This window comes from Chlorocebus sabaeus, chromosome 1, assembly GCF_047675955.1.
Source record: "Chlorocebus sabaeus isolate Y175 chromosome 1, mChlSab1.0.hap1, whole genome shotgun sequence".
NCBI classification, from domain to species: domain Eukaryota; kingdom Metazoa; phylum Chordata; class Mammalia; order Primates; family Cercopithecidae; genus Chlorocebus; species Chlorocebus sabaeus.
Genome location: NC_132904.1, coordinates 66,737,295 through 66,809,383, shown reverse-complemented (window position 1 = coordinate 66,809,383; position 72,089 = coordinate 66,737,295). Strand labels below are relative to the sequence as shown.

The 72,089-nt window shown below is 34.7% G+C and overlaps 3 protein-coding genes and 3 pseudogenes across 3 annotated transcripts in view; 2 read left to right on the top strand and 4 right to left on the bottom strand.

Moving 5' to 3' along the window:
* The first annotated feature begins 8,531 nt into the window (after positions 1 to 8,531).
* LOC140712365 (olfactory receptor 52Z1P-like) lies at positions 8,532 to 9,488 on the top strand (annotated as a pseudogene).
* Positions 9,489 to 19,059: 9,571 nt separating this feature from the next.
* OR51V1 (olfactory receptor family 51 subfamily V member 1) lies at positions 19,060 to 20,031 on the bottom strand. Its single transcript, XM_038004948.2, has one exon. The coding sequence runs from the start codon at positions 19,999 to 20,001 to the stop codon at positions 19,060 to 19,062; it is 942 nt and encodes a 313-aa protein (XP_037860876.2). The 5' UTR covers positions 20,002 to 20,031.
* Positions 20,032 to 37,064: 17,033 nt separating this feature from the next.
* Positions 37,065 to 37,958, bottom strand: LOC103247910 (olfactory receptor 51A4-like; annotated as a pseudogene).
* Positions 37,959 to 41,225: 3,267 nt separating this feature from the next.
* LOC140712361 (olfactory receptor 52Z1P-like) lies at positions 41,226 to 43,291 on the top strand (annotated as a pseudogene).
* Positions 43,292 to 54,978: 11,687 nt separating this feature from the next.
* On the bottom strand, positions 54,979 to 55,824 carry LOC103247909 (olfactory receptor 51V1). The gene has a single exon (XM_038004949.2). The coding sequence runs from the start codon at positions 55,810 to 55,812 to the stop codon at positions 54,979 to 54,981; it is 834 nt and encodes a 277-aa protein (XP_037860877.2). The 5' UTR covers positions 55,813 to 55,824.
* A 9,800-nt stretch (positions 55,825 to 65,624) lies between these two features.
* OR52A5 (olfactory receptor family 52 subfamily A member 5) overlaps positions 65,625 to 72,089 on the bottom strand; it is a 9,886-nt gene continuing 3,421 nt past the window's right edge. The window contains exon 2 of the mRNA XM_008019899.3: positions 65,625 to 69,581. Within this exon, the coding sequence (XP_008018090.3) occupies positions 68,571 to 69,521 (951 nt within the window). The 5' untranslated portion in view covers positions 69,522 to 69,581 and the 3' untranslated portion in view covers positions 65,625 to 68,570. The remainder of the gene's footprint in view (positions 69,582 to 72,089) is intronic.

Genomic DNA, 72,089 nt, shown 5'->3' with positions numbered 1-72,089 from the left:
CAATTGTAACAAATAAGTGGTTAATAGAACTTCATAAAAATAATCCACAGCAGGGCCACTTCTAAGGTATAAAAGGCCTTAGAAAAATATGTTCTATTTGTGTGGGGCCCTGTCAGTATAAACAATTTGAATTTTAGAATGCAATACAAAATCCATAGGTCCATAAGAGGTGTAGTATTTTCAATAAATATTCAGAATAATAGGTAGATAAAAGTTATTGCTATATTGTGTGTTGTCCAAATCAATACCTGCAAATATTCTTCATAAAGTTTAGGCTTCATGTCTTTCTTTTTATGTCCAAGAAATATCTCTTTTGTGTTATTATTACATGTACTACTTCTAGTTAATTTCTTCCACCACAAGAAATAGGAAAAAGGAAAGGTAGCAATACGACTGGAGCTTCTAATGTCATGGCTCTTAAGTAATATCTTTGTATTGATACACTATAGGTCTCATCGCCCCCTCAGTTTCCTAAAACCACTATGTATTGTCAGTTACTTCATCAGGTATGTCCCTGAATCCTCCACTGTTTTGCTGGAGTAGTTTGGACTCCCGAGCACTAACAATAAGTGAGTGTCTGAGAAAACCAGGAGCAGAGTTATTGGCACAAAAAAGAGACGTTTCTTTAACAGCACCTGAGTGACACTGATGAAAACCTCAGCAGAGATGTTGTTACAGCAGTGTCTCAAGGAAGAAGTGTGGTTGGTAAGATGTGAAATAGTACGAAGAGCCATCTCATACACTGAGGAGCCCGTTTCTCAGCCTACTTTCATCTAACTTTAGGTTTCCAAATGAATGCTCCTGTAACTGCCTGAAATGTTTAACCTTTAAAGAATATGTGTTGACAGGTGAAGAAATATTATGTTATAGGCAAAAATTCTTCCTTGGCAATTTTCCCTCAATGAAATAATTCAAAAATCAGCTTTTTAGTTTTGCAAGCACATGCAATGGTTTGTTAGATAAGCACCTATTTCAATGTAAACAAGTTATAGGGACATGTGTGTAAGTAAATTATCAATTTGTTCATTTTCAGGTAGTCTTGTAGTCAATGCATTTTTCTACAGTGTAAAATGTGCATGATTCATAAAATATTGTTAAGAAGGTCTATCAATTATTTCTTTCAGAACAGTGAAATTTTATTATAATATGCTAATGGTATTAGATGGAATTGGCCAGATTCACCATCTCCAAAATTCATATATAGGTCTTAGAAATGAACAGAGTGTAGTGTTGGGGCCTTGGTTCATTCTTCTTTACTTTATATTTGTTTTCTATAATTTTTGACCCTTTTTTCTAACACCTTTAAGCTATATTCTCTTCTAATGGCCATTATTCAGAAGTACTAATAAATTAGGCTATAACCAGGTACTAGTTGTTGGATATCATCACTCAGCAGAGAAATTATAATGTCTATAATGTTTGTGTAATTCAAATAAAAGAGGCCAGGTGAGGTGGCTCATGCCTGTAATCCCATCACTTTGGGAGGCTGAGGCAGGTGGATCACCTGACGTTGGAAGTTCGAGACCAGCCTGACCAACATGGAGAAACCCTATCTCTACTAAAAATACAAAATGAGCTGGGTGTGGTGGTGCATGGCTGTAATCCCAGCTACTCAGGAGGCTGAAGCAGGAGAATCACTTGAACCTGGGAGGCGGAGGTTGCAGTGAGCTGAGATCGCGCCATTGCACTCCAGCCTGGGCAACAAGAGCAAACTCCGTTTCAAAAAAGAATAATAATAATAATAAGTAAATAAAGAGAAAAATTAAAGAATATATATACTGCATATGTAAATGTCTGTGTACTTCTCACCTATTTACACCACTGCCTTCAAATAGAGGCCCTTCCTTATCTTTCAATTCTGAATGTGTGCATATCTTTCAATGAGGTGTGTGCATAAGTGCTGAAGTATTGGATCTTGGCTACGTAGTGCAAGTATTAATGAAAGAATAATTCATAAATTTTCTTCTGTTTGCAGAGTATTTCACTCACAGACAATAATAAATTATACTGAATACTTTCTAACTTCAAATGAATGATTTTCTTATTATATACAAGAGTAATTTCCTTCTTTACTTGATCACTCTATATTTTTATTGATAATAAAGTATTATCTTGAGAAGAACATGGGATTTGGCAAGAGGGAAACTGCATTTAATTCTGGCTTGGTTACTTGCTATTTGTGCAGAGGAACAAAGTGAAAACGTCCTGAGTTTTAATGTTCTCACATATCCAATGAAAAAATAATATTTGGGATTTATGGGTTTAAAAAATTGATACATCAGAATATATAGTTTACTTTTGAGAAGTTTATGGCAGTAGAAATTGATGTTAAAGGCTTTCTCTAATTATATAACTGTCTTTCTGTACTAGACTGTGCATAAATAGAAATAATTTCTTCATATAACTGTAGTTGACTTAGATTTAACACACAACCAAGAGGCCTTAGACATGTTCGATAATATTTGCTGTTTTTGCCCTCCATGGAGTTTTTGCTATATTTCAAGTGGCAGTGGATTCCTAAGGAGCGTGTTTCCATCAACAGTAAAAAATAAACCCTCCTGCTCTGCCAATCACATTCTCACAAAAATTCATACACTTAATAAGCGAAAACCACAGTGATATCTCATCTGTTTTTGATTTGCTTGTGTATATCAGAGCAGTCTTAGTGAGGGTTAGTGTCACTGATAGGGCTGTTAATTTCCCAGGATTGTTTTATAAAGATGCTGTTTCCACAAGCTTATTTCAATCATTGGGTTTTTCTTGGCCTTAAAGGATCCAAGGCTCAGAGGATTCCCCAGTCCTTCCGAATCTTAGGTCTACTGGAATAGAGAAAGCAATACTGCCAGCTTCTGGGCTAGTGCTGGGACCTAAACCAAGAAGACAGTCCATCTTGCAGAGCCTCAATATATCTTCAGTTGCAGAGTAGAGGAGATAACAAGTATCCGGTATTCCATATGGGACAGTAGGTGTTCCATGAGTCTCAGGTTTCAGATTAAGCACACTACAGGTTCTTCTGAGTAAAGAAACTGTGAGTTATTTCTTCCTATGTTTGCCTATGTTGCAGCACTCGTGCAGAACAACGGCTGAAAAGGATGCAAGACACAGAGTAAAGGTGTGTCCCAGGCTTGTGAAAGGATATTTATTACCAAAGAGCATGTCTGACCACCTAGCCAGACCATATTCTTTTGAGCTAATTAAGCGTTCATTGAAGGGTGCCATATGACTTTTAAGGCAGCCAAACTCCATGCAGAAGAATTAGCCCAGAATGTGAAAAAATGTTTTTTTTTTTTTTTTTTAAATGGGAATCAACATAGGAAAGGGGCCTGGGGCTTGTTGCCTTAATATAGCCATTCATAGATGACATTTCCTACAAGGTAAGAAAGATTACTTAGGTTGTTCTTCACAAATGCCTGTGTGGTTTGTATTTGCTTTCAGCTCGCTGGTTAAAGATTTCCTTGGAACAATTAAGGCAGGAAAGATTTACCTCACTTCATCCAAAACAGAAATGGAGCTAAAACACAAAGCTAGGTGTAGTGAGTGTGAAAGCCAGTTTCTTAAGACAGCAAGAGATATAATTGCAGGAGGCTCTGAATGCAACTTTTATTATTGAGTTGTATTTTCTTTTGGCTTTGCTTTGGTTTTTTGTTGGTTTGTTCGAAAATGTGTCTATTTATTTGGAACAGGATAGAAAGATGTAAAGATGTAAAGAAAATGGAAAAAAAATGAAGTATGATATAAATCAAGGGACAAGAGAGATGCAAATGGTTTAATATAAGGAGAAAATGAAACTCAAAGGGAAGAATTTAGTGAAATTTCACTATTGGTACTTTACAAATCCGTAAGCCCTGTTGGACCACATGTGTTGGACAAGGTTCTGATAATCTCTGAGAAGAGGATTATAAGTTTCTAAAATTAGTTGCTCACTGATTATGCATGACCTCTATTTCTACAGGGTTTCTGAGTATAATCCCATAGCTGCAGTGGGATGTTGCTTTGAGTAAGATAAAAAGAGATTATTAGTGAGAAAGTAGAAAATGTGTGAATTGTAATAGAAGATACTGAATTTCTCAATGATTCTTAGATGAGAATTGAATCCCTGAAGCTGGAAAGGAAGCCAAGAGTGTAGACTGTGAAGAGTAGGCCATCTGCTTATTTTAGGAACGGTTGGTTGAATTGATGTCTAAGCTAGTTTTTAAGATCAACTCATTTATGTGTCTCTATAGGTGTTACTTTAATAGATTAATACACATTCATTTAAAAGGTAATATCCTTGGTACTTCTGAGAAGAAAGTTCATATAGAGTGGGCATGAAAGAAGATATGAGTGGGGAAACTCAGACCTGGAGATGGAGAGTAAAAAAAAATGGAAGGATGAAGAGCAGAACCTTTTACCTGATTAAGATCAGACGAGGAGGGTAAAAATCCCCTCTACTCAAATCTACTCTTTCACTTAGTTTCTTGACACGGTATCTATCCTGGGGAATCCCTTGCCCATCAACTCAGCATTCTCTTAGCTCTGGAATACTTGCCCTACCTGTTACTAGATTCACTCTCTTTCTTCTTGGCAAATTTTTTTAATCTTGGAAAACTGAACTTTTTTCATAAAAATCAATTGACCTTCTCATCATCATATGTAGCCTTTTCTCCTTCCAAGTACTTTCAGCTTTATTGAAACCACCTTTCTATCTTCTCACTCCAAGAGCCCTCACTGTTGTTGGACAACTGCACATTCATCTTGTGGTTCCGCAAGTTTTGTTTTTGTTTTTGTTTTTTTTCTCAATTGTATCTCTTCCAGTCATCTCATTTGTTTTCACATGAGCTTTGGTTTAACTCTAATAAGCATTGCCTTTCATTTACTTATAAAGGTCAGTATCAAATGTGATTCTTTTCAAAATCTCCCCTATAAAACAGTATTCTTTGTTTGCCATTTTGGTTCAAGGGAAAAAGCAGAATGCTCACATAATAGCCTCATTGAATTGTCATGATGAAAACTTAGTTCCAAAAATTGCCAGGTCACTTCATTGTTTCAAATTCTTCCTCATACCAAACTTATCTGACCTAAAGGAACTTAGTTATCTCTTTTGAATTCAAAAGAAGACTTCTCAGTACATTTTGATCATTCCAGTTACTATGTTTCTGTAATTTTGTGCCAACTGCTACTTTCAGTTGTTGTATAGTGCATTCATCACCTTGTAATTTGTAATCAGATTTCTCCCTCCCTAATTCTCTGAAGCTTTACTAAACACTCATTAAGGTCTAATGGTTTTATTTCACATCTTATTTTCAACACAACTGGGACGTGTAATCCAATAATAATAACAGGAAGAATAGTAATAATAGCAAGAATAATAACACTGGAATAAAGACTCAGAACTGTTAAAGTTTAGTAGGAAGACAAGAGTATAAAGGTATCAAGGAAATCAAAGTAGAAGAAAGTTTGAAGAAGGAATTGCTCATGATTGGTAAGTGAAGTAGTGCATTAGGGCAAATGTTTTGATTCTGAATCATTGCTTGGTTAAATACTGTCTGTGTGACCTTGGGCAAATTGTTTAACCTACTCGTGACAAAATTGTGTTACATGTAAAATGGAGAACATATCTGTAAGCATTTTGTTAGTTTACTATGATAAGTAAATGATATATTGTGAAAATTAAATTCTGTAATATGGTTAACCCAGGGCACAGCTCATGGTAAATGCTCAAAAATTCAATTTAATAATAATAATATGGAAAATAAATGTGCTTCAGTTTAAAAAGTCCAGGTGGTTGAGTACTGCCATTGATATCGACTATACCATATGCTGGAGATACAGCTAATGAAGAGATTCAATGCCCATAACTGTTTTCTTTATTGATTCTTTTTTTTTTTCTCTTTGGTTTTTAATCTAACAGAATGATACAGTACAAGTAAAAAAATACAGACCAGCTTTTTGGTGTTTTTTTTTCTTTGAGTTCCAGATCCATGATTAAAATTTAGATTTTTGTATGTGTTAATATAATGTAGAGATGAGGTAGTTCTACTCCAACCTGCATAAATAGAGAGTTCAGAGTGGTGAAAGGTCACATTGGGCTGGTGGCAGAACTGAGGCTACAACTCAGATACAGCCTAAATCCTAGTCCAGTTCTCTTTCCAGTGCACTATGCAAGTTTAAGACAACCTGCAAGATTTACCCTTAGTTGTTCCACAGACATAGATTAATGTGCCATATTAATCATTACAAAGCAATTACATTTCCTATTCTATAAGTTATATTAGTTAGTGATGTCACTATTTTTTTCCAGACAGCATGTCTCAAAATATTTTATTGTCTTTTATTAATCTTCAGTTAAACAGAATTCATTATTTTATTCATTCATTTACTTATACACACTTCTTCTCAGTCCCATTTTCACCGTTAAGGACATATTCTTGGTTCTCTTCTGGTCTATTGCAATAACTTCCTGGAGCATGTCCAGCTAACTGTCTTTCTCCTCTTCAATCAATATTCTTGCCTTTTAAACGATATTTACTCAACAAAAATCTATTATGCTATATGCTATGAATATACTCATAGCCATCATGGAACTTAAAATTTATTAGATAAGAGTAATGCAAAATATGTAATTAGGAATTATATTACTGTATAATTAGGAAATGGATAATTAAAAATAAGCATATTGTCCATTACAAAGAGTTCTCTGAAAAGATAAAACTTAAATCTTGAGGCCAGGCATGGTGGCTCATGTCTGTAATCCCAGCAGTTTGGGTGGCCGAGGTGGGCAGATCCCTTGAGGTCAGGAGTTCAAGACTAGCCCGGCCAACATGGTGAAACCCCATCTCTACTAAAAATACAAAAATTAGCTGGATGTGGTGGCATGCACCTGTAATCCCAGCTACTCAGGAGACTGAGGCAGGAAAATCAGTCAAAATCAGTTGAACCCGGGAAGCGGAGGTTGCAGTGAGCTGAGATAGTACCACTGCACTCCAGCCTGGGCGCTGGGCGACAGACCGAGACATGGTCTCAAAAAAAAAAAAACTTCATTATATTAAATTCTCCTTGAAACTTTGATAAATATCAGAAACTCAATAAAAATTTTTGAATAATTAATCAATTCTTAGTATGAAGAACTAAATCTAAAGTCTTTGGCCTTTAAATCTCTGAATTGATTCACCAATTACTTGTTCAATCATATTTCTCATGTCTCTAAGTCTTCAATATTATAGATGGCTTGATATGTACCGTTATTTACCCACTTAATTTGAAATTTTACTTGTCTTGCTTATTTGTTTCAATGTCAGTCATTGAAAGCCTACAGTTTTTCTGATAAATAAATCTAATGACGACCTCTCCGTGAATCTTTTCCCATTCCCCTAATTAAAGGGAATGTCTACTGTGGGGATTGCTGTACACATGTCATTGGATATCTCTCATCACTTCTATCCTGATCTGTTTTGAGACGCAGTTATTTGTGTCCATATTTTGGGGTCCTCACAAGTGTGTGAGATGAAGTATATTTATGGTTTATATTTGATTCCTTATGTAGCACAGTACTATGCAAAATGAACTTAAAGAAATGTCCATGAACTTAATTCTTTCATTCATTTGCAATTCATTTCTTATGCTACTTTATTATCTTAATGCTGCCATTTTCCTTTCTTTTAGTGATATTATTCAAGTTTGAGTAGATGAGAAAATGAAGACGAAGGGAAGAAAAGGAATTTGCAAAAGCTTGAAGAAACAAATGGGAGAAAAATTCAGGGTAGACTAGAGGGAATGGAGGGAGGAACATATGGTGTGAAAGATGAACACCATCTCTTCAGTTAGAATGATGCTATATCAGTGCCTGCTTTGCACATTACTTAAGAGAAACACATGAATATGTGTAATCATTTAAAGCAGGAACATGATTTCAATATATACACTATTATGTTAATAAAGCATCATGCAAAACAAGAACTACCTACAGTTTATTTCTCTTCAAGTATATTACTGGAGGAAGAAAAAAAGCAACTCTTTTATGAAAGACTTCATATTAAATTATAGGGATAATAATTGTCATTGATTCAGTGGTGTTGAACTCCTAAAGAAACCACAACAGTATTCTGAGCAATGTATTTCTGGAGCTCCAAGAATGAGAATGTGCTTAATCACCAGAAATGGTGAGTCAGACAGAGATAAATGTTATGCTGTGCATGCAAGAACCTACAAGAGACTTCATGTTTACTGCCAAGTCAATAACTATAAAGTATTGAACCTACTGCTTATACCATATTATAAATCTGTTAAAGTTTATAGTTATTATTGTTGTTACCATTAATAGCCCTACAAAACCATGATAACTTTTATGTCAGTGAAGTCTCTCTGACTTATCTATCATCCTTGAGTCAGGAGTAACCACCAATCCTTTCTTAAGGTAATTACTTTGCTGCAATGCCAAGGTTACATTTATTCTGATAAAATAACTCTAGTCCTTCATTTCTCTCTCTCTCTCACTCTCTCTCTCTCTCTCTCTCATATTCCAGGATGTCTAGTATTAGAGGACAATCTAAAAGATGACAGCATTTTCAAATCACATTAACCTAAGAGACATCTGGTACACTATGACTGGGATCCTAGGACTGGAAGATGCACACACATGAATCTCCATCCCAATTTGTTGTATGTACATAGTGGCTATTGTGGGCAATGCCCTCTTGTTATTCCTGATTTTTACTGAGCACAATCTTCATTAACTCATGTACCTTTTTCTCTCCATGTTGGCCCTAGTGGATGTCTTTCTCTCCACAGTCACTACACCAAAGATGCTAACAATCTTCTGGTTCAAAGCTGGGGGTATTTCTTTCAGTGGCTGTGTATCTCAGATGTTTTTCCTACACTTCATCTTTGTGGCAGAGTCGGCCATATTGTTGGCCATGGCATTTGACGGTTATGTGGTCATTTGTTACCCACTAAGATATACTGCCATTCTGACCACCTCAGTCATTGGAAAAATGGGTATTGCCTCTGTGATTAGGAGTTTCTTCATCTGCTTCCCCTTGGTTTTTCTGGTTTGTCAGCTTACTTATTGTAGGAGGAACATTATTCGGTACTCATACTGTGAACATATGGGCATTGCCAGGCTGGCTTGTGACAACATCAAAGTCAACATATACTATTGAATGATTGTGGCCTTGTTATCCACATGCCTGGATGTGGTGCTTATCATCATCTCCAATATTTTTATACTTTGTTCTGTGTTTAGAATTCCTTCCCAAGGCACCCGTCTCCAGGCTCTGGATACTTGTGGCTCCCATGTGATTGTCATCCTCTTATTCTATGCATCAGGTTTCTTTTCCTTCTTTGCTCACAGATTTGTGGGCCACAGTATACCACTCCATATACATATCCTTCTTGCTAATCTTTATGTGGTGGTAACACCCACTCTCAATCCCATCATTTATGGAATTAAGACCAAACAAATTCAGGAGAGAGTTATTCAGGTCTTTTTCTTGAGCAAGATATTTTATTGATATAGAATAACAGCTTGGTTCTTTATTTTTAAAGTAACTCCACAACTGAAGAGACCCTAAAGGTATAGTCAACATTTTATTCCATGCCAGCATTAGGAATGGCAATAACTGAACATTTTTGAGTAAATGAGACAATATTAACATCTCACTATTTATGCTTCTCTTGTTCAGTACAGCATTAGATGAAAGTCATCTATTTTTTTTTTTTTGGTAATATGCAGTTTTGTTACAATAGGGTTAAATAATAATAGTTCCACAGATAATTTTAATTTTGTATGGACACAGAAAAAGATATGCATTAAAGATATAGTCCACTCCCACACACTAGACAAATGAAAAACAAAATCCCAAATTAACCTGACAGATTTTTAGCCTACTTCACTATAATATTACATCTGTAGTTCATAGAAAATAGTACTGACATATTTAAATTCATGACTTAGCAACTGAGTATTTGGACTCTGAGTTCAAGTTTGGTTTTCAGATGTCCCATTTATTCAAGAATATTTACTCTTTCTGAGCTTCTCCATATTTATCTTTATAAGGAGCATAAAGTATCATATACCTTACAAATTGTCAAAAGGGCTGAATGAAATAATCTATATTAAACTCCTGAAACAGAGCCTAGGACAAAATGAAAATAAAATAACGTTGCTTATTGTCATTTTTAGCACTTATATAATCAGTCTGCATACTCCAAACACTGGACCTGCAGGACAAAGAAAGGAAGTTGCTTTTCTTTCTTTTTTTCCTACATATATTATGGCCCATAATGACTTTTGGTAATCTTGGGGTATGAAATCACCTTAATTACTCATCGTGGAGATAGGAGAAAGATTTTACCAGAGATATACATTTCAAAATTGTTAGTATACATGTTAATTAAAACCATTGAAATGAACCAAAAATCTATACCTGTTCCTTAAATAAATGTAAAAGTAGCAGTTATCCTTTTGGTCATTGTATGATATTGCTACGAATAGGGTGCTATCACCATACAGGCAATAATTACTAATGTTACTGGCAACAGTAAGTGATATTTATTGGGAAATGAAAACAAGAAATGAATGTCTGATAAGATAATAAAATAATTGTTAATAATTAAATAATAAAGATTTTACATGTTCACTAGTGCAAACATGCATGGAAACTCACAAATATGTGTATATATTTACTCACAGCATTGGTGACAATGAAAAGCTGAAGTAGTATAAATGCCCAGAAGGAAGGTATTAAAATATTTGTTAAAAGTACTACAGTGCAATTATTACAGAACAAGTTACCAGTAAGTGCTTACATGGAAAGAAACTTAAAAAATATTTTGAAGAGAAATTATAGGTTGCAGAATAATACATATGATGTGATCACAGATTTAGGGATGTACACTGACATTTATATTTGGAACTCTACATACAACATATGTGTATAGAATTATGAAAAAAGCCAGGTGCAGTGATTTGTGCCTGTAGTCCCAGCTATGGAGGACGCTGAGACAGGATGATCACTTGGGCTTAGGAGTTCAAGGCTACAGTGAGCTGTGATCATGTCACTGCACATCAGCCTGGGCAACAAAGCAAGGCCTCATCTCCAGAAAAAAAAATTTAAGAAAGAATATTTGGAATTCTACTAGTATTGTGTAAATCTTAAAATAAATTATTTAATTTATAATCAATTTGAGTATTTAAAAAAATTATATGTATCAATTCTTTTCGAGATGAGATATATAACATTAATTTTACTTTATATTACTTCACCTGTTATATAGATACTCTGATTGTTTTCTTTATATAATACATACTCTTATACTCAAATTATTATGTTACATAAATTTTCATTTAATGATTACCTAGGGAAATTCTATAGGCTGTATATATGATGGCTTTCATTGCCTTCTGAAATTATTTTAACTCTTTATTCCGATTTTTCTATTGCGAGATAGAGGACATTTAAGGTCATTTTTGTAGGAGGATTGCCAGATAATGCTGTTATGCTTGCTTGAGAATATTTATAATCAGTTTACTATTAAGCATGAGCAATGCAAACACGTTTATAGAATTATTAATTCAAAATGTGTTTTTTCCAAAATTATAGACATAGGTTGTTTTAAAAACTTTACACAGGTATCCAAATGGCAGAATTTGTTAAATTATTCTTGTTATAGCCTGGATACAAAGTCACATCAGCCTGCCAGTCTTGAAATAGAGAATTTTTTGAAAGACAGAACTTCTGTGACTCCCACTGTTTATATATTTTGCTATAACTTAATTTACTATTTGTTTTCTTCATAGACTTGGTCAAAATATGTAATTATTTTATATATTTTACTTTTTAATATCTTCTTTCACCTTTTCTTTCATCCTCAAAATGTAAACTGTATATAGTCGTCCTTTGGTATCTGTAAGGGATTGGTTCTAGAACCTCCTGTAGTTACCAAAATTTGATGATGGCATGTACTTGTCCCAGCCTGATAGCACAGTATTTGTATGTACCTTCTGCACATCTTTTCATATACTTTAAATCATCACTAGATTACTTTCAATACCTAATACAATGTAAATAGTTGTTATACTGTATTGTTTGGGGATTAATGACAACAAAAAACATCTATATGTATTCAACATAGACACAATTTATTTTTTTCATATGTTTCATCTGAGGTTGGTTCAATACATGGATGTAACATTCTTGGATATGGAGGGCTGACTATACATGCAAACAACGTTTATTTTGTTCAGCATTATATCTCCCTATGATGGGACGACCGTCCTGACACAATAATTCAATCTGTTGGATAAATATGCTCATTCTTATTTTATTTTTAACCTCAATGAAGATAAATTGTGAATGACTGAGTTGTCAAAATATTATTGTAAGAGTTTATATTATGAATAAATTGAATTCTTGGACAATTTGCTTCAAATCCATCAAGTGAAATGGACAAACCAAGGTGGAATACCATATTGAGCATGAAAATTTTGTGTATCTGAAGCACATTCGTTGTGAAGCATAGTTTTAGTATATACTCCACAACACCAAGACCTATGTTCTTCATGGTAACTCTAAATTTACTTGAAAAAAAATTTATAATGTATACATACGATATTTAACAAATTTGGTAGACACAATATACATTTTTTGCTGGCAATGAGAAAGAGAAATATAAGTTTATTATGATTTTCAAATATTTATATCGTCATTCTTACCATTGCCCTGGACTTGGTTCTTGATTTCAATGTTCTGTGTTAGGGCTATCTTAATACATATTCATATTGAGAATCATTATTTTTTAATTGTTGCATGTTACAGATATCTCCTTGAAATTCATAGGAATTAGAGTGTTAAATGGCTCTTTGAAAAGAGAAAAACTCACAATATTACAAACTTTTCAAGAAAAAACACATATCACCCATTACATAATTAGGAAATATTATGGCTAAACTTATTCCAATATATTTAATAAGTTAGATAAAATAGGAGAATTTTTTAGAATAGACAAACTACCAAAGTTCCTTTCAGAAGAAATAGATAACCTAAGCAGTCATTTACGTACTGGAGAAATTGTAATTGGAAATCTTCCAGCAAGAAATTTGCCAGGCTCAGATGGATTTTTTTAGTTGAATACAACCAAGTATTTAGGACAAAAAGAATATCAATTATACAGAGACTTTTCTTAGAAAATGATAAAGGAGAAAATTCATCCCTAATCCTTTTATAAAGGCAGTTTTATGTTGATACAAAATTGATACTATGTCATTACAAGGTAAGAAAACTTCTGGTGATATCTTTCACAAACAAAAAGTTCTCTTTCCCAATTTATAACAATTTTTGTTCTTATCTATATTTGAGGCCAAAATAATTGTGACTGCTTTCCTGCTGCTGATCCCCATTTTGAAAAGTTCCCATATTTCAAATTCTAGAAAGGACATCCTTGTGGAGATAAGCACTTCTTGAGCTCTGATCATGCACTCATACTTTAGGTCAGAAATTTAATTTCTGGCCAGGTTGCCAATCATAAACATTCAGAACAAACACCATTTCACAAGCACAGTCCTTAAGGAGTTATGGATCAGCCTAAGTTATAGCTTTGAATGAGTGCTGCAACACTGACCTACAGGACAGGAGAAGAGTTACAGGAACTTCCTTTTTTTTTACCAGGAGCCTGTGTCAACAGATTCAGGATCTTCAGCAAATTGGTATCTTAATGCCAGACTCAGAATCTCATTGATCACTATTCTTGGAGACAAAATTAAATGATTAAAGCATGAATCATTGTCAAACAACATGTTTATTGGGCACAGTGTGAACTTTCTGCATGTTATCTCTAAATCTACAAAATCCAAGAGTAACACTTCAGTGATCCTCCAGGTTTGTTGAGGGGCTAAAGAAACCTGAAAAGAAGCCAATCCATACATAAGACAATAGATAGAAAAAGGGAAGTAGAGTACTTTAGTTAAAATGAGAGGTCCACTTTGAAGATACTAATTCTCAAGAAGGTTGATCCAAGGTCCAACTGCATACCTTTGAAATAATGAAATTGACATAGTAAAAGGCAAAATGACCTTTCAACCATAGATATAGGGAAGGCTGTGAGATCTGATGACTGAATGAAACAATTAGTCAGGTCTCAGACAAAGTGAGTTTAGCAGATTTATCATTCCAAGAGGAAATATCAGCCCCAGAAAAGCTGTGAGGGAATTGGAAACACTGGAGGAGCTCCCTGCAGGAACAAGACCAGTCTATGTGTCATAGGTCTGTGCAAGGGTTCTTAGGACCTGGATAACTCAGCCTCTTCTTTCCTTTCTTAGGCATCTCAATACAACAGTCAATAAATTTTTCTAGGTATCTGGATATCATGTTACTTAAAATGAACTTTAGAACGTGTACCAAAAATGTCAGGAGGAAACTGGGGACATGTATTTCAGAAAAGGGACTGTTGTTGAAGAGTCAGGAAAGAATAATTGTTATTGGAATTACAAGACAGAATCTTGCAGAGAATGTACAGGAGCATAGTGAAACTTAGAATGGAAAGAGATGGGACTTTAAGTAATTTTATTGAATGCCATTATTTTCAGTTTATTAATTAGGAAATTCATGGTTTAGACATTAGTACACAATGAAGGTTGTTAACTAAGAGAGGGATCTGTGGAGCCAGACTACCAAAAATCAAATCTCTGTCCCACTACTTCTAATTATGAAATCTTAGGAAAGTTATTTTATCTATTTGCCCATTTTTTTAATTGAGGAAATATATATAAAACACTTAAAATAGTGTGAACATAATACATGTTCAATAAATGTTATTAATGATTTATAAATACAGTAATAACATTTAGTTTGCACATTTGCAGGGTCACATTGGGGTTGACAGCTGACTTAAATGTGATATGATGAATGTCATATAGTGGAAAAAAGTTTAACATGTCAAAAACGTGTTAGCATTATTTTATAAGTAGAAGTTGCAACAATTGAGATGCTGCAAACAGTGAACATAGACACACACACACATATACTCACAAATATGTTATATACACACATATATATGTTATATCTATATGTGTGTATATATATGACAGATATGTATATATAGACTATCTTTTAACGCAAAGACACTTTGCTTTTTGGATATTTTGATTTTCCTTTTCTTTCTCTAGAGCCCTACTGTCAAATTGATTCAGCTAGAGAGTATTAACTAGAAAAAGGTTAAGGAGGAAAGAAGTTTGGATGCAGAGATAAATTCCTTTCAGCCACAAAAGAGAAGCAGTGAAACCTCTTTCAGCATGAAATAGGGAAGTGAGACACATAGGGAAGGAGATAAGTAAGATATAATCTTCAACGTCCCTTCAGCTACACATACTCTGGTCCTCACTCAAAGTATCAGGTTATGAAAGAATAGGAACCCAAGGTGTTTTCAGAGGGAAGCTAAAAACAAGGAGACATTAATACTTGTATCCTATTTCCTGCTTGAACATCTGAGTAAGATTTTCACGCAGAGTGCCTCATGAAAACATGGGAAAGCCATGTCAGAGTAAAAGTGACCATGCAGCATATTTAGTCAGAGAACTTGAAATTCGAGTGCCCTCTTGTTTCCTTCTCTTCCATGAGGTGCGAATGCTCACTAGTGAAGCTGTCAAGGGAGTTACCTTGACTAGGGACAAATGACTCTATAGTTAAAGAACATAAGACTGAATGTGAGAGAAAGAGAAGTAAGAAAAAAAGGTCAAGTTTCAGGACTTTTGGCATAAGAGCCATGGCTACGGGTGGATCACTAAGCTGTTCCAAGAGAAAATGTTCAGTCAAAATTCAGCAAAAGGTGCAGAAAGGATTAAGTTTTACACAGATCAAGGAGGTAAGATGAGATCTTTCAACGTAAGTCAGCCAAATGATTTAGCACTTAGATCAGAGGCTCACCCAGTTGGCTTACCCAATCATCAGAAGACGTGTCAGCTTCCCCTCTCACACAACTGATAAGGGATGTAGTAGGAATGACTGGGTAGACACCTATGGGGGAAAGAATTAGTCTAGCAGAGAAAATCAGGTTCCAATGGACAGAAAGTTATTCAAATAAATTGTTGTGACACAGCAAATGTATTGATTAACTCAAAAGCATTAATTGACCTTTAAGTGGGAGGTTGATTCAGGCAACTATTAGCAAAAATAGGGTCTACTGGAGCAAGATAACACTACAAAAACAAACAAGCAAACAAAACACTCACCACTTCTGACTTTAGAGTATAAGGTGCAACACCTACTACATAGGAATTCAGTATATCATAATTTTGACTAAGAAAAGAGAGGACTATTAAATAATTATTTCACTTGGTAACTCACTTGGAGACATAAATTTATATCAATATATAATTTAAAATTATTTATATTTAACTTTTATTTTTAGTTCAGGGGCACAAGTGCAAGTTTGTTACATGGTAAACTTGTGTCATGGGGGTTTTTTGTATAGATTATTTTATCACCCAGGTATTAAGTATTAAGTATAGTACCCATTAGCAGTTTTTTCTGATCCTCCCACCTTCCTCTCTCTGAAGGGTCCCAGTGAGTGAGTTTCCCTCTGTGCATCCATGTGTTCTCATAATTTGGCTCTCACAAGTGAGAACATGCTGTATTTGGGTTTCTCTTCCTGTGTTAGTTTGCTGAGGATAATTGCCTCCAGCTCCATTCATGTCCCTGCAAAAACATGATCTCATTCTTTTTATGGTTTTATAGTATTCCATGGTTTATACATACATTTTCTTTATCCAGTGTATCATTGGTGGGTATTTAGATTTATTCCATGTATTTGCTGAATAGTGCTGCGATGAACATACACACGCGTGTGTCTTTATAATAGAATGACATATTCTTCTGGGTAGATACCCAGTAATGGGATTGCTGGATTGAATGATATTTCTGTCTTTAGGTCTTTGAGAAATCTCACACTGTCTTCCACAATGGCTGAACTAAATTACACTTCCACCAACAGTATATAAGCATTTCTTTTTCTTCACAACCTCATGAACACCACCAAAAATAAATAACTAGAACAATGGAGAAGTAGCTATAATGTAAAATGAAACAGTAATAGCCCTGGTAAAAGTGCCAACTGTGAAAACAAATTGCCCTATCATTTTCTAGTTATTTAAAATCCCTTTATATCAATTCTCTTACATCCAAAATTTAATTATTAAAGTTTACCCTATAGAGTTTCTTAAGGATTAATAGTTAAAATCACTACCTAGTGCTTCCAAAGTGCCTGGCAGATAATAAGCATCTGATAAATGTAAACTATTATATTTATGAGACCATTATTATTATTACTGTTGTAGATTATTAACAGTAAAGATATAAACATTGAAATAAACTCTACCAGTTTTAGGGAAATGTTTTATATTTGTAGGGTTGGCATGTTTATAACAGCTTTATTAAAAATCAAACTACAAAACAGTGAAATGTTAATCAATCGATGAATAAATAGTTTGGTGTATATAAGACAATGAAATAGTAGTCAACAATAAAAAATAAATTAACTATAAATACAGTCAACAAGAGTTAATCTCTCTGAAAGGCATTATTACAAGTGGTAGCATCCAGACAGAAAATACGACATTTATTACAATTTAATTCATGCGCCCTTCTCAAACAACAACAAAACCTACATGACAGAAATCAGATCGGTGCTGCCAGGAAGTTGGGGTTATGGAAGGCAATTGACAAAAAACAAGTATAAAGGCATAAAGGCAATTTTGAGAGTTACAAAAATATCCTATATCTTGATTATGGTGGTGTTACATAACTAAATATTTTTAAAAGCTCATCGAACTGTGAATATACATATAACATGACTGAATTAATGTTTATAAGGTTACTTCAATAAACCTGATTTAAAATATAATTGAATTATATACATTTCATTTTAGAAATAACATTTTGAAAAAATTTACAAATGCCAACAAGAGTTCAAATATGTACCATTTATCATTATTCATAATTTACTTTGGTGAATGTTTTCTACCTTTATTTATCATAAAAGCGTTTTATGATGATTGTATAATCATATAAGAATTTTATACTAAAAAGAAGTACAGAAGGGTGATAGAAAAGAAAGCTGTCATGGAAATTGAAATTAACTCAAAAAGAGAATATATCCAAATCTATCATTTATTACCTTTTAACATTTGACATATTATTTAGCCTTTCTGAGCTTAAAAATGTCAATTTGTGTAATAGAAAATAATATCTTTCTCAGAGTCTTGATGGGGAGATTAAATTAGAAACATTTACATTATTTGGTGATAGTAAAAATCTAAGCTCTATTTTTGTTATCTGGGGCAGGAGATTTAAGTGAGATAAGACAAATAAATGTGCAGAGTCAAGGTAAACATTTAAAAATGATTCAAAGAATTTTCGAATGGTAACTGCAATTGGCATTATTTGGATAAACAAACTAATCACAAACTCTATTTTTTTCTACTCTGACAATTACTGGTTGTCTGTATCTCCTATAAAATTATTGTTTATAGAAGAAAATTTGTTTGGTTGGTGGATAACTTAGCATCAAGATAACTTTTTTTGTTATTTGTTTCACTACCTTTTGATTGATCTAAATGGTCCAATTACCTCATGATGTTTACTCCACTTTATGACTGCTTGGAAAAGCTAGAAGGAACCATAAACAAACAATAAATAAGCACAGAGTAAAAAGTTAGCTAAGATCATGGTTGATCTCTCAATCATTACTTGAAGGATGTTACCAAAATTTACTTTTGCCATAATTGGTAGAACCAAAAATATCTGCAATCAACTGGCCATAATAAGGTATAGATTATAATAGCTCATCTGCCTCATCCATTAATATGATGTCTATTCCAGTCTATATGCATTTTCAGATTTATAAAACTGATCACAATATTACACATCAATGTTACTAACATGATGATTGTGATATAATGAAGAGGAAGGTATTTGTAACACGTAAATTATAACTAACACAAGTTATTAACTTTATGTTTAAATACTTACTGACTTTGACATTTTTACAACCCATTTGTTGGCTTGTAAATACATAAACTTTGATCTAAACTTAGGCTCTTTTCAAGGAGAACAATCTCTGGACTCTTCTTCGTATCTGTTGGGTCTTGATACTATAAATAATAGGGTTCATCATGGGTGGGAAAAGGATATAGGTATTGCCCATGAGGACGTGAACCAGTGGTGGGAGGTGTTTCCCAAAGCGATGAACCATGGTCAGACCAATGATTGGGATGTAGAAAACCAAAACAGCACAGATGTGAGATACACAGGTCTGCAAAGACTTGAGTCTCTCCTCCCAGGATGCAATGGCCAAGACTGTATGCAAAATCATAACATAGGAGATAAGTATGAGCACTGCATCTAACAACAGGTTGCTGATCACAAGGGCGAGACCATAGACATTGTTAAAGCGGATGTCCGAACAGGCCATTCTAATTAAGTCTTGGTGCAGGCAGAAGGAGTGAGAAAGGATGTGAGGACGGCAATAATTCAAGAATTTCAAACGGATGATGACTGGAGGTATTAGCAAAGAACTCCTACATAAGATTGCCACCCCAATCTTCATGATTTTGTCATTAGTTAGGATGGAAGAATAGCGCAGTGGGTTGCAAATGGCGATGTAGCGGTCAAAAGCCATAGCGAGGAGGACAGAGGACTCCATGAAGGACAGACCATGTATGAAATAGGACTGGGCAATGCAGGAATCCAGGCTGATCTCTTGAATGAACCCCAACAGGATCCCCAGCACCGTGGGCACAGTAGAAAACCCCATGCACAGGTCAGTGAGGGCCAGCATGGCCAGAAAATAGAACATAGGCTGGTGGAGGTTTGACTCAGTCCAGATCACATGGAGCACCATGCAGTTTCCCAAGAACACCAGCCAATAGATGGAGAAGAAAGGAATGCAGAGCCAGGGATAGTGAACTTCTAGGCCAGGAAAACCAGTGAGAATAAATCTGGAACTATTGAAGTTTGAGTTAGAGATAGACATTAATAGAAGATTGAAAATACTTCCAGAAAAATGCAAATTACATAGGTTTGTAATCCCCTAATTTTTAGTAATGTTTGTCTGCCTTTAGGAAGAAAATAAAATACAACTTCTCTAATTGTCATAAATGCAGCAAAATAGAGACCTTATTCCTTACCCTTTAGGGCAAAAACCTGGTTTTCTAGACATGGACAAAAACCCGGCCAAAAAAATTACTTGTCTAGATAGTCCAGTGCTGGTGACTAGGAATAACAGAAGACTGGGGAGTTTTTTGAAGAAACAGTAATGTTACTGGTCACATGGGAGTTAGGTTTTAGGATAGACTTCTGGGAGTCTCTGTTCATTCCTAAAGGAAGACAGTGTATGATCACAGGTGTGTACCACTGCTATAGGTGGCATCATCCTTAAGAGAATATGAAATTAGGTCATTTATTCTTGGTGCTGCAGCTGTTTCTTTCACTTCCCCAAAGGATAAGATCCCAAAAGGTATATACTGTTTAAAATAACCAAACTTTGTGAAACATAAAGTTTATTCAAGAGAAACTATATAAACCAAGTGGAATTGGAACTTTTTTTGCACATTCCACATTGTTTAGCTCCTCTGCAAATTATTTACCTATTTAAAATGGACTTTTTCTTCATTTTCATGCACTTATTTATTCTTTGTAAGATTTCTTCCTTTCTAAATCTCACAATACTGTTATTTCTTATGTCTTTCATATGTAATATAATTGGCCTGCATTTTAACCAAAGTCCTAGACAAATATTTGTTATTATCTCGTTTATCTATGACTATGTCAGCTCTTTATAGGTAGAATAAAGTCAGTTATATAAGCAAGCAGTATTTGATAATAACTAAATAGTCATAAAGTAGCCTTAGTCTAGATTGCTATAGATCTATGTCTACTACCCAATATTTTCAGCATGTCCCATATGAAGTAGATAAGGCAGCATAATATGAGTTTCTTTGGTTAAGAAAATCTATGAATAATTAGAGCTTGTAAGAATAATTCTAGGATATCAGATTATAAATGGAATTTTATAAAAGTCTACTAAAATGACTTATATCATTAGGTAATTAAAAACTATTTTTAAGAGGTAGTGATTTGACTTTTTGAAGAATGAAAATTTATAAATATAAAAAAACTAATTTATATGAGCACCTAAGCATTATTCTCAGTATACAAATGAGGAACTAAACAGTAGTTTTAGAAAGGGGGAGCTAACAAATCTAATATAGATAGATAGATAGATAGATAGATAGATAGATAGATAGATAGATAGATTCTGAAATGAAATTACATTCAAGGTATGCTAATATTTTGATAAGGATTCAGTCAAAACAAACAGCAATGACTAATGCAATGTGTTTACTAACAAGGTTGAGATAAAAAAGGTTAAAAATAAAAAGATAAAGTAGCTAAAATGGTTGGAAAGTTCAAGTTACAAAAGAAAAGAAACATCACCATTTCTGTGAAGTCATTCCTAGCCTTCAATGACAGAGTGAATCCTTTCCACCTAAGGTAATTTACTCCTGTTCCTAACATAGAATTAATTAAATGCTTGTGGTGCAACTATTTTTCTTTCTCTGTCTCTCTCTCCCTCTCTCTCTCTTTTTTTTTGAAATGGGGTCTCACTCTGTTGCCCAGCTAGAGCATGGGGACAGGATCTCAGCTCACTGCTACCTCTGCCTCCCGGTCTCAAAGCAATCCTTCCACCTCAGCCTCCCGAGTAGCTGGGACTACAGGCGTGTTCCATCATGACTGGCTAATTTCTAATTTTTGTATTTTTTGTAGAGACAGGTTTTTCCATGTCACCCAGGCTGATCTCGAACTCCTGGACTCAAGCTATCTGCTCCCCTCGGCCTCCCAAAGTGCTGGGATTACCTGCATGAGTCACCAAGCCTGGCCATGGTGCAACTATTTTTCAATGTTTATGTCTTCATTATACCATGTGATTGAGAGATATTTTATATTTATAAACATTTAAATATAGTACACCACGTGGTTGAGAGATGGTTCATGTTTATATACATTTAAATGCAGTCTCTGCTGTAGGTAGCGGTTTAATATATGTTTACTGAACACAGACATAAATTGATTATAGCAAATTTTTTTTTTTTTTTTTTTTTTTTTTTGAGATGGAGTCTCACTCTGTCGCCCAGGCTGGAGTGCAGTGTTGCGGTCTCGGGTCACTGCAAGCTCCACCTCCCGAGTTCACGTCGTTCTCCTGCCTCAGCCTCCCGAGTAGCTGGGACTACAGGCGCCTGCCACCATGCCCAGCTAATTTTTTTTTTTTTTTTTTTTTTTTTTTTTTTTGTATTTTTAGTAGAGACAGGGTTTCACCATGTTAGCCAGGATGGTCTCAATCTCCTGACCTCACGATCCGCCCTCCTCGGCCTCCCAAAGTGCTGGGATTACAGGCGTGAGCCACCATGCTCGGCCAGTAAATTCCATAGTAATTTTGACCACATACAATTTCCATAGTGGATCATAGATGTTAATATAAATCACTAAGATAGAAAACATACGGGAAAAATGAGTGACTTCTGCATGGGTAGATTTCAGTCAGGTGTATGATTTTTCTGCAACTGCAAGATTACAATAGTATTTTTTCTTTAATCTCTCTGTGTGCTATACTACGTTGACTGTCGTTTGAAAGTTAAATAACTGGATCACATTTGCTGAGATTTTTGTCTTATGTTTTTACCAACTATCTTTGGGAGAAATATTTATCTGCAGTTTAATTTTATTTTAATGCATTTTCCTGACTTTGAAGCTGCCTGCATAGAATGAATTGGAGTTTTCCATCCACTTCACTTTTCTGGAAGACTTAATGTAGAATTGGTATTACTTTCTCTTCCAGCTTTTATACAGAATCACAAGTGAAGCCATCTATATGTGGAGTTTCCTGTGTGTGAGGGTTTGCAACTCAACATTTAATGGCTTTAATATATTTAGTTATAATCACTTTATATTTTCCTTTTTTTTTTTTTTTTTTTAACTTTAAAGTCTGGGATACATGTGCAGAACTTGAGGTTTGTTACCTAGGTATACGTGTGCCATGGTGGTTTGCTGCACCTATCAACCTGTCATCTAGGTTTTAAGCCCCGCATGAATTTGTCCTCATGCTCTTCTTCCCTTTGCCCCCAACCCCCCCGACAGGTCCTGGTGTGTGATGTTCCCGTCCCTGTGTCCATGTGTTCTCATTGTTCAGCTCCCACTTATGAGTGAGAACATGCAGTGTTTGGTTTTCTGTTCCTGTGTTAGTTTGCTGAGAATGATAGTTTCCTACTTCATCCATGTCCCTGCAAAGGACATGAAGTCATCATTTCTTATGGCTGCATAGTACTCCATGGTGTATATGTGCCATATTTTCTTTATTTAGTCTGTAATTGATGGGCATTTGGGTTGGTTCCAAGTCTTTGCTATTGTAAATAGTGCTGCAAGGTGTTTGTGTCTTTCATGAAATGTGCCTATTTCTTCTAAGTTTTTGAAAAATTTATTGGCAAAAGATTGCTCATGACATTCCATTATTTTCTTTTACATATCAGTATAATCTATAATAAATTTTAGTTGTATTTTTAAAACAAAAACTTTGTTTAATTGATTCTTCTCTGTTTGTATTCTATCTAATTTATATCTGCTTTGACATTTTATTCCTTCTGCTTACTGTGTGTCTAATTTGGTCATTTTATCCTTTTATTCTCTCTGATTCTATTTTTTTATTTCTATTGTTATGTCAAGTTGACTGATCTTTTATTAGATGTCTAATCTGCATTTAATTTTATTTATTGTGCATTTCATCTATGACATTCTAGTTCTTATTTATAGAAGTATTAATTAGGTCTTTTTTATATCTTTCCAGCCTTAAATATGTGAGTATGTAAAATACAATTATAATTACAATCTTGAATTTTTTTCCACTATGTCTAACCTTAGTGACAATTGGGCTCAATTGACTGGGTATATTCTTCATTAAGTGACATTTATTGCTCATGCATGCATGCCAAATTTTTTTATTGCATGCCAGCTGTTGTGAAATTTACTTTGGTAACTGCTAGATAATGGTATGTTCCTATACACATTGTTGAGAGTTGTTATGGAAGAAAGTCATGTTATATGGAAGCAGATTGATCATTTCTGGTATTGTATTCAAGGTTTCTTAGATGGCACCAGATAATATTTAGTCTACTGCAAATTTCCCCCAGCCAATACTTTTTTGTTTATTCTACCAAATACTTTTTGAGTTATAAAGTTTTCCATTTTGACCAACAGAAATAAACTTTATTCATGTTCATGGGTGAGTATTAATCATAGTTATTTATAAAACTTCTAGGGTGATATTTTCTCCACCCTAAAGTCGTTTTTTCACATGTACATGCTAATAAGTACTATGCTGAATTCTTAAACGCTCTTTCCATGTCTCCAAAATTTTCACAATATGCAACTCTCTCCTTTTTGATACTCTTCCCTTCAAAGTATGAATACTTCATATCCCTAGAATTCAGATGCTCCACATAATTCAATGTCCACCCTGCTTCCTTTTATTTGTCTTTTTCTGTTCTGTGGCCTCGTAATTTCTTTAACACAGAAACTTTGGAGCATCCATGTCAACCATAGATATGACATTTTCCTAGTACAATTGTAACCCAGGTTCTTTCCTGAAGAATTGAAATAGTCCCAAAATGTATTTCTTTTCACCAGGTTTTTCCTGTGAAGTAATTTTCCACGCTGTAGCTAAAGAAAATTGTCTAAAATAAAAATTTGATTATATTATCACGCTATTTAGAAACATTTGGGGACTTTCTAGGGTTCTTCACAATCTGGACCTTGCAAAACATGTCCAGTCTCACTCCATCACCATTTTAGCAAGATTCTCTATTTAAGAAACAAGCTTTTCCTTTCAGTTTCTCTCTCTCATAAATATCAGAGGCCAGTCTACTGGTCTCTAATTTGACTATAATTCTCTTCCTATGCATTTTTCTGGACGAGTTTTAATTATTCTTTTTCTGTTAATACAGTACCTGGGTTCTGTTTGAGAAGGCACATAATTAGTGACTTATAAATGACTATTGGTATTTCTTTTTCTGAAATCTAGACTGTTTCAGAAATTAAAACTTGTATCTCTAATGATATTATCTTGGTCATAGATTGGATAACAATCAGATTCAAGAAATTCTAAACTAGAGAAATGGAAGTGAATTTTCCTGATAATAGTTACAGTAATTCAAATAGTAACTGTATGCTTTCATATTTATCTTTCAACTTTTAGTGTATTTTAAGACAATGACTTTATATATCTAGCCAAAAATATTCTGTATGACAATGATTGCATGATGCATAAAACCTTGTTGAATTTAATTTTCTTTTCAGAGATTTTGAAACCTTTTTAGAAAAGATTGAGGAAAGATTACTTGGCTCAACTTTTAGAATTATAAATGTATTACCTTTTCAGATTTTAATATAAATTGATAATAATAATGTCTCAATAAAATGAAGGTTAAAAAGTAGATTTAAAAAATACTATATGCAGTATGTCAGAAGCAAAAAATACTCTTCCAACAAATCCTAAGAGCATAGAACAATCTCTTGTATATAATGAGTATTTCCAATAAATATTTACTTATTCACTAAAATGTTGAATACATGGATTCCAAAAGAGAAAGGACACATGTAGTTTACAGCAGAGACATTACACAGGGAACATCAGGCTGCATGAGAAAGATTGGAGAACCTGCTCCTTTTAGAATTGCAACACATTAGAAGAGGTGTGTGTCTTTTAATTTTTTTTTTTAAAGTGGAAATTTGCAGGTGGGAGGGGGCAGGCAGGAGTTAAAGAAGGGTACCCTTCCAGCCTAAAAGTTTAACATGATTAAAGACTTTTTTTCCTTTTTTTTTTTTCCCATACTTTATGTTCTAGGGTACATGTGCAGTGAGATACCATCTCACACCAGTTAGAATGGCGATCATTAAAAAGTCAGGAAACAATGGGTGCTGGGAGGATGTAGAGAAATAGGAACACTTTTACACTGTTCGTGGGACTGTAAACTAGTTCAACCATTGTGGAAAACAGTGTGGTGATTCCTCAAGGATCTAGAACTAGAAATACCATTTGACCCAGCCATCCCATTACTGGGTATATACCCAAAGGATTATAAATCATGCTGCTATAAAGATTTTTTTTTCTATTCATCAGCCACGATGTGACATTCTTGTCTTGTGCAGCGCAAACATATGTGAATCTATTGCTATTTGTTGTTGTTGTTGTTATTTGTTTGTTTGATTGATTTTCTGGTTTCCTTTACCTTGTTTTCTAAATAATTCACATTTTAATTCAATTTATCTTTTTGCCACAATCAACAGTCACTCTAATCTTACTTTTTTTTTTTTTGAATCCTGAAATTCTACTTTATGCATCTTTCATTTATTTTTGCCGGTCTTATTATTATTGCAAGGATCCCTCATTATTCTGGAGAACATTATATTCAGGTCAAAATTTTCTGTTTTTATATGTCTGAAAATATCTTTATTTTGTCTTCTCTCGATTGATAACTAGATGTCTATAGAATTCTACATCTAAAAAAAGAAAAATAATACAGATCTTTAACATCAGAGGTGTATTTTATTATTTACGTAAACAGGTTTAATAACTAGAAGTATGACTTCTATCTTGTTCTCTCTGTTATACAAACATTTTCCTTTTCTTTTGTATGTGTATGTTGATTTCTTTTTCTTATTATCAGTAAGTATTTACCAATAAATATTTAAGAGATTTTCATTTTTCATTCAAATAGCATGATAAAGTAGGTTTATTTTCATCATTCTTTGTTACCCCCATGTATCCTTTCAAAGTGATAACAAAAATCTCTTTCTAGCTAATATGTATAAGTGTGTACACATGCACATACGTATATATATGCACATTATATATACACATTATATATACATACTATATATAATTATATGAGAAATATATATAAGTATATATCTTATATAATTTTTTAAATATAATCCTTCCATCAATATCTCTCTTCTCTTTTTTGGAAATCTGGTTCTCACATAATACATCTCCTTAACAAATCCTTTATATTCTTATTTGTTTGATATTGATTTTTTCTCCAAATATTTGCTTACTTTTCTCTTATCGTTTTTCTTTGTAACTTGTATTTTATTTATATTTAATATATCTGCCTAGAATTAATTTATAAAAGAATTTCTTATCTTCAGATTATTTTTTACATCAGCGGAATTCAATATACTTTTCTATTTTAACTTTTAATACACTTTTGTTTTTATGCTTTATGTTCTAGGGTACATGTGCACAATGTGCAGGTTTGTTACATATGTATACATGTGCCATGCTGGTGTGCTGCACCCGTTAACTCATCATTTACATTAGGTATATCTCCTAATGCTATCCCTCCTCCCTCCCCCCACCACACAACAGGCCCCTGGGTGTGATGTTCCCCTTCCTGTGTTCAAGTGATCTTATTGTTCAATTCCCACCTATGAGTGAAAACATGCGATGTTTGGTTTTCTGTCCTTGCGATAGTTTGCTGAGAATGATGGTTTTCAGCTGCATCCATGTCCCTACAAAGGACATTAACTCATCCTTTTTTATGACTGCATAGTATTCCATTGTGTATATGTGCCACATTTTCTTAATCCAGTCTGTCATTGATGGACATTTGGGTTGGTTCCAAGTCTTTGCTATTGTGAATAGTGCCGCAATAAACATACGTGTGCTTAATGCATGTTTAATAACTTTCATTTTATTGAAAACATGAGAGAAACAAGACACAAAGAGTTATCTACAGTTATGGAAGAGATTAAAGAGAAATAAAGACTTGTTTATAGACTTTTTTTTTAATTTGAAGTTCTCTACAACCTCATTTTAAAATACTTTATTAGTGTTCTAATATTTGGAGTTATAAAATTTTATTTGTTCAAGTCCATATTTTTGAACAATTAGATTGTCTTCTTATTAAAATAATACTTTTTCTTGCTTTTTCATGCTGTTACTGTATTCTTCAACAAAGAGTAAAGTTAAAGTTCAGGATTAAATGGCATTTTTTTAAAATTATAGCTACTTAAATATTCATTAGACTAAGTGAATGGGACCCTTTAGTGGCAGAATCCATTAACCTAGGATAGGTCTGATGACGTCCTATTGGGATAGTATGTAGAGAATATTGGATGGCTCTATAACAGAGACATTTAAGACATGGGATGGAAAGTAACTTTAGTTTTGAAAATGTTAAGTTTGAGGTATATGGAACTAGAGTGAGAAAATATAATAAAAAATACATATACTTAAAAGCAAGTAAAATAAAAAAAATCAACAATAAGGAACTTAGAAATAGAGAAAAGACTCATATTTATTAATACACAGAAAATGAGAAAACTTTTAAGAATGTCTAAGGAGTGTTCATTAAACTAAGAGAAAAATCAAAGTAATGCAATTCTATACAAGTGAAGAAAGATCATTTTCCTTGAACAAAACAATTGAGATGGTCAAATACTGCCCAAAGCTCAAAGACACTGTGTGCACCACTGAGTCACATGAATATTTCATCAAAATGAGCAAAAAATCTAACCTGTACAACTGTGTGCTGCACAGGTAAGTGTTTAGCCTCTTATTATGTAATAATAAATATTAAGGCTCCCTTTTAGTTAAAAATGTGACCATTTGCAAAATAAATCATGTTATCACTTGAGCCAGAAGTTCTAGCCCAACCTGTGCAATGTATTGAGACTCAATCTCTCTGAAAGAAAAAAAACTCTCAGATTATAAAGTATAAAGAGGAGACACATAGGTAATGATTTTGTGTGTGTGTATATATATATATTTCATTTGTACATACAATAATGTATATATGTATATAAATAATGTAAGTATACAAATAATACAGTGTATTTGTTTTATATATATATATATCCATATACACATATTAGTAACACCAAATATGAGGAGTATCAGGATGCAATTAGAATGAGAATTGAAGTCAAAGGAGAATCGTTATGTCTATTTTTTAACATGTATATAATTTGAATTTTTATATTACAGATGTAAGAAATGAAGTAGACACAGAGATTACACTTATAGGATAAAGGTTAAATGATAAGTAAAGTAATATTTCAGTATTGGAATATGTTGAATATTTTATGCCAAACTGGGAAAGAGATTATTTTAGACAACAGGTATCTCCTATCTTATTTGTGTGCAGTGGCAGTTAAATATCTTGTTTTGGAAATTGAAAGATTTCCCTTTGGAAAGATTTTTGCAAGGATTCATCTCAGGACACACACACACACACACACACACACACACACACACACACGGTGGGACGATGGGCGGGGGCGGTGGTGCAGAAATGATACTCAATATCTGTTTCAGCTCAGAATGTTTCTCTTACAGTGTCCAACAATTCCGAAATATTGGTTAGCCTGCTATCCAAGATCAATTATCCAATATTGGCTATCCAAGATCTTCAGTGTCTTCCCTTACCAGAATCTTAAGTGGACTGTATTTTTAACCAGCTACTTGTTTTTACCATTGAACAATTCTCATCTTAAGATCCTGAATCTGACTGCTTTTATAATGAACTTGACACAAAGTACACTAATCTTCAACTCAAACATTTTTTCCTCTGGGTATACAAATTGCCACGCCATTTATGGGTATTCTTTTTTGTTGTTTGTTGTTGTTGTGGTGGTGGTGGTGGTGATGATGGTGGTTTGCTGTTGCTGCTGTTGTTGTTGTTTGTTTGTTTGAGATGGAGTTTTGCTCTGTCACCCATGCTGGAGTACTGTGGCAGAACCTTGGCTCACTGCAACCTCTGCCCCCCAGGTTCAAGCAATTCTCCTGCCTCAACTTCCTGAGTAGCTGGGATTACAGGTACACACCACCATGCCCATCTAATTTTTGTATTTTTAGTAGAGATGGGGTTTCACCTTGTTACCCAGGCTGGTATAGAACTCTTGACCTCAAGTGATCTGCCCACCTTGACCTCCCAAAGCGCTGGGATTACAGGCATGAGCCACTGCGTCGGGACCATTTTTGGATATTCTTAATAGAAGGATTGTCTGATCCCATAACTATCTCAGAATAAAAAGTGAACTTTTCATCCCAAGCATAAAAATTACTCAGAGCATTTTCTTCTGGCTAAGTCCCTCATTCTTAGTCTTTCTCACTCATTGGCAGCATTGTGCTAAGTGAGTGGAATCCCCTGAATGTGACATTTTATTTTCTTTCTCCTTAGCATCCATGTCAGGAAGACTGTTTTGAGCAGGGCTTCTCCACAGTTTTTTTCTGTCAGAACCCAATACCACAACATTTCAGCCCTTTCTCTTAATCCTCACTGCTCTCCAAGGGCTAGGGTGAGTCCACCCGTGGCTGGAACCACTCTTGAGTCTGATGTATCTGACACCAATGGCAGGGAACTGTATAGTCATATACTTGGTGAAGAATGAGCATATTATCTAAAGAAGCCCTGGTACCACTTCTTGTCCATGCTGGCTGGAGATGATATTGTCCTGTCTCCATACTTCTCTCCGTGCTCAAGATCTTTATCCATGACCTCTGTAAAATTACATTTGATAGTTGCCTCAATCAACCCTTTTTCATCCATACATTCTTTTCTATGGGCTTAGGAATCCTGTCAGCCATGACCTTTGACCACTTTGTGGCCATCAGTCACTCCCCACAATATACCACCATATTTACCAACTCATGTGTTACCTGAGTAGGGCTGGAAGCCTTGCTGAGGGGTGCAGCACTCATGACTCCATTGCCTGTCCTGCTCAAGAGGCTTCCTTTCTACAAGGTCACACACTCTCCTATTCCTACTGTTTCCATCAAAATGTCATGAAGTTAGCCTGTGGCCAAGTCAAAATCAATATTTTCTATGGACTGGTTTTGGTTATCTTTTCTTTTGCAGCTTACTTCTGCTAATAGTTATTTCTTATGCTCTGATATTCCAAGTAGTCCTGGGCATTGTTTCCAGAGAAGGCCAGATGAAGGCATTCAACACCTGTTTGTCTCACATCTTTATTTTTCTGATTTACTACGGACCTCATCTGGCAATAACTGTGATGTATCGAGTCAGCCACAGAAGTTCTCCATTACCACCTGCAATCCTGGGAAATATCTACCTCCTCCTGCCCCCAATGCTAAACCCAATTGTGTACAGCCTGAAGACCAAGCAGATCTGTATTGCTCTGAGGAAATCTTTCAAGATAAAGAGAAATTGAAGAACTGGAGAAGTTAATGGTGGTTTAGGTTGGGAAAAAATAGAACTCTGAAATTTGGAGAACGTAAATTGTAGTTGTTTAAGAATAGTTGACCTTCGCTTAATTTTAGATCTCAGATGTGGATCTACACTAGTATTTAGAATAAAATGTTGAAAATTATGGTTTGTATAAATAAAGACATATATTTTATATTCATAATATTTTCTTTTTTCCCCAAATTCTTTACATGTGGTTTGAGATATTTTGAAAACAAAATTTGTACAAATAAGGAATGCTTGGCTGGAGTATATTCATGTTAACCCCTTGTCATAAGAAAGGTCCTGAAGTGCTTCCACATTTCTAAAGGCAGTTTGTAAGTTGGCAACTTAGTAGAGTCCAGACATTTCAGAAAATCACCCATCTCCATTCTCTTAACCTTCTACCTTTTTAGTTTTCTTTGCCGTCTTATATTTTATTTTTAAATTATCTCTCTTCTGTTCTTCACTGGCATCTCTATGAGAAAAGTATATTTTATACTATTTTAACTACACCAAATTGAAGAGTGCTTGGTTCACAGTAATAAATTAATACATTATTTTTTGCTTTTCGTTTTTTCAAGAGTTGAGTCATATCAACCAAAACACTTTCCATCCCCCAACAATATATGAAACTCATATTCTACACAAAAAGACATTACTCCTGTTTCCTATCTATTACGCTACTGTTAATTTATTTGCTGCCTCTTATTTCTTCCATCGTTATGAACTCCTGGGCTCAAGTGATCCTCCCATCTTGGGTTTCCAAAGTGCTGAGATTACAGGTGTAAGCCACTGTGCCTGGCCCACATTGAATCTTTTTTGGAATATTTGCAATAGAATCCTCATTTGATATGATAAATTTATCCTAACATATTTGTTATATGAGGTCCATGATCTGACCTGTCTATCATTTCTTCCACACTCCAGTTTTACTAAACAACCGTCAGTTCTCTGAACAATGCATGTTAGGTCAGACACTTTTTGTACTTGCTGCTCCCTATACCTGTTATGTACTTTTCATCGTTCTCTGAGAAAATTCTTGACTATCTTTTAAGAACTAGATTAGTAGAGATAAACCTTTTGTACCATGTAAAATTTTAATCACAGTCTCAATGATTATAACTTCTTTGTTGGTCTTATGACCCCTAAGTGGTGGCAATCTTATGGGACTGAACCCTTACCCAGTAGGACTTTATGCTGTCTCCATGTGGATAGTGTCAGAATTGAATGGAATTAGAGGACATCCAGTTGGTGTCCGCTACAGAATTGCTAGTTGTGTTAAGAAAAACCCTTAGATATCTGGTGTCAGAGTGTTCCATTCTGTGTTGAGTGACTATGTGAGAACTGGAAAAATCACTTTGTTTCCCGCCCCCCCCCCCCACTTTAGTGTGGGGTGTGTGTGTGTGTTTGTGTGTGCATGCACATGTGTGACATAAAGAGAAAAATAGGAAGAGAGATTTATAAAATATAAAGAGAAAATAGCAAAATAAAATACTCTTCATTTAAGGGGATTCACAAATAAAAACTCTAATAATAGCAGACTGCTGAATAATTTTTAAAAATGTATGTGAAATGATTTCCCAGCAGATCTTCAGAGTGACCCTGGTTATTGTGAGTAGTATTATGGTGGTGGGCATCAGCCTTCTCCAAGAGGAGCATTTCAATGCCCTGAGAAATATAAAATTGGCTGAAGAAGATTAATCTTAACAAATAGAATAAATATACAAATTAATTAAATGTAAAACCTTGATTAAAGCTCTGATATCCACTCCTTGCCATTGCCTTTCCTTGGCCTTCCTCAAGAATGTCTTCTATTATTATGTTCCATTACTTGCACTTTCTTTATCCTGTTTCTGTCCCACATCTTAGTACATGCTGCTAACTTTACTTGATATACCCAATCCACTTTCCTCTGACTGCTATTTGTTGTGATTTTTACTCATTTTCTTATCTCATTTTTCGCTCATTTTCTCATCTCAGTACCTCCAGTCAACTTTTCTTAACTCTTAAATCCTAATGTATAAAATGTATAAAAATAGACAACTAAAACAGACTTTAGAAGTTAAGAGTTCCATAGGACTCAGACCTTACCTCTATCATGATATACACTGTATATCAACCATTTGCTTTTCTACCTTGTTAAGTAGACACTTTTAAAATCCAAAGTAATTTGTTGGATTATTTTTAGAGTTCTAGATTCTAGGAAATATGAAATATATCAGTGGGCCTCTAAGAAATTATAAAAATAAAGAAGATATAAAAAAGGAAGGGAAAAAGACTAGTAGTTTGGCAGGCATAATGGAACTTGTTAAAATCAAGGAATACGTATTTATTTCCACCCTCTATATGCCAAGTACCAGAAATAAATGTATGAACAGGAGAAAAATTATTCCTACTATTGTGGAATTTACTTTGTAGTAAAGGAAGGAAAGAGAGAAAAATCAAGATAAACCATGTTGTGGAACTGTTGGCTCAATCAGGATTACTGTCTCTGTAATTTTATTATTTATTTATTTATTTATTTATTTATTTATTTATTTATTTATTTTGAGAGGGAGTCTCACTCAGTTGTCCAGGCTGGAGAGCAGTGGCGCGATCTCGGCTCACTGCAAGCTCCTCCTCCCGGATTCACACCATTCTCCCGCCTCAACCTCCCGAGTAGCTGGGAGTGCAGGCGCCCGCCACCACGCCTGGCTAATTTTTTGTACTTTTAGTAGAGACGGGGTTTTGCCGTGTTAGACAGGATGGTCTCGATCTCCTGATCTCGTGATCCACCTGCCTCAGCTTCCCGAAGTGCTGGGATTACAGGCATGAGCCACCGCACCCGGCCGGTAATTTTCTTATATGAATATGAAGACCTTTATTTTCACATGTTCACTTTCGCCCTCTCTATACACGAGCAAGATCTATTACGTCTCCTCTGAGTGTATGCTCAGGCTGAACATCCACTAGACATAATTGCTCCCTCTTAAAACAGTAAAACAGATCTCTGTTTTACAATGTATTCCCAAATGAAGAAGATCTGGCCCCGCCGTGGCAAGGAATTATAGATATGTTGTCCTGGGAGAGGCACTTGGACGCTAATGTTTTGCATAGTTTAAAATATTATATAAATGCAATACTATGTAATTATTGTGCACCCTTCGATCTTCACTCAACGTATTTAGAGAGTTATTTATGCAGATATAGTGCTTAGGCATATCTAAATATGTAGCCAAAGTATAAAGATATGTTTGGGGGTAATAGACACCAAATTCATAAGGGTGTTTTCTCTTGGAGGAGTAGGTATGTGGAGGGTGTTTCAACTCTATGATGCTGTATTTTAAAGATGGACCATGAATATATGGATTTTCTTTAGGATGTCTTTGGAAATGATTTAAAACTTATAGAAAAGTTACAAGGATAAGAATAGCACATAGAGAGCCCATATTGCCTTTACTGTAATTTATCTATTGTTAAAATTTCATTCCAATTGCCTTAACATTTGAACTCATGTACTAGAGTACTCTCTCTTGTGAGTTATTTCTCGCCCTATCTGCCCACTCTCCCCTCAACACACTGTGGGGAAAAGAAAGAGATCAGACTGCTACTGTGTCTGTATAGAAAGAGGTAGACATAAGAGACTCCATTTTGTTCTGTATTTGAGATGCTGTTAATCTGTGACCCTACCCCCAACCTTGTCCATGCAAGAGACATGTGCTGTGGTGACTCAAGGTTTAACGGATTTTGGGCTGTGCAGGGTGTGCTTTGTTAAACAAGTGCCTGAAGGCAGTATGCTTGTGAAAAGTCATCACCATTCTCTTAATCTCAAGTACCCAGGGACACGTACACTGCCAAAGGTCGCAGGGACCTCTGCCTAGGAAAGCTAGGTATTGTCCAAGGTTTCTCCCCATGTGATAGTCTGAAATACGGCCTCGTGGGAAGGGAAAGACTTAATCATCCCCCAGCCTGACACCCGTGAAGGGTCTGTGCTGAGGAGGATTAATATAAGAGGAAAGAAGGCCTCTTGACAGTTGAGATAGAGAAAAGTATCTGTCTCTTGCCTGCCCCAGGCAATGGAACATCTGGGTGTAAAACCCGATTGTATATTCTGTTTACTGACAAAGGAGAAAACCACTGTAGGGCGAAAGGTGGGACTTGCTAGTGCAATGCTGCTCTTTATGTACCAAAAAGGTTTATGGAGATGTTTACATATACAGACACAGCACTTTTCCTTAAACTTATGTCACAGAGATCTTTATTCATATGTCTTAGTGGATCCTATTATCCTGCCACTTCCCTTTTTCTAAGATGGTAAAGATAATGATCAATAAATACTGAGGGAACTCAGAGACCACGAGTCCTCTGTATGCTGAGCGCTGGTCCCCTGGGCCCACTTTTTCTTTCTCTATACTTTGTCTCTGTGTCTCATTTCTTTTCTCAAGTCTCTCGTTCCATCTAACGAGAAACGCCTACAGGTGTGGAGGGGCAGGCCACCCCTTCACACACAAATTTTTTCTTAGCCCTGTGAGTGCAGGTAGCATACATCATGACATTTACTTCTAAACCATTCAGTGTGATTTTTTTCCTAAGAATAAAGATACCTCCTTACATAACTAGAAAATGTTTAAATCTAATTTCCCATGTGTATTTTCATTTTGTCAATGTACCAATAACATTCTTTAAGAGCTTTTTACCTCCAGTCAGGATTCATTCTAGGATCAGACATTTAATTTGTTGTCATTTTTCTTAATCTTATTTAATGTGGTGCATTTCACCACCTTTTTAATTGAGGTAAAATTCATATACTGTAAAATTAATGACTTTAAGATGATTAATTCATGGAATTTAATACATTCACAGTATTTTATAAGCTACCACTTGTATCTAGTTACAGAATATATTTATGACTTCAGAATAAAACCTCATACTCTTTAAGCAACTATTCACCATTCCTGTCTCCACCCAGCATCTAGAAACTACCAATCAACTTTCTGTCTCTATAGATTTACTTATGCTAATTATTTCACATAAATTGATTATGTACCATCTCGATTCTTTCACTTAGCATAATGTTTTTGAAGATTATCTATGTTGTAGCACATCAGTACTTCATTCCATTTTCTGGCTGACAAATTTGTTTTTTCATTCATATATTGTATGATGGATCAGCATTCAATGAAATGACCAAATTTTATATAATAATCAACTTTTAATTTCTAATGTTTAATGAACACTAAAATAATCCTGTACACCTTCCCTAATTTATAGATGTTTCCTTTGTGTTAGTGGATGATTCCTTGAAAAAAATAATTTGAGTTTTGTTTGTTTGTTTTATTGTTTTAAATTTCAACTTTTAGATGCAGTGGGTATGCATACAGCTTTTTTATTTTGGTATACTGCATGATGCTGAAGTTTGGGTTACAAAAGTACAGGAAACTTATTTCCCGTCTGTTGGTATATTCTGGTTTCATTGTTGTTTTCCAGAAAACAATTGTTAACTGCCTTGTTTCCACAATATTTCAATTTACATATTCTGTGTGTTTCTTTAAACAAGAAAAGAAAAATACATACATTCCTCACCGATTTCCACATATACATATTTTCACTTCACAATGTGGTAAAGTGTCATATTTGGAAATTTACTTCTTAGACAACAACTAAGTATATTATCATCTTCTTGGCAGACAAGAATAAAATATCTCAATTCTCGTAAGACTATGCCTTGAAGTGATGACATATTCCCCAGAGAGAAGCAGACAGATGAAAGGGGAAGAGGGAGACAGAGCGTCTTTTTCAGTAAGGCAATATTTTACTACTTGAGCAAATTTCTCCTGTTGAATACCTTATGCACTGCTGACCTTATTTATTTGGTTTTCAGGCTATAAAACAACGGATTAAGGACAGGAGTCAAGAAGAGGAAGAGATCGGCCATGGTGACATGGAGAAGAGGAGATGTGAATTTACCAAACCTATGAATTAGGGCCAGCACAATGAGTGGCACATAGAAAAGGAAGACAGTGAAGACATGGAAAACACAAGTAATAAGTGCCTTGAGCTGACCACTTTTTCAGGCAATACCCAGCACTCTTTTCAAAATCAAGGTGTATGAAATGAAAATGAACATAGAATCAATTGAAAGGAGCAGATGACAAGGGACAACCCATAGATCATGTTGACTCTGACAGGACCACAGGCCAGCTTCATTACATCAGGGTGATAGCAGTAGCAGTGGGATAGAATGACATCTTTGCAGAAGGGCAGTCGCTTGAGCAGGATTGGCAAGTACCATCACCATCACAGTCCTAACCACAGCTGTCAGCCCCATCTGAATAATCCTGGCAGGAGTTAAAATCACGGTGTAGTTCAGCGGGTTGTGAATAGCTACAAACCGGTCAAAGGCCATGGCCAGCAGGATGGCTGACTCAATCTCCCTGTGATGCAGGAGGAAGACATTGAGTACTGTTGGTAGAGTTGACAAAGACAGACCCAAATCTGTAGTTGCCAGCATGGACAGGAAGAGGTACTGAGGCTCATGAAGGCTGGAGGTAGTTTTGATGACAAAGAGGATGGTGCAGTTTCCTAGGATGGCAATGAGGTACATGACACACAGGGGCATAGAAATCCATATTTGTACAAACTCCAGTCCCCGGATATCTGTTAGAAGAAGAATGTGTGGCTGAAACCAGCTATTGTTTATAGGTCCCATATGCAAATGTCTGGAAATGTAACCCAGGTAAGCTTCCAAATGTTTCTATTTGAACAGATAAAATCTAACTTTTAAGATAGTGATAGCTAATACGTCTAACTCTCCTGGGGCAGTATTTACCCTAGGCAATTTACATCAAGGAATTTATCCTTAAAAAGTTTCAACACTATTGGAATAACTATCTAGTGTTTGGTCAAGAGATAACTGCTGGTAAAATGTAAGCGCTAGTGGAATTACATTGGCCAAGAACACTCAATCATTAATCTAGTGAAAATGAAAATTAAGTACATAATTTTCTCTCTTATCCAAGTTCTCAGAAAAAAAACTATTCTCAGAACATATTTTCTGTCTTGATAACTTATTCAGATTACTTTCTTATCTGCATTTACTTTCGTCTTTGGTGAACTTTCAAAAGACTTTCCAGCACTTTCTTTGGCATCAACATCATATTTAAGGATCTAGAAGCATGAGTATTTTTCTTGGTATTTCTAACTGTGGAAATAAAGTGTAAAATATTTCAACAACCCACATAAAACTCAAGTCATACTTTCCAACTTCATGGGATACTAATCATTTTTAAAATAAATTTCTAGTTTAGTTAATGCTTTGTTTTTAAATGATGTGCTGATATTTTCAAAGGAAGCTGCTCATCAAAATATAACAGAGTGATAAATCACTGAAGTGGGTGTTGATATTACTTTTCCACTGGATCTAAAATAGTATTCTTTTTTTTTTACTCTCAGCCAAAAGTAGAACTTCTGTATTGTTTTAAAACCATGTAAATATTAAATGAAACAAAATAATCTTTCCATAAATGTTAATATGTCTTTAAAACACAGACCCCAGAGGACTCATAATTTGTATATTTCCATCTATTGATGTGTAGACCTATGCTTGTTTAGTCTTCCATTCCTACATTACTGGCACTGAATGTTTACTACAACCTACTACATTCTTTCATTATATGACTAGTAAGGAGAATTTTACAAAACATGTCCTTTTAGAGGAGGAAGAGTCACAATGAACATGTATAGCCCTTAATAAGGAGGTCAACTTCTTAGGGAGTTAGGATACTAAGTGAAAGAATTTTTCAGCTGTACATGTGGAGTATCAGAGTCATTCATGTTTTTAAAAAAACAGAAAAACAAGAAAGTTATTGTGAATAATACAGTAGAACATCCAATCCCACCATAAACACTGCCCATGCAGTCACTGAACACGTTGCTTTTTGCAATACTAAGAAAACTCTCTTCTAAACATAAACGTCTTATTCACCATAATATATCATGTATGTCTTTTAAGCAGAAACATAGAATATGCTACAGATTCATATATGCACACATAACCAGCTCTCCCTTGGCTTCAACTTTCTTCCAGAATATCTTGGAATTCACTCTTTGGAATTCACTTCTTTGTATCCATCTTTCCCTTCTTTTTTTTTTTTTAAATCACTGTTGCAATTGCTGCAACCACTATCAGCATCAAGACCACCATCAAGAATACTGCAACAACTAATGTAAAAGTCAAATGTGTACTTAGTCCATACTGTTGTGTGCTTCATTTTAAAATATGCTTTGTGCCTATATTTTTGTTCCTTTTCAATAAGAATGTCTTTTTTCAATTAATTTAATTTTTTACTCACTCTCTAGTAAGATTGGTTGTTTTATTACACTAGATGTATTACTAGATATATTACTCATTCTCACATAAAGATGTGTATATACCTTTTAATATATTCTCAACTGTGATCATGCTTCATCGTAGCCAATAGTAATTTAAAACCACACTTAAAAGACACTTTGTATTCAACAATCTATAAAAATGATCCAATGCCTATTTTAAATCCCCAGAATTTTTCTAGCCATCAAATCCCCACTGAATGTATTGCTTAATTCCTCTTCATGAATAATGACACATATAATTTCATATTATCTTCCAACTGTTTTCCCTTACTAAATTTGACTTTAAGTACCTTTCATGTTGAGATTTCACCCTTCATGTATCTGCATAAGGATAGTTCACCTCTGTTTGGAAAAGAAGGCACATGGCAAATTTTGTTTAAACAAATAAATTAATAGTTTAGAGATTCCTACCACAGCCTATAGTTGGTAATCCCCAGCAAAGGCATAAAACTTACTAGTAATCCAGGATTCATTTTAAACTTTTAGGTATAGGAAGTGTTGGGGGTCGTTATTACCCAGCAGGGCTCACTTAGAATTCAAGAGTAGGTGCTATTATCTTGAAAGTTGGGGAAGAAAAGTGTATCATCCTATGTAAATATTAATTCTAGTATTTGTCAACTGGCTCAGTTTCCAGGTATTCTTATCCTAATTTACTTTTATCTTGTTGTGGATTACCCATTCCATTAAGAAATATATCCTATAGATTATTCCTGTATATCACAAAGACATTTAACTGTTTCAGTTAGCATGTCCCACTTCCAAATTCACCCCTAATCACTTTAAGATGTATGGCCTATAACTTTTGCCCACTCTTTTCAAAATTTTACTGTATCTTTCTTCCTCTCTTTTGAATGTTTCAATGGTAAAATATTGCAGGCATCCAAATACCTAATACAATGACTGGTATAGAGAAGGCACTCAACCTATACTTGATCAATGTAGAATGAATGGACAGGGACTTCTGCTGTCTGACAAGATGCAGTAAGAGGATTAGAATTTACCTTTCCATCTAAAACAATGAAAATAATTAGACAAAATATACGCAGCAACGATTTCCAAGACATTTAGTATCTAGCAATGAAGGACCATGATCTCTTAGAGACAAAAAAAATAATAAATAAACTAGGTCCTATAACTGCTGCAGCTGATTGCTTTGAGATAATTTGTAGACCGTGGTAAATGGAGAGGAAACCCAGATAGAGTCTGTGAACTACCTGAGTTAAAAAATTATTGCTGAGAATTCTAGGAGACCAAAGTATCTAGAGTTCATGGCACTGGAGAAGAGACAGATGCACAAGAAAGGTACTACTCAGGCTTTGGCTATCCTCACCATCCTTCCTATTTATAGTACATTTAGAATCCTCCCTGCCAAGCTGACACCCCCTGCCATGTTCCCATGTAATTATTTTTATGTTGTCTTGTCTGTGCATCACTTGCCAGGAAACAACTTGCAGGGATGTTCTCCTCATATGATCAGGTTCCCACACCCTTCTCTGGTGATGCCCACTACCAATGCCATACACGCCAGTATAGATGTCTACATTGCCGCACTTCAACTGTTTGTTTTAGGACTAAATAATTCAGAATGGAAAGAAAAACTAAAGGGGTAAGTAGACTGAAAAGAAACAAATGCAGAATAGGGAAGTGAAGAGTCAGCTGCGTTCACATTAAATTCAATATGTTTAATTTTTCTGCCCAATTATATTTATGTTTTATATTTGAATCTTTCTTTAGCATAGTACTATACACAGAGTGACCTTTAATACATTTTCATTAATTTATTTAATTACTGTATACATTGACAATTCATTTCTTTTGTTGCTTTATGTTACCTACCTTTTTCCTTTCTCCAGGAATATTATGGAAGTTTGAGTTGAAAAGGAAATGAAGGAGGAGGAAAGAAATGAGCTAATATGAAAATACATGATAGAAGAAAAAATATGAGCAAATGTTAGGGTAGGTGGGAGGGAATAGTGGGAGCTATAGTTCATGTGTGTGAACAATGAGTGGATACTATCTCCTAAGTTAGAATAAAGCAGTATGAGTGCTCACTTCTCACATTGCCTGTTTAACTGAAATACATGCCTATTGTAACCTGTAAAGTGAAATCATGGTTCTAATATATGCAATATTCAGTTAATACAGCATTGTGAAAAGCACAGACTACCTGCACTTTTACTGTATTTATCTCCAAGTATACTATTGAAGAAAGAAAAAAGGCACTCCTTTATGAAGACTTCATTTTAAAGTATAAGGATAATCATTATCACTGATTCAGTGGTGCTAATCTCCTAAAAAGGCCACAACAGTATTCCACATCTGTATTTCTGGAGCTCCAGGAATGACAATGTGATTAATTACTATAATGAATCAGATATAATGAATCAGAAAAGGAAAACTCTCTGATGTGCAAGAGCCTACTAGAGACTTCATGCTTGATGTCAAATCAATAATTGAACATCATACCTAGACCATATTTGAAATCCATTAAAGTTTATAATTATTGTTGTTACCATCACCATAATAACCAGTGGCAATAACCCTACAAAACCATGATAACTTTCATGTCAATTAAGTCTCTCTGGCTTATTGGTGAATCAAGAGTGATCACCAATTCTTTTGTAAAGCAATTACTTTCCTACAATGCCAAAGTTCACACTTACCCTGATAAAATAACTGTAGTTCTTCATTTTCTCTCTCTCTCTCTCTCTCTCTCTCTCTCTCTGTCTCTCTCTCTCTTTCCTTTCTTTATTCCATTCCAAGGTGTAGTATTGGAGCACAGAGTAAAAGATGACCTCTTGAAAGCAGAGCAACCCTGGAGACATCTGGTACCCCATGCTTGGTATCTCAGGAATGAAAGATGCACACACATGAATCTCCATCCCATCTGTTTATCCCCTGTACATAGCAGCTGTTGTAGGCAATACCTTCTTATTATTATTCATCTTTACTGAGGGGAAGTCTTTATGAACCCATGTACCTTTTTCTCTCCACCTTGGCCCTGGCAGATATCCTTCTCTCCACAGTCACCACACCAAAGGTGCTAGCAATCTTCTAGTTCAATGCGGAGGGTATTTCTTTCAGTGGTTGTGTGTCTCAGATGCTTTTCCTACACTTCATTTTTATGGCAGAGTCTGCCATATTGCCGGCCATGAGATTTGACCATTATATGGCTATCTGTTATCCAGTAAGATATACTGCCCTTCTGACTACCACAGTCAGTGGAAAAATGGGTATCACATCTGTGACTAGGAGTTTCTTCATCTGGCCTGTGATAGCATCAAAATCAGCATCTACCAGGGAGTGATTGTGGCCTTGTTTTTCACATGCCTGGATGTGGTGCTTATCATCATCTCCTATGTCCTTATACTTTGTTCTGTGTTTAGAATTCCTTCCCAAGGTGCTCATCTCAAGGTTCTGGGTGCTTGTGGCTCCCATGTGTGTGTCATCCTTCTATGCACCAGCTGTCTTTTCCTTCTTTGCTTACCAGTTTGGGGGCCACAGTATACCACTCCATATACATATCCTTCTTGCTAAACTTTATGTGGTGGTAACACCCACTCTCAACTCCATCATTTATGGAGTTAAGACCAAACAAATTCAAGAGAGAGAGTTATCCAGGTCTCTCCCTTGAACAAGACATTTTATTGATATAGACTAAAGAGCTTAGTCCTTCATTTTTAAAATTTTTTAATGTAACTCTACAACTCAAGAGAACCTAATGACAAGAACAGAATGTTTTTGAGTGAATGAGTCAACATTACAGTCTTACTGTTTATGTTGCTTTTGTTCATGACAATATTAGAGGAAGGACACTTTATTTGCTGTGTGATATTCAGCCTTGTTATAACAGGCTTAAAGTATAATAATTCAATAGCTAATTTCAATTTTTTATTGACACAGAAAAAAAGGCTACCTAAAGATACAGTCCATTCTCACACATTAGAAAAATCAGCAAAAAAATCCCAAATTAACTTAACAGAATTTTAGTTTATTTTCCTATAATATTACATCTATAATTCACAGAAAATATACTCATATATTTAGTATCATAATCTAACAATTGAACATTTGTGCTCTGACTTCAAGTTTTGAATTCCAGATGTCTAAATTTGTCAAGAATATTTATTCTTTCCTAGCTTTTGTATATTTATACTTGTAATGGTCATGAAATATTATCTACCTTACAAAGTTGTTAAAAAGATTAAGTGAGATGATCAATGCAAAGTTCCTAAAACAGAGCTTAACATAGAATGAAAATCAAATAATGCTGCTTATTGTCATCATTAGCAATTATATAACCAGGCTGCATCTCACAAACACTGGACCAGCAAGAGAGAGAAAGAGAGAGGCCTCTTTATTTCTTCTTTCCTATTTACAATGTTATGGAATATAATGATTTTAGGTAATCTTGGGACACAAAACCAATTTAGTTTCTTAGTGGGGAGCCAGAAGAAAGATTTCATAAGAGATAGAGTTCAATATTGTTAGCAGACATGTTAATTAAAGCTGTTGAAATGGATGATAAATTCATACATGCTCCCTTAATAAATGTAAAAGTAGCAATTATATTCTTGGTCATTGTATGATAGCACAATGAACTGCATTTTTTATACCATAGAAACAATAATTATTACTGTTTTTGGCAACAGTAAAAGGTATTCATCAGGAAATCAAAGCCACAATGAGATGCCAGAGAACATAATAAAATAATAATTAATAATTAAGTAATAAAAGTATTTTGCATGTTTACTTGTACAAGTATGCACACAAACTCACAAATGCATGTTTATATGCTCATAACATTGATGACAGCAAAGTACTAAAGCATCATAAATGCCCAGGTTGAGTATATTAAAATACATCCAAAAAATAAAGTAGTGCAATTTTTACAGAATAAGTTACAATTAAGTGCTTATATGGAGATAAAAGTATTTTGAAAATAAATTAGAGGTTGCAGAATGATACATATTATGTTACCTCAATTATATAGGTGTATAGTTATTCATATATAGACCCTCATATACGTGATATTAGCATAGAAATTAGGAAAGAATATTTAAAAATCTGCAATATTGTGTAAATGTTTAAATATAACATTTTAATTAAAAATAAATTTAATAATATGAAAACATAGCTATCATTTATTTCCTTTTCAAAATGAGATGTATATTATTATTTTTAATCTTATTCTACTTGTCTTATGGATAATTCTGTTGTTTTCTTTTTATAACATATCTTACATCCAAGTTATTATAATATGTAAAATCTTGCATAATAACTAATTAAGTAATTATTCAGGCTTTCACTGACCCCTGAAATTATTTTGTAAGTTTTTATTCTAATTTTTCATTATCAGATGAAGGATATTTTCAGGGCATTTTTGTGGGAGGGTTGCCAGAGAACAATATTATCCCTGCTTGAAAATGTTTTTTTTTTGTTTTTTGTTTTTTTTTTTTTGAGACGGAGTCTCGCTCTGTCGCCCAGGCTGTAGTGCAGGGACGCAATCTCTGCTCACCACAAGCTCTGCCTCCCGGGTTCACGCCATTCTCCTGTCTCAGCTTCCTGTAGCCAGTCTCCTGTAGCTGGGACTGCAGGCGCCCGCCACCACCGTGGCTGGCTAATTTTTTGTGTTTTTTTTAGTAGAGGCGGGGTTTCACCGTGTTAGCCAGGATGTTCTCTAACTCCTAACCTTGTGATCCACGCCTGAAAATGTTTATTATTAGCTCATTGTCAAACATGAGCAATGAAAACACTTATATGGCATAGAACTATTTGTTCATGATCTGTTTTTTCAAAATTCTAGGTATGTATTTTTCAAAAAATATTAACTAATACTTTAAATGGCAGAATTAATTAAAATGTACCTGTTATAATCTGAACACTAAGGTCACATAATCCTGCCAATCATTTGGAATTCATAGTGTTTTGAAAACCGATCTTCTCTGATCCCAACTATTTATATCTCTAGTTCTATCCTAATGCACTATTTGTTTCCTCTAGAGAACTGGTCAAAATGTGTAATTATTTTATAAATTTTATTGTTTATTGTCTTCCTCCACCTTTTCCATCACCCTCAAAAGGTAAACACTCTAGAGTTGTCCCTTGGTGTCTGCACGGAATGGGTACCAGGATCTTACACACACACCAAAATCCATGGGTACTCAAGTCCCTGATATAACATGGCCTGGTGTTTGCATATAGCCTATGCACATACTCTTGTAAACTTTAAATCATCTCCAGATTACTTTTAATAACTAAAGTCTCTACAGATGCAATTTATTTTTATTTTCCAAATAATACTGAGTTTCCTGTTTGCTGATTACCATTGTGGAAATGTCCCATGTTTCAAATTCTTGGAGATGTCTTCCTGTGGGGAAGGCATTCCATGAGCTCTGATCACCCACTCATACATTAGGTCAGAGATTTAACTTCTCGCCAGGTGGTCAGCCACACACATTGAAAACAAAAGCATTTCACAAGCACAGGCCCTCTGCAGCCACAGATCAGCTTAAGTTATAGCTTTGGATGGGCACTACAACATTGACTTACAGGGCAGGAGAAAAGTTACAGGAACTTCCCTTTACATCAAGATACTGTGTCAGCAGATTTAGGATCTCCAATTATCATGACATCTTAATGCCCAGACCCAGAATCTCATGGACATTATTCTTGAAGATCAAGTTAAATAGATTTAGCATGGATCACAGTCAAAGATCCTGTTTATCTGGCACAGTATGAACCCTCTGGATGTTATCTCCAAATCTATAAAATCCAAAAGTGACTCTTCAGTGATCTTCTAGGTTTGTAGAGGGGCTAAAGAAACCTTTAAAAAAGATTATTCAGGCCGGGCATGGTGGCACACACCTGTAATCCCAGCACTTTGGGAGGCTGAGGCGGGTGGGTCACAAGGTCAAGAGATCAAGGCCATCCTGGCCAACATGGTGAAAACCCGTCTCCACTAAAAGTACAAAAATTAGCCAGGTGTGGTGGCGGGTGCCTGTAGTCCCAGCTACTCAGGAGACTGAGGCAAGAGAATTACTTGAACCTGGGAGACAGAGATTGCAGTGAGCCAAGATTGCGCCACTGCACTCCAGCCTGGTGACAGTGAGACGCTGTCTCAAAAAAAAAAAAGCATAGGTAAGATAACACATCAAAACAGGGATGTAAGGGTACTTTAGTTAAAATGAGATGCTCAGTTTAAAGAAATAGACTGCTAGCTATTAAAGCAATAATTCTCGAGAAAGGTCGTACAAGGTCTGACTGCATGCCATTAAAACGATGGATTTGGCATAGTAAAGGGCAAAATGACTTCACAATCATAGACACAGGGAGAGCTGTGAGAGTCAATGATTGAAGGACAGAATCAGTCAGGTACTACCAAAGTGAATCTATCAGGTTTATCATTCCAAGATCAAATATCAGCCTGAGAAAGGTTGGCAGGGATTCAGAAAAAAACTGGAATTCTCCAAGGCACAAGGTCAGTCAATGTATCCTGGGACTATGTAAGGGTAATTTAGAGACCTAGATGACTCAAAATCATCTCCTTTCCTTGCTTAGGAGTCTCAATACAACATTCAATGAATTGTTCTAGATATCTGGATATAATGTTACTTAAAATGAACTTTAGAATGTGCATCAGACATGTCAGAAGGAAATTATGGAAATGCAGAAAATAGGCTATTATTGAAGAATCAAAAAAGGAGTAATTATTGTTGGAGATTACAAAACAAAATAATGACTAGAATATATAGAAACATAATAGAACTTAAAATGGAAAAATGTGGGATTTCAAATAATTTTATTGAGTGCAATATAATATAATTGATCAGGAAACACATTTGGCATTAAACATTAGAACAAAATATAGTCTATGACTAACGGGGCAATCTGTGGACTCAGACTGCCAATAATCAAATCTCTGCTCCACTTCTTCTTATTACAAAACCTTGAGGAAGTCATTTTATCTATGTGACCACTGATTTTTTACTGAAGAATTATAAATAAAGCATTTATGATGGTGCCTGGAACATAAGTGGTGTAGAATAATAGAACTTATTCCTTCTATCCAGCTGTAATATCCAGCTGGATATCCTTCTATCCAGCTGTAATTTTGTACTTCTTAAAAAAAATCTTTCCTTCTTTCCCCTTTTCTCTAGTAGTCCCAGCCTCTAGTATCATCTGCTATATTTTTTGCATCTAAGAGATCATTTTTATAGATTCCACATATGAATGAGAACATGTGGTATTTGTGAAGCCTTCCCCAGCCTCCAAGGACACAGTAAATCCTTTCCTCCCAAGAGACTTTACTTTTATACTCCTAAAAGATTAATTATGTAGGGGTACAACTATTTTTCAATGTGTGTCTCTCCACTATATTGTAAACACCTTGTGGTTGAAAGATATTTTATGTTTTTATGCATCTAAATACAGTACCTGATGTAAGTAGATCCTTCATATCTGTTTATTGAACACACACATAAATTATTTATGGTAAATTCTATGGCCTCTTCAATAATACTGTTTTTTAAAGTTATGGAGCACATTCTGGTTTAGAAGTCTTTATTAATGTGTAAATCACTGCACATCACTTCCATTGTAGAATAATTGAGACTCTCCATATGTCTCTGGAATCAAGAATGGAGGTCGCTCAAAATATTGAAAATGGAAGTACCGTACGACCCAGCAATTCTACAGCTGGATTTATATCTAGCATAATGAAATATGAATTTGAAAGAGATGTTTGCATTCTCATGTTCGTTGCAGCATTATTCCCAATAGCTGAGATATAAACAAACAATCTAAGTGTCCATTAACAGATGAGTAGATGAAGAAATTATAGTATCTTTATACAATGGATTATTATTCACCTTAAAAAGAAAGAAATCTTGCCATTTGTCACAACATGAATAAAACTGCAAGACATTATGCTAAGTTAAAAATGTCAGACAAAGAAAGACAAATGTTGTATGCTATCACTTATGTAAAATCTAAAATACCAAACTTAGAGAAACAGAGGGTAGAGTGGTAGTTGCCAGGGCTTGAGGGGTGAAGGAAACGGGAGATATTGGTCAAAGTTGAAGATTTTCAATTATAAGATGAATACATTCTAGATATTTAAGGTACAGTGAGGTAAGTATAGTTAATAATTACACATTATATACTGGAAATTTGCTAAATGAGTAGACCTAAAAGTTCTCACACTACACACACACACACATACACACACAAACTACTACATGGGATGAAGGATGTGTTAATTAGCACAATTGTTGAAATCATTATGCACAGTATACTTGTGACAAAATACCACTTTGTATGCCTTAGATAGAAACAATTGTTTTAATTGCCAAGCCACAATAAAGCTAAAAATACTGCTGAAACAATTGGACATTCGTATGCAAAAAAAAATGTTAATCTAGATACAGACTACATACTATTTCCAAAGTAAATCACAGATCTAAATACAAATCATTAAGATAGAAAACATGGGAAACAATATGCATGATTTTGGGCTTGGGTGTTGAATTCAGTCAGGTATATTTTTTTCCAGCAACTAAAAGACTACTATAGTATATGTGTGTGTGTGTATATGTGTTTGTGTGTGTGTATATATATGTATACATGTGTGTATATATATGTATACATGTATATATATAAGCATATATACACACACATATACCTATTGTGTGTATATTTGTGTATACATATATTTATATACATATATTCACACACACATACATGAATATACATATATATACACACATACACATATATTTTAATCTCTCTGTATGGTATGCTACATTGACTGATGTTTGAATGTTAAAAATAACTGGGTTAAGTTTGCTGAAATTTTTAGTGTGTATATATATATATGTATATATTTATGCTTTACGTTCTGGGATATATGTGCAGAACGTTCACGTTTGTTACGTAGGTATACATGTGCCATGCTGGTTTGCTGCACCTATCAACTTGTCATCTACAATAATTATTTCTCCTAATGCTATTCCTCCCAATGCCTCCCACCCACTCGAAAGGCCCCAGTGTGTGATGTTCCCCTCCCTGTGCCCATATGTTCTCATTGTTAATCTCCCACTTATGAGTGAGAACATGTGGTGTTTGGTTTTCTGTTCCTGTATTAGTTTGCTGAGAATGATGGTTTCCAGCTTCATCCATGTCCCTGCAAAGGACATGAACTCATTCTTTTCTATGGCTGCATAGTATTCCATGGTGTATATGTGCCACATTTTGTTTATCCAGTCTACCATTGATGGACATTTGGGTTGGTTCCAAGTCTTTGCTATTGTGAATAGTGCTGCAATAAATGTACATGTGCATGTGTCTTTACAGTAGAAAGATTTTCTGTCCTTGTGATAGTTTGCTCAGAATGATGGTTTCCAGCTTCATCCATGTCCCTACAAAGGACATGAACTCATCATTTTTTATGGCTGCATAGTATTCCATGGTGTATATGTGCCACATTTTCTTAATCCAATCTATCATTGATGGTTATTTGGGTTGGTTCCAAGTCTTTGCTATTGTGAATGGTGTTGCAATAAAAATATGTGTGCATCTGTCTTCATAGCAGCATGATTTATAATCCTTTGGGTATATACCCAGTAATGGGATTGCTGGGTCAAATGGTATTTCTGGTTCTAGATCCCTGAGGAATCGCCACACTGTCTTCAACAATGGTTGAAATAGTTTACACTCAAAACATCAGTGGAAAAGCATTCCTATTTCTCCACATCCTCTCCAGCACCTGTTGTTTCCTGACTTTCTAATGATCGCCATTCTAGCTGTTGTGAGATGGTACCTCATTTTGGTTTTGATTTGCATTTCTCTGATGACCAGTGATGATGAGCATTTTTTCTTGTGACTGTTGGCTGCATAAATGTCTTCTTTTGACAGTGTTTGCTCTTGCTTGTCTAGTTCTTTTAATTGTGATGTTAGGGTATCAATTTTAGATCTTTCCTGCTTTCAGCCTGGGAAATATAGAGACATTCTGTCTCCACAGGAGACAGACATATCTCTTGATCCCAGATATTCAATGCTGCATTGAGCTATGACTACTCCACTGCACTTCAGCCTTAGCCACAGAGTGAGACCTTGTTTCTTTAACAAACAAAGTACAAGTGCTAGACTTTACTCTTTTCTTCACTGTTTTTATGTTTATTATAAATTGTAATTTCATATACATTAATAAAATTAAAGATTCAAATTTAGAACAACAGAAAAGTAAAAGAAAAAACTTTTAATTTTTTTCAACTCATACCTAATTTGACAAATATCTATCACATTTCTACCATGTTTCAAAAAATTGCTGGAAGCAAAATATACAACAGTGAAGAAAATGACACTTCCCCTGTAGGAAACATAGATGAATATGGAAACATATACATGCAAGTTCTATATAAAATAATAAATATCATAAGGCTAGAATTGTAGTTAATTGTTAAGATAATGTAGGTGATGAGCCCATTATTCTAATTCATTAGACTTGGAATGAGCCCAGGTTGGAAAATATATTCTGGTTATACTAACACTTAGGGTGACAACTCAAAAGTTTTTCTAGTTACTAGAAGATTTCGCATCATTCTGAATCTCTGAGAAGCCATAAAATATTTGTATTCTTGCTATAATAGTGTATTTTAGGAAACGAACTCAAAAGAGATAGAAGATTGAGAATAGTATTTATTTTAATGATTCCCCATCTAACCTAAATAAGGGATTTCAGAGTGAACATGTGTGCTGATTTAATATTTGGGTAGCAATGACATACTTACCTTCAAAAATATTTCATTAATTTATATCTACATTAAAATACATATAAGTACCTCTCTGTAGAATCTTACAACCTCAGCAATAATGGATATTGATAATTATATATATTTTTTCAACTGTAAACAAAATATGCAATAATTTTGACCTATGTTTAAAAAGTTTTTGTTGTTCAATTTTAAATGAAGTTGAGCCTCTTTAATATTTGTCAACAATTTGAATTTCTTTTCTAAGTACAGACAATTTATATCTTGCATTGTTCCAGTGGGTTTATTTTTTCTTTTACCATGTTGATTTATATAATGCATTCCCTATGTAAACTAATTCTTGTCAAGTGTTAAATTTTAAATATTTTAATAGTTTGATATTCCTCATAACTGGAGTGTATGTGGTCAATGTATTTATCCTCACTTTATAAATTCTTGTTTTCTGTCCTCATGTAGAAGGCATAGCTTATTCAAAAATACTTTTTTTAAACAACAGTAGTTCCTTAATTTTAAAGTTCAATTTTTACACATATAATATTCATCTAGTTACAGGTTATTTTGGAATATTGGAATATTTGTATTTGGGTTAAGAAATTAGGCATACATTTAGCTTTAAATTTTCCCAGATGGCTATTACATAATACATATTTTTCCAAATAATAGAAAATATCACTTAATATCACTAAATGTTTTACTATTACTTCTATGTATCTACTGTTATTTCTGTACTTCATGTTCTGTTACAGTGAAGTATTTGTGGATTCTTCTTTCACCTACTTTACTATATAAAATAATATTGCTTTATAATACGTTTTAGCATTCTTAAAATCGAGTCCAACGTATTACCTATAAAGTACTTTAAAAATTTTTCTTGTTTCTCTGACTTTTAACCTTCCCTAGGAAGCTATAAACATTTGGCTAGGTTAAACCTATTGTCATTTGTTTAATTACAGCTCAGCTATGGAGTTGTTTTAGGACAGCAAATCTAGTTAGAGTGAGGAAAGTGTTTCTGTTCTCTCAAGTGTCTGCTCTTACCAGCCCCTGTCAGGGTGTTAACAATTTCTACATGTGTTACACATAATTGTGCTCACAGTTGCTACATTTTTGCATAGGATGTGTCATGCTATCTTACTTTCAAATAGTGTTTTTTACTGTAAAGAAAAATCTTATTTTAAAAACGTATTCCTTGCTGAATGCTTATAATTTTAACAGATTATTAGGAAAAGCTATTAAATTTTACACATTTATAGTAAGTTTTCAGTAAATAATTACATTTCTTCCATTACATTCTTCTATCATATATATCTTAATTTTCTTAACTTATTTTATTGATTAATAAGTATAATATTACAGTATTATGCTGTTGCTATTTTTTACTCTTTTGTACTTACAGAAAATAAAAACAAAAATGTATGTGAAAAACATTTTTATAAACAAAACAGTCATTGCTGTTTTAAACTCCACTTCTTTTACTATAAGTTAGATGGAGTGAAAACTATTTCCCTAACTGGATTATGGATGATGATTCTACTCATTTCACAAACTGAATAAGCATATCAACCATAGATCTTTGGCCAGACACATTTATGTCGTAGCTTTATTTACACTGTGGAAATGGCTTCCAGGTTTCTAATCATTTGACTAATTTTTCTTACTTTCCAAGTTACTCTGGACTCTTTACTTTTTGGTAAACAATTAAATGCATTTTAGTTAGAAATTGAAAAAGTGCTAATGTTGTAACCCGAATGCCGTATTACCCTTGAGGTGGATTTTTTTAAATCAGTCTACTGTACAAATTATTATTTGTTCAAGCCTTAAATTTTCAAAACATAAGTGAGGACCCAAATAATCTAATAACAACCCTACATTTTCCTTGAGTAAAATAGTTAATAAAATCTTCTTATATCTCCATCTTGTATATTTTTCTGATTTGTATTAGGATTTAAGAGTTATCAGTTTATGTATTTTTGTATTTGTTGCCAGCCAGCTTACCTCATACACATCTGTGTGCCTTAATATATTTCACATTTATGTCAAAACCAGCACAGCCCCTTCAAGATAAATGCTATGAAGATTAGTCATGGGATTAATGAGTCAAAATATATGTTTTAGAAAAGGGGAGGCAAATATAAGTAAGAATATCTGGAATTTTTTTTTCAGGAGGTTTACCAAGTTTCTTCTCAGAAATTTATGGCAATTTCACGAAGGAATCAAGATTCGCTTTATCTAGTAGCATGTATGTTAATTTTTTCTGGGGATTTTTTGGGGGGATGAGGATAAGGATGCTGGAGATTACTTTTTGCTGGAGATAAAATAGTTAACAAAACCTTCTCCATTTGAAGGTCCTTATGAGTGACAATTCCACAAGGTTTTCAGTTTAGACTAGGCTTTATTATTTTCCAAATTACTAGCATTGTTATTTTCTATTATTATTAAGAAATACATGAAATTCCCATACGAAAAAGTCTTGCCTTGCTGATATTTATTAAACCCAGAAAAGATGAGCAGTAACAACTATGCAGATAAGTGGATCACTTACTCTGAACAGTAGAATGATACCAGTTTCTGAAAGACTGGAATTAAGATTGTGATGTTAGTGACTATTTATGGAAATGTAAAATGTGATGATACAATCTCATTTATATCTGGAATCTAAAAAGGAAAAAAATGTCAAATATATAGAGATAGAGAACAAACCGATGGTAACAAAGGTCAAGGTCAGGGGAAGAAATGGGAAGATGTAAGTCAAAGAATGCAAAGTAGTAAATATGTAGGATCAGCAAGATAACATATTCAATGTACAACATGAGGGCTATAGTTAATAATAATGTATTGTATTCATGGTTTTTGCTGAATGCATAAAGTGTATCTGCTCTCATCATGGGCTATTGCAGATGGGTAACTATATGAGATTATGTGTATGTGTATTTGTTCTAATACGGTAATTATTTACTACACATATATGTTATAATATCATGTTGTATACTTTAAATATACACAATAAAATTCATTTCTAAAACAATGATGATAAAAGGTCCTCTGCAAAGCAAGTAACAGAGTCGTCTATTCACAGGTTAGTGAGAAGAGTGATAATGTTTTGGAATGGTTCATGAGTGAACTATTAACATACAGTCTGATGATATCCATTTGAGGTTAGAGACCAATTGTAGATCAATTAATCTATGTTGATCAAGACAATATCAAGTGATTAAATTGTGCTTCCTTTGATGGATATAAACTGTGTGTTTAGATGATTTCTTTGTAGATATTTCTTACAAGATAAATGCATACGGACAATTGAAATATTATCTTTTCCTGCACAGAAATTGTAGGCACATGTGATGCATAACTCTACTATTAGAAATTTCAACATTATATGTGAAGGCAAAAACATGGGAAATAAAACCAGGCTTGATCCATATAATTCTTACAGTCAATGCCATATTGTATAAAGTCTTATTGCTTTGTTGTCTTATTTTTACTTTCCTTATATAAACGTATTTCTTTCCCTAACCTGCCATACTGTTCCATATCAAAGACACTTACCCCTGTTTGATTTAAAGTGTTTTACTTTCTCTTCAAGAAGAACCACCTCTGAATTCTGACACGGATCTGTTGTGTCTTCACACTATAGATGATGGGGTTCATGAGAGGTGGGAAGATGATGTAGATGTTGCCCATGAGGACCTGGACCACAGGAGAGAGGTGCTTCCCAAAGCGATGCACCATGGTGAGGCCAATGATTGGGATGTAGAAGACCAGGACAGCACAGACATGAGAAACACAGGTCTGCAAGGGCTTCAGCAGCTCTTCTCGGGATGCAGTAGCCAAGACAGAATGCAGGATCAGCATGTACGATATGATAATTAACACAGAATCAAACAAAAGTGTGCAAATCACCAGAGCCAAGGCATAGAAGCTGTTGAAGCGGATGTCAGAGCAGGCTAGTCTCAGCAGATCTTGGTGAAGGCAGAAAGAGTGAGAGAGGACATGGGAATGGCAGTAATGAAAAAGCTTTAGGTGGATTATGGGTGCCATGATGAACACAAAACTCCTAAATAAAATTCCCAGTCCAATTTTGATGATCCTGACATTGGTGAGTATAGATGTATACCTTAGAGGGTTACAGATAGCTGTAAAATGATCAAAGGCCATGGCGAGGAGGACTCCAGACTCCATAATTGATAGACCATGAATGAAGAAGGTTTGAGCAATACAGGCATCCAGACTAATCTCCTGGCTGAGACCCCATAAAATTCCCAATACTGTGTGTACTGTACACAGCCCCATGCACAGGTCAGTGAGACCCAGCATAGCCAGGAAGTAGAACATGGGCTCACGCAGGCTCGGCTCTGTATGAATCACACGCAGCACCAGGCAGTTCCCTGAAAGTACCATCATGTAAATACAGGAGAAGGGAATAGAGAGCCAGGGATATTCTCCTTCTAGGCCGGGGAAGCCTGTTAGGAGAAAGGTTGAGGAGTTGGTACTATGAGCAGAAAAAGCATGCATTTCAAATTCAAAGTGTTATTTCTATGGCTCGAAAATTATTTCCATTTGGAAGATCACTTTCATACAACTCCTTTTTCTTCTTACAGGACAGATTTGAGCAAAGATGAGGGATCATATAATATGAAGTTCTCTAGATTAGTTTACAAAGCCACATTTACTGATGTTCACATCCTCTACCCAAGGACATCTCCATATTAAGAATCTTACTCTCTTTCTGTCTAGCAAAGAAGGAAAGTAAAGAAAGTTAAATGTGATCTAAACAAATTTTCCCTTTTCTCAAGTAATTTAAGATTATGATAGAATTTGATTCTAAAATTCATATTAAACTTCTATTTTCATTGGAAAAACTAGTTACCTATCACCTTTTCATGTACGCTGAAATTCAGTCTGTTTCTTTTATCCTTGTTCAAATCTCAACTCAGTTGCTCAAATCTCAACTCAGTTGCGCAAATCTCAACTCTAAGACATATTTGCTTCTCTAGTCTCACAAAGATAGGTTATATCTTTTTAAGTTCTTGCATCAAGAGAGAACTCTAGGGCTGTGATTTATATTATCAGAGAAGAGACTATTGGGCATAACATTATTCCATATCCCCAGAGACATTCTGTTACTTCTTAAAGCAAAAGATGAAAGTAAACATCATCTGACTGCAGTTGGGAATTATTTACAGACAGCGCATTTGTAGTGTGTGACAAACACGTAACTCATCTGATGTGCTAAGCCCATCCAGGCTTTACAGTTAGTAATGTGAGTTCAAATCAGGCTTAAGTAGTTTGCCAACATTATGAAGCTAATAAATAGTCAGTATTTGAATTCAATTCAGCAAGTCTGATTCTGTGCCCGTGTTCTTAACTACTCTACTGTTTTAGGTTATTGTATTCACTGGGACTTCCTGAGTTCACATTTAGTCCATGCATATTGAGCTGCATATTCTTCCAATATTCATTTGAAATGGCATTTTCCTTGCCTGAACCTCAAACCTATGTTAACACTGACGTGATGGGCCTATCTGTGGTGGATAACAGATTGTGGTTAATTATTATAGACTATAGAATGCTATAAACAGAATAAATAGTCACTTTATCCAGATAATCATTACTAGATTTGTAACTCTAATGTTATGTCTTATTTCCCTTAAGAAAATTGGTATTTTCCCAATCATGAAAGAGAGTAATGAGGTCTGGAAATGATGACTCATACCTGTAATCCTAGCACTTTGAGAGGCTCTGGTTTGCAGATCGCTTGAGCCCAAGAGTTAGACATCAGCCTGGGCAACATAGTGAGACTTTATCTCTACAAAAAACAAAAACAATAGCCAGGTGTGGTGGCATACGCCTGTAGTCCCAGCTACTTAAGAGACTGAGGTGGGAGAATCTCTCGTACCCTAAAGTTTGAGGCTGCAGTGAGCCAAAATCGTGGGACTGCATGACAGAGTGAGACATTATCTAAAAGAAGAATAAGAAAAAGAGGAGGAGGAGGAGGAGGAAGAATAAGAAGAAGAGGAAGAGGAAGAAGGAGAAGAAGGGGAAGGAAAAGAAGGAGAAGAAGGGGAAGGAGAAGAAGGAGAAGAAGGGGAAGGAGAAGAAGGAGAAGAAGGGGAAGGAGAAGAAGGAGAAGAAAAGATTGTTTTTCTTCTTAATTTTAGTGTACACCCTCAAAAGATGCCCACACCATCAAAGACAATAAATATAATCCTGTTCGAAAGAAATAATATAGATAGCCCTAATTCAATCTACTGCCTTTATTCTATACTCTTAAAAACACTAAATAAACATTAACAATTATGATTTCCTATTATCAATTTTATTATTATTAAAGCATAATAAAATTATTGCAAAATATCAGATTCCAAATTTGGCTAATTGGTATAAGTAACAGAGGCAACAATTAATTTTTACCAATTAGCAGCATTTCTAATAATAATAAAAATTGACATTATTTTGATTTATTTGTTATAATTTTCAGCACATAAAATTTATAATCAAATTTATACAACAGCTCTATAATTCATATGCAGTTTATCTCAAGTAAGGTACACAGTATTCCCCCATTATCCACAGTGAATATGTTTCAAAACCTTCAGTGGATGTCTGGAACTGCTAATAGTATTTAGCCCCATATATCCTGTATATATATTCTATTTTTTTCCTATAGCATAGTTATTATAAAGTTTAATTAATGCATTAGAAAAAGACTGACAATAACTAGTGATGAAATAGAACACTTACAACAATATAATAAAAGTCATATGAATGTCCTTTCTCTCTCTCTCTCTTAAAATATTAATATCTTTATTGTACTCTACTCACCTATTTTCTGGCCATGATTGGCTATGGATACTGAAATCATGAAAAGCAAAACAACAGATACCATATGTGCTTTATCTTTTGCTATCCTGCAAGTTATCTATTATATAACTTCATTCTCTCCTATTAACACATTCTCAGTGAAAAATAAAAGCATGTTCAAAGTAATAAAACTAGAAAAAATTCTAATATTTATTTTTATAATCATGTACTTCATTTTATTTTTTAGTTGGGAACATCCTTTACAAATCAACGTTGTAATTGAAAATCAAGCAACTAAATATGCAAACATCTATGAATCTCTTTAATGAATTATGTAAGATATCTACCTTGAAATCTGTGTGATAAGTTAAGAAGACTCAGATAAATGGTAGACTCACACTTATGACTCAATTTAAAGACACAATATTGTAAATAATATGATTTTCCCTATAAAGATATTCAGATTCAATGCAATCTCAATAAAAATTTCTGAAAGTCATTTTGTGGAAATTTTCAAATAGCATTGAAAGTTTATATGAGATGTAAAGGTCCTGGAATACTCAAGGTTTTCCTGTAAAACAAAAACACTGAGGGATAAACACAACCAGATATAAGATTGATACTAAATAGATGTCAGAACCATATTTGCTGTAGTTTGACTCAAGGATAAGCAAGTAGGCTAATGAATCAAAATAGACAATGTAAAATCAAACCACTAATATAGCACACAAAGACTGTACTACTTTGAGAAAATGATCTTTTAAAGGAATGGTGATGAAAATAGCTCATGTATATTAAAAAAACAAAATGAATCTCAATCCCTCAATGGCGCTATATACTAAAATTAATCCCAGAGGAATTTTAAATCATAATATAAAAGATAAAATGATAAAGTCTTTAGAAAAAAAAATACAAAAAAAAAAAAAAAAATTAGCCCGGTGTAGTGGCGGGTGCCTGTAGTCCCCGCTTCTCAGGAGGCTGAGGCAGGAGAATGGCGTGAACCCGGGAGACAGAGGTTGCAGTGAGCCAAGATCACGCCACTGCCCTCCAACCTGGGAGACAGAGTGAGACTCAGAAAGGAAGGAAGGAAGGAAGGAACGAGGGAGGGAGGGAGGGAGGGAGGGAAGGAAGGAAGGAAGGAAGAAAGGGAGGGAGGGAGGGAGGAAGGAAGGAAGGAAGGAAGGAAGGAAGGAAGGAAGGAAGGAAGGAAGGATGGAAGGAAGGATGGAAGGAAGGAAAGGAAGGAAGGAAGGAAAAGAAAAGAAAAGAAATCAGCATACTTATTGCTGAAGGAAAGTCGAAAGCTTTATTTTTTTTATCTTCTGGGAAAGTTGACATAAGAAAAATATGATGGGATGTGACTATTTGAGAATTCTTCAAGAAATTCCATAGGAAATAATTGACAAACGCGTTGAGGTGGAAGTGCCTTGGGAAGCCGCAGAAATAGAGAAACATCCAAACCAAAATTCTGGTTGCAATATAAAGGCTGTGACTGGGACACGTAACGATTTCTAGTAACCATATACCAGCAAATAACTATGGTTCAGTTGCAGGGCTGATAACACAATATTATGCATCAGTGATTTTTTTTCTTTAAAGTGAGAGCAGAGAGGTTATGCAAGTGATGAGTTGTCTAGGTCTAAATCAAGATGATCTATAAATTTCATAAGTGGTGTGCTAAGCATTTCTAATGTCTTTCCAGAACTCAAGTCATCACATCCAAATATTATTCTGTGTTCTTCCCTGGCCCCCATCACCATAATTATCACAGATTTAAACTCTGGAATGTTTAAATCATTATATTGTTAGAGCCCAGAAAACTAATATCCCTGAATATAGCACTTTAACATTCTGAACTAAAGAAGCAACCGCAAGGTTTCTCTGACATCCCCCAGGCCTTCCTGTCTTTCACTTCTGTGTCTTTCCCAAAGCATGGGATGAGGCTATTATCTGAAGTTCCCTTATCTACCTAGACACCAGAGCCCTAAAGAGGAACACGATTGCCTCCCATCCCTTCCCTGAAATTCCATTAACCAGAGAAGATTAAAACTCATATTACAGAGGACGACACTGAAAACTAAACACCACACCTGGAACCCAGATGAACTTCATCTCAAACTATTGTCTCTTCTCAAGTCCCATTCAATCTCTCCCCTCCTCTATAAAGAAGGAAATATAAGCATCTATCCTTAATTCAGCTATCAGGTAATCATTCTCCTTAGATTTCTCCATGCTTATGCATGTTAATAAAATTCTATGTCTTTTTCCTGTTAATTTGTCTTTTGTCAATTCATTTTAACAGATGTAGACTTGAACCTTCAGAGGGACAGTTTGAACTTCCCTATACACTTATGATCCTTCTCTCTTTCAAGTAAAACATCTGCAGGTCTAAATTACTTCTCTAATAGCAGGATCCTAACTGCCCTTAACATCTCAATCTTCCAAAGCAGATTCTTCAACTTATCATTATTTTTCTTTAATTGTAGTTCATAGAATTTCAAAGTCAGACCCTAACAAAAATATACTTCTACTCTTCATGTTTATGATTTGGATATTTTCTGGAGTCTACATTCATTAGCTGCACTTGTACTCATACTTCAAGATGTACTGTTTCACCTCCACTTGAGCTGTACACATTCCTAACTATAACTTACTCAATATCCAGAAGCAGCAGTGAGAAGTGACTGGCACAGAGGAATGTTGCTCTTTGCTGGTCCCAGCTGTGGAATATTTGTGGTTTGTAACATAATTTTCCCTGATTACCAAAATTTTATTAGCCTCTCCCAAATCCTGAGAGATATTGTTTTTTGTCCTAGGGCAAAGATGGAAGTTTAAAGCCAGAGGAACAGATGCCACTTCTAAGGGTTATCGTCTTGCTCAATTCCCTGGGGGCCTGGCATATCTAGTATGGCCAGGAGATGGCAGTGTTGAACCATCTTCTGTTAGTAAAACACATTCCTGTCTCTCAGAGCCCCAGAGAAAGGGTTTATCTCGTTCTCACTTGTGACAAAGAAAAAGGACGCTAAAATAAGGCAATGCATCGATTGAGACTCCATTTCATTTCTGAACAAATTGGACAGCGCTATTGTATGCTTGCTGAGGAAAAGGAATAGAAAACAAAACAAATATTGTATCTTATATTTACTCTTGACCATCAAAGGACTTCCAGAAGGCATTTCAGTGGTAGAAGGAAGGAGTACGTTTGGAAGTGGTAGGCAGAACAGGGTTTAGAGTACAGTAATCCCTGTTAGAACTAAGACTTGCTAAGAGAAAGGGAAGAAAATCAATTATGCACAGATGATTTTTGGTCCTATTTTAAGAGACAGAAAATTAGAACAATCCTTCCTAGAAAAGTAAATCACAGGCCTTTTTCTTTCTTTCTTTCTTTCTTTTTTAATCTGTTGATCCCAAGAAGTTCCCTACTCTTAAATATCTTTAATACAGAGTTTAATTTAAAATGCATATATGTTTTGGCTTTTAGTTTTTCCTTATGTAAAATTAATTAATGCAGAACGACACAAAGTAGAGAACCTAAACAAAATGGACTAATTCCTGGAAACATACAACCTCTCAATGTTGAGCCAGAAAGAAATTGAAATTTTAAGCAGACCAATAACAAGTTCCAAAATTGAATCACTAATAAACAACCTACCGACCAGTAAAAGCCCTGGACCAGATAAACAGCTAAATTCTACAAAGAAGTATAGAAAAGAGCTAGTACCCATCCTACTAAAATTATTCCAAAAAGTTGAGGAAAAGGGACTAATCTCTAACTCATTATGTGAGGCCAGATTTATTCTGATACCAAAACCTGGGAGAGACACAAGAAGAAAAGAAACCTTTAGGCCAATATCTCTGATGAACATAGAGTCAAAAATCCTCAACAAAATACTAGCAAACCAAATCCAGCAGCACTTCAAAAAGCTAATCCTCCAAGATCAAGTAGGTTTTATTCCTGGGATGCAAGGCTGGTTCAACATACACATAACAATAAATGTAATTCATCACATAGACAGAACTATAAACGAAATCGCATGATTATCTCAACAGGCACAGAAAAGTTTTTCATAAAATTCAACATCCCTTCATGTTAAAAGTCCTCAACAAAGTAGGCATTAAAGGAACATACCTCAAAATAATAAAAGCTGTGTATTACAAACCTACACCCATCATACTAAATGGGCAAAAGGTGCAAGCATTCCCCTTGAGAAATGGAACAAGACAAGGATGCCCACTCTCACCACTACCATTCAACAAAGTACTGGAAGTTCCAGCCAGAACAATTCGACAATAAAAAGAAACAAGAAACAAAAGGGATCCAAGTAAGAAAAGGGGGAGTTAAACTATCTCTCTTCACCTGCAATATGATTCTATACCTAGGAAACCCCATAGTCTCTGCTCAGAGGTTGCTAGAACTGCTAAACAACTGAAATAAAATTTCAGAATACAAAATCAGTGCACAAAAATGAGTAGAATTTCTACACATCAACAACATCCAAGGTGAGGGCAAAATAAAGAATGCAATTCCATTCACAATAACCACAAAAAGAATAAAATACCTAGGAATACAGCTAACAAGGGAGGTGAAAGATTTCTACAATGAGAATTTAAAAACACTGCTCAAAGACATCAGAGTTGACACAAACAAATGATAAATAAAACATTTCTTGTTCTTGGATAGAATCAATGTTGTGAAATGGCTGTATTTCCCAAAGCAATTTACAGATGCGATGTTATTCCTATCAAATTACCAAAGACATTTTTCACATAATTAGAATAAAGATTCTAAAATTTATTTGCACCCCAAAAAGAGACTGAATAGCCAAAGCAATCTCAAGCAAAAGAACAAAGTCATGAAGTCACACCAGATTACTTCAAACTATACTCCAAGGCTACAGAAACTAAAACAGCATGGTACTGGTACAGAATTAGACACATAAACCAATGGAACAGTTTAGAGAATTCAGAAATAAAGCTGCATGCCTACAACTATCTGATCTTTAACAAAGTTGACAATATGAGTAATTGGTAAAGGATGTCCTATTCAATAAATGGTGCTGGGATAACTGGCTAGCCATATGCAATCTTCTGCATCTGTTACAGAAGATTGTATTGGCTAGCCAGTAATCCCAGCACCATTTATTGAATTGAACATCCTTTACCATATATAAAAATCAATTCAAGATTAATTAATGTCTTAAATATAAGACCTCCATCTATAAAAACTCAAGAAGAAAATCTAGGAAATACTATTCTGGACCTTCTGCACAGCAAGAAAAACTATTAACAGAGTAAGTAGACAAGCTATAGAATAGGAGAAAATATTTGCAAAATATGCATCCAAGAAAGGTCTACCAACCCCATTAAAAAGTAGGCAAAGAACATGAACAGATATTTCTCAAAAGAAGATATTCATGGGGCCATCAAGCATATGAAAAAATGCTCATCACTAATCATTAGAGAAATACTAATCAAAACCACAATAATATATTACCTCACATCAGTCTGAATAGTTATTATTAAAAGGTCAAAAAGTAACAGATGCTGGTGAGGTTGTAGAGAAAAAAGGATGCTTATACACTGCCAGTGAGAATGTAAATTAGTCTAGCCAATGTAGAACGCAGTTTGGAGATTTCTCAAAGAACTTGCAACAGAACTACCATTCGACCCAGCAAGCCCATCCCTGGATATATACCTAAAGGAATGTAAATTATTCTACCGAAAAAACACATACACTTCTGTGTTCATCACAATGCTATTCACAGTAGTGAAGACATGGAATCAACCTAGATGCTCATCAGTGGTGGACTGCATAAAGAAAATGTAGTACATGTACACCATGGAATACTATACAGCCATAAAAAAGAAAGGGACTATATCCTTTGCAGCAACATGGATGCAGCTGGAGGCCATAATCCTAAGTGAATTAATGCAGGAACAGAAAACAAAATAACACATGTTCTCACTTATAAGTGGAAGATAAACTTTGAGTACCCATGGCCACAAAGAAGGGAACAATAGACACCAGCGTCTACTTGAGGTCAGAGGGTGGGAAAAGGGTGAGGGCTGAAAAACTACTCACTGGGTATTACATTCACTATCTGTTTGATGAAATTGTTTGTACATCAAACCCCAGTGGTATGAAATTTTCCATGTAAAAAACCTATACCTGTACCACCTGAACCAAAAATAAAGTTTAAAAAATAAAAAAAAAAAAAGAAAAGAGAACATTGATTCATCTCCAAGGAAAAAAGAAAAATCTACAGTATAGGAAAATTTAACATAGTTCTCTTTGTAACTGAAAAAACAAGGCAATAATTAAGTTTTAAAAATTCTACAAACATCATATTGACACACAGAATATACACTTCAATGTAAGAAACGGGGCTGCACCTTTATGTTCATTGCCTTCATGAACATTCCTTTATCCTAAATTCTAATCACAGTTCTTAAAGCATGGAATAATCTTAATAAATATTTGCTAAAGAAACTAAAACACATTAGGAGATATTTTTACTATGAATATAAAAATACTGTTTATCTTCTGTTAAACTCAGTGGTTTGCCAAGTACTACATAAGGAATATAGTCACTTATCTTTTTTTGCCAAATATATACAATAAAAATATATACAATAAAAATATATAAAAAATAAATAAAGCATAACTAAAAATCCCATGTAACCCATCACACTGTTTCTTAAGGGAAGGTTCAATACAATTGAATCATACTTCTTCTGTACTTCCACAATATTTCCCACCCTCCTTCCAGAGATAATTAATATCCTACAACTAGAGAGTATTATTTCTAATGTTATTCTTTGTATTTTTACCAGTTTGCTCTCCTCAGTCTCACTTCAACAACACTTTGACAGAATGAGACACATTAAATCTGTTGATTTCACCTTATTTCTGCTGTGCTTCATTTCTTTCATAGTTCATCTACGATCTTGCTTTCATTCTTTGCTTTCCATTCAACTATTTTATCTCATCTGGTCTCATCATATCTAATCTCATCTTTGAATTTAAACATATACTTTGTCTATTCCTTCTTCCCTGCAAATGAATTTTACTGAAGAAAAATGTTGATGAGACTGGTTTTAAATGTATGACAAATAACATCAAATGGATCTCTTAGTGATGTTTTTTACTGAAAGCTAATGATAGCCAAAAAGTGAAAGCATTGTAAATGTCTATCAACTGATGGCTAAATGAATAAAATGTGGCATACCCATATAACGGAATATTACTCAACCTTAAAAAGAAATGCATTACTGATATATTGTACATGGATTAACCTTTAAAATATTACATTAAAATAAGAATTAATTGAAAAGAATTGAAAAAAAGTCAATAGAAGAGTTCACATATGAAATGCTTTATTTATATAAAACATCCAGACAGGAAAATCCATTGAAACAGAAAAGAGATTAGAGATTGCTAAAACTGGAAATGGGGGGAACAGAAGTAATCGGGTGTGGCTACTAATGTGCATAGATTTTTTTTTAGGAAGACAAAAATATTTTGGAATTAGGTAGTGATGATGGTTGCACAGCCTTTATAATACACTAAAAATCATCAAATTGCATACTTTAAAATTACTAATATTATGGCATGTGAATTCTATCTCAGTAAAAATAAACAGTTGAATAAAGATCACCAAGGTATTCTGTTGTCTCAGTTGGCATGTTTCTGAGCATGTTACACACACACTCTGCCCAAAGACATTGACCTAGCTCCAGCTAGAGGATCGTCAGCCACACAGCTATCCTGGACTCTGCTCCATTCATTTCTGTCTCTTTGCACTTAAACCTGAAATCATTTTTCTCTGAGTCTTAATTCTCAGAGTATGTACACCTGGGCCTACATGTTTAAGGTGTGTTTTAGCGTAGATCTGTGCTACATGCTTGAAGACCCTTTTCTCACATATTCCTCACAAGTCTCTGAGGCTTGTATTGTTAGCCGCATTGTAGAGAAGAGGAAATAACATGCCAGGGGTATGTAGAATATTAAAGGAAGGATAATGGAGAATCACAGACCTTTTTGATTCCCAGCTTTGATACCTGTTTATCCATCTTTAACTTAAGGCAATCCCTTCGAGCCCTCAAACAATTCACTCTTGGAATAAATGTCTCTTTTTAAGATGTTCATTGCATCATAGTCAGGGCATATGAGTCTGACTCATATCTCAGCCTTTTAGCTGCTATAAGTGGCTGTCCGTTACCTCAGACTCTGCATCCAATTAGCCAAAGCCCTCACTTGAAGAGCAGTGGAGCGGACTCCCAGAAAATATGTGCACAACCTCATTTTGAGGCCAGGTCTCTTTCTTTACACCTTAAAAAAAGGTAATATGAACCCAGATCTTCAGCACAGAACAAATTTGACCTGTAAAGAAGACCAAAAGGCAATCAAGAGGTCAAACAGATCTGTGTGCTGACTGGGACCTAGCTGAAATCAGCTGGACCAGATGCTGTACTCCATGTGGAGATTGCTTCAGCAGACTGGCTGGGGTTTCTTTAGCAGAGAACACTGGACAGGGACAACATTGTTACAGAAACTAGTAATATTATTATGCGCTGTAATTGTTCTTTTTATTAATTACAGATTTAAATGACTTGAAATGCCAACCCACAGTCTAATTATGACACAAATTTTTCATTTAATTTTTTCCATTAGATAACGTGTATTTTTATGATCTTTGTTGTCTGTGTTCCCTCATACTCCAGAGAAGGAAAAACAACATGTGTTTTTTAGGATATTTAATGTGTTTTTTCTGATAGACTTATGTTGAATTTTTATTTTCTGTTGATATTTTCCAATATGGGTGTTTTGTCTATTTTCATTTATATAATTTGGTGCATTTTTATACCAGATACTTTGAAATACAGTTTTTTCATTCACTCGTGATTAATCTGTAGTTATCATCATATTGTTTGTTTTGGTTTCTTATTTAGGAATATCACATGCTTATTATCTTTATTCTTTATCCTTCATGCATACTAACTTTTCTGAAAGAATTCATATATTTATGATTTTTTTTTCTTTTGGGAGAATAACTCCTCATTAATTATTCTTTCTGCATTATTAATGGCATAACTACTGAAATATTTAATGCTCTAATCCAGAATTAAAATGGTTATTTCATGATTAAGTTTTGCTTATATAATTCAACAATTTTTAACATGTCTGCCTATCAACTAACATGTTGTTTTATCTTTTGTCATTGTATTTTTGATTCTTTCTAAATATAGTTAATGTTTACATAAACTTTATTTAAAAAACAAATATATTATGACTCAAAGTCATTTCTACATTATTGACAAGCTTTTTCCCCAAAATTACATGAATCTATATCTGCCTCTTGAATGATATGATTTTTTACATCAGAACGTTTTACTGTATTATTTATTCCTTCGACCATGCATCTTTTCAAAATTAGTGATTCAGATGACTCTCTCTGTCAACTTGATTCTTAGGAAAAAAAAATTTGTTTGGTTCTGTCTTGACTAAAGTCCTTATTCAGGAGGTAGTTTCTTATATGTCAGTTCTGTGTTTAGCCAATATATTATTTCAGGTTTGCATAATGATTATTTCAAGTCTTCACCTTTCTTTCACCCTGATAATACGGAAATAAAATCTCTAGTATGCAGGTTTTCTGTATGGTAAGATTGCATATTACCTTAGAGTCTCCAAATTTGTGGCTTTTGAATACCATTAATTGACACAAATAAAATGTTTACTCTGTTCATTATTCAATGTCATTTTTACTTAGATTCTAAGCAATACAGAGGCATTGTCCTCTGTATTGCTGATAAAGGGTAAATAAGATATAGTTTCTGTACTCAAGATGCTTTCAGTGGGTAACAGAATTTGTATGTTCAATTATTGAACTTAAACTTCCAAACGTGAGTAAAACTCAAATTAGGTAAAAATCAATAAAATTGTATGGTTCTAGAAGGATATTTGATATGTAAACCCAGATCCCTGATTTTATTTTTCTAAAAATGATATTTGTGAATATGTTTAATATTTTTCAATTTTTTTTGCATTCTCTCCTTGTACATTCCTTGGTGTTTATAGTCATTGGTTGAATTACATAAGTTTCATGTTGCAGATATTGGTATTACTGATTTCATATTATTTTTATATTGATAAGTATTTCAGATAAAGTAGATAAGACATATAAATGATTCCAAATTTATCAAAATATAGATTCAAAGCAAATACTAAAAAGTGAGGTGTACTTTAGAATTACAGGTATGTGTTGAGCTAGTAGTTTGAGAATATTGATCTGTGACTTTCATTACATTTAGGTTTTTACTTAGAACCAACCCTAAATCTCTATAGGAGTCACTAATGATCAAGTTACTTTTTTGAAGAAAAACACTTTCAGAACATGGTCACGAATTTGCTTGGTCTTCACTCCATAGACAATAGGGTTGAGAAAAGGTGGAACTAACAGGTAAAGATTTGACAAGAGGATATGAACATATGGTGGTATGTGTGAACCAAACCTGTGTGTGAAGAAAGAGAAGAAGGCAAGAAGGTAGAACTGTAGGAAGACACAAATGTGGGCAATGCATGTATTGAAGGCCTTGAATCGTGCCTCCTTCTGGGGCAGCTGAAAGACAGTGATAAAAATTTGGACATAGGACAAGGTAATAAAGATTACGTCAAACCCTAGGATTGCGAAGGCAACAAATAGGCCATATATCTTGTTGACTCGGGTATCTTCAATAGCCAGCTTCACAATGGCCATGTGCTCACAATAAGAGTGAGAGACGACTGTAGTTCGATAATGTTTAAGACAGCATTTGATGAGCCCTAAGGAAGGTATTATAAGAATGGCAGCCCTGAGTGTCACCCCAAGTCCAATATGAGTTAAGAACTGCTGGGAAAAGATGGTGGCATGTCTCAAGGGGATACAGATGGCCACATAGCGATCCAGGGCCATTGCCAGAAGGATACCTGATTCAATTGCCTGGAATGAATGAATAAGCCACATTTGCAAAAGACAGGCATCAAAAGAAATCTCTGGCAAATGGAACCAGAAGACGCCTAACATTTTGGGAAGAATGCAGGTGTTAAGTGCAATGTCTGTGGCTGCCAACATGGCTAAAAAAATGTACATGGGTATATGGAGGCTGTTTTCATGTTTGATTATAATTAAAATTAGGGAATTTCCAATCACACCAATAAGATACATGGCAGAGAAGGGAATCCCAATCCAACACTGTACTGACTCCAGACCGGGAATCCCAATTAGTATAAACGCAGAGGGCATGAAGACTGAGCCATTGAATGTCGGCATGATTTGTTCAGCAGAATCAAGTAGTAGATTTGCTGTTTCATCTTCTATTCTCTGTTGAGCCTTGATGAATTAAAATTAAAAATATGTTAATTTATTTTAGGAAAATATACTTTAGTTATTTTAGGAGTGTATCATGTTATATTTTCTATTCTAACTAATCTTCTCGAATTTTCTCTCTCCTTTACCAAAGTCACTGGAAGATGAACATCAGGTTCTATTTCTCCATGTCTTAATCATTTTCAGTGGGCAAAATTAAATGGATTAGATCGCTTCTTTCTGGTTCATGACTACTGGATCAACAGTATTTTATGTTTGTTATGTGACTTACCAATTGAAATAGTTAAAAAAAAAAAAAAAAATTAATGCAAAGCAAAGAATTTTAAAATGAGACTTCACCTACGTTAGCCATAAAGAAAAGATCCACAGGCCGGGCGCGGTGGTTCACGCCTGTAATTCCAGCACTTTGGGATGTCGAGGCAGGCAGATCACGAGGTCAGGAGATCGAGACCATCCTGGCTAACTCGGTGAAACTCCGTCTCTACTAAAAATACAAAAAATTAGCCGGGCATGGTGGCAGGCGCCTATAGTCCCAGCTACTCGGGAGGCTGAGGCAGGAGAATGTCGTGAACTACTTGGGAGGTGGAGTTTGCAGTGACCAGAGACCGCACCACTGCACTCCAGCCTGGGCGACAGAGCAAGACTCTGTCTCAAAAAAAAAAAAAAAAAATTTACTATAATCAGTTTATGTCTGTCTTCAGTAAACATATATTATACAGCGGAGACTGCATTTAAATATATATAAACATGAACCATCTCTCAACCACATGGTGTACTATATTTAAATGTATATAAATATAAAATATCTCTCAATCACATGGTATAATGAAGACATACACATTGAAAAATAGTTGCACCATGGCCAGGCTTGGTCACTCATGCAGGTAATCCCAGCACTTTGGGAGGCCAATTTATGCATTGGACTTAATTAAAATTAAGAACATTTCTAGTCATCAGACATACTATTAAGAAAGTACAGGCCGGGCACGGTGGCTCACGCCTCTAATCCCAGCACTTTGGGAGGCCGAGGCGGGTGGATCATGAGGTCAGGAGATCAAGATCATCCTGGCGAACCGGGTGAAACCCTGTCTCTACTAAAAAATACAAAAAACTAGCCGGGCGAGGTGGCGGGCGCCTGTAGTCCCAGCTACTTGGGAGGCTGAGGCAGAATGGCGTGAACCCGGGAGGCAGAGCTTGCAGTGAGCTGAGATCGTGCCACTGCACTCCAGCCTGGGCTATAGAGTTAGACTCTGTCTTGAAAAAAAAAAAAGAAGAAAAGAAAAGATCCACAGTGCTGGTAGACCATTCTGGTCACATTCAGAAGACAAGTTTGAATGAAATGTTTTTTAGTTTTGAAAATCATTGACTGCCTTTTTTTTTTTTTTTCCAGGTTAGTTTTTTTCATCATCTGATTCTTCTCATATAGACTCAAAATTCTTTCAACTTAATTTTTGAAACTTTCAGTGTCTTCTCAAAACCCAATCATATGTCGTATACCTTGTCCTGTGCATTCTCTAACAAAATTAATTCCTTATTTTTGAATTCATGGGTCTTTTCTTCAGCACTTCCTATGAAAGCTTGTTCTCACCTACCATGCTCTGCCATGTGCACATCTCTTGTATTTAATATCAATTGCCAACATATACCTTTTAATTTTCATTACCCGGAAATAGGCATTGTTACCTCCATAAGCCTGAACCATCATCTCTTCTTAACAACTTGAAATTACATGAAAAATGTTATTTTTTTCTTTACATAAAGCTTTATATATCTATACATCTTCTATCCACTCAAATACAATTATTTCTGTAGAGGTGAAAATTTTCTTTGGCACATTATTTTGCATAGGAGTATTTCAACACATTTTCTGTCTCTGCCCTTCACTGGTAATTCCAACATGTAACACTCTAGGCTTTCAGAGCCTCCTATCTCTGTTACCAGGGGACAAGTTTCAGTGTAGAGTGGCTTTGCCTTTTCATCATCCAAAGCTCAATGGCTTTTTATTGTCTGAATTAATCTCTGTTTCAAGAAAATATTTGCACCACAAAATATGTAAAATATCAAATAATTTACATATTACCTGTATTTTCTTTTAGTAATTGCAAAACTCACTTTCTGAAGTAATTTAAGTAGACTGCAAAATAGATAGAGATAGTAGTGGAAGGCCAACAAGGAAAAATCCCACCAACCTGCCAGCCTCATCACCTTTCCTTTGTCTGTTTGTTTAATTTTTTCCTTTTCCGCTGATATACTTAGATTGTTTCTGGGAAGTGAAAGAGCACATATAAGCTATCTCCAATAATTGCAGAAACATCTCTTTCTTTCTTTCCATAAAACTTATCCAAGAAATAAATTAGATGTTTATTATTTAATGATTTTAATTAACAAAGATTTATTAAGTATCCACTATGATCCAAATACTGTTTGAAGCAATTGAGAAACGAAGATAATTTTATTTATTCCATATTTATTAATTATCTACATTTTGCTGAATGCTTGGACTTCAAAAAG

Excerpts from the sequence above, each read along its gene's own strand:
- OR51V1 (XM_038004948.2), bottom strand. The coding sequence starts at position 20,001 with ATGTCTATCTCTAACTCAAACTTCAATAGTTCCAGATTTATTCTCACT.
- LOC103247909 (XM_038004949.2), bottom strand. The coding sequence starts at position 55,812 with ATGATGGTACTTTCAGGGAACTGCCTGGTGCTGCGTGTGATTCATACA.